Below are 72,089 nucleotides of genomic sequence, written 5' to 3'. Positions count from 1 at the left end.
AGTCCAGTCCTGGACAACGTCTTGAACTCAGGTGGCAAGCAGGTCATTCATATCAGCCTTTCCCTCACCACCTTCACCTCTTCAGATCTGCTTCTCTCCTCAACCCATGAATCATTTAGCTTTTCTTTTTCTCCCATTTACCCACCCTGTACTCACTTACCATAATGGTGGCTTATGAGTCCATGATTGCGTTCTATCTGCCCACGCTGAAAGGCATGGCACACAGCTATTTCTGTTCTCTCTCCTGCACTTGGGCCTAGAAACCTATCATATTATATTTCTATATATTTCTTACATATGTTGAAACTTTCTTGTATTTCAGGAATAAAGCTAACTTGGCCATGTTGTTTCATCTTTCTTATGCATGTGTTTACTATGTCCACTAGTATTTGGTTGAATATTTCTGAGTCTTACTTTTTTTTACATGATATTGGGCTGCAGTTTTCTATTTTTGTTGTGTCTATACCTGGTTTTGGCCTTAGAGGGATTCTGGATTTGTTGAAAGAGTTTGGGAGCACTCTTTCTGTTTCTGTTTTCAAAAGTAGTTGAAGAAGGATTGGCTATAAATCTCTGAAAGCCTAGTTGAATTCTGCTATGAATCCTTTTGGACCTTGTTTTTTAAAATTTTAGCTGGAAGTATTTTCATTACTATTTCAATCTCATTTTTGAGCATCTGTTTTTATTAAGAACATCTTGGTTTAATATGGTATTGGAAATTTAGTTTGGAAATCTCTGCTTTGTCTCTTTTCTAGCTTCATAGGCTATAGTTTTTAGTAGGATACAGGTTTTGAAATATTTGCTTATAATGTTTTAAAATTCTTTGGTATCAAATGTCTTGTTTCGCTGTTGAATCCTGATTCTGTTAACTTGGACACTTTATTTCTTCTGGTTAATTAGTCCAGGGTCTTACATTCTTGTGCATCTTTTGAAATATGTAGTTGTTAGAGTTGTTAACATTTGTATTTCTCTCTTAGTTTTAATTTCATTGATTTTTACTTTGATTTTTATTATTTCATGCTTTTTACCTGGCTTGGATTTGATTTGGTCTCCATTTTTTGAGTTGTGTCATTAATCTATTTGTGTATATTTGAGTATTTTTAGGTTAACCATATATTTATCATTTATTTATTGTGTAAATATGTGTGGGCACCTGGTGCTGCACATGTGACGATCAAAACACAACTTGTGGTAACTGTTTTAACTATACTGGGTTAATTTGTTTTTCCATATGAAGTTGGGTATTCTCCCTTCAAGGTTTGTGAAGAATTGTTCTTGAATTTTGGTGGGGATTTGCATTGAGTCTGTAGATTGCTTTTGGTAGGACAGCCATTTTTACTATATTAATACTAATACTCCATGAATATGGGAGATCTTCAATTTTTTTCTTCAAAAACTTGAAGTTTTTATCATATAACTCTTTCACTTGCTTGGTTATAGTTACCCCCAAGATAATTTATATTATTTGAGGATATTGTGAAGGGTGTTGCTTCCCTGATTTATTTCTCAGTCTATTTGTCATTGTCCTTAGTAGGGATACTGATTTTTATGAGGTAACTTTGAATCCAGCTATTTTTGCTGAAAGTGTTCTTTAGCAATGGGAGTTTTCTGGTAGAATTTAAAGGGTCACTAATGCATGCTATCATATTATCTGCAAATAATGATAATTTGACTTTTTCCTTTCCAATATATTTTGTAGCACAAAATCTTAAGAGTCATTAAATAAATAACTAGTGACAATGTTCCTCAAATTATTCCACAAAAGAAACTCAAGGGTCAGTTCTCATTCTTTTAAAGAAATCATTATTATTCTGATATCAAATCATAAAAGACCCTACAAAAATAAAAAATTATAGACATATATTCCTTCTGAACATAGGTTTAAAAATTCTCAACACAATAAAGTACCTGCAACCCAAATTCAAGAAAGTTTTGAAAGTATCCACCATGTAGGAATGTTTCAACCTAGGCAAATCAATAAACATAATATACCACGTAAATAGACTTAAGTACAAAATCTCCATCATCTTCTCATTAGATATAAATAGTCTTTTGTCAAAAATCCAACACCTCTTTATGATAAAAGTCCTGGAGATACTAGGGATGAAGCAGATATAACTCAACATATTAAAGGGAAGTTACAATAAGGACACAGACAGCATCAAGATAAACAGAGAGAAACTCACAGTATTTTACCTAAAATCAGGAAAAAGACAAGGATTTTCATTGTCTCATTACCTACTCATTATTATATTGGAAGTGTTAACTAGAGCAATAAGAAATGTGAAAGAGACTAAGGGGGTACAAACAAGAAATGAAGAAGTCAAATATATTTAGTTGCAGGCGATATGATTTTATATATAAAATACCCTAAAGACTCTACTGAGCAACACATATAGCAGACAATCGCTTTCAACAAAATATCAGGATAAATTGTAAGACACAGAAATCAGTAGCTTTCTTAGATACAAATCAGAATGGCCAAGATCAATAAAACATGCTGGCAAGAATGCGGAAAAATAGGAACACACATTCTTAGCTAGTGGGAATGCAAACTCGTGCAGTCACTATGGAAATCAGGTAGAGTTTCCTCAGGAAGCTTGGAATTAATCTACCTCAAGATCAAGCTATACCACACTTGGGTTATACCCAAAGTACTCTGAATCCTAATATAGAGATACTTGCTAATCATGTTCATTGCTGCTCTATTCTCAATAACCAGGAATTGGAAGAAGCCTAGGTACCTAACAATGGATGGATAGAAATGAAAACATGGTACATATATGCAATGAAATATCATTCATAAATTAAGAAAAGTGAAATTATGAGAATTATAGGTAAATGGATGAAGCTGGAAAATAATTGTCCTGAGAGAGGTAATCTGATCCTCCAAAACAAACATGCCACATTTTTTTATGTGGATGTTAGCTTTTGAACTTTGATAAGGTATACTGCTTTCAGAATAACCACAAAAGTTAGATACTTAGTAAGATGTTGGGGGTGGGAGAAGATCTTTTAAGAAGGAAAAATAGAATACAGTATTATGGAAATACAAAAGGAAACCAGGATATGATTATGGTGGTTTGACCCAATAGAGGTTTCCTATCTAAAGCATGCAAAGAATTATTAAAAACTGGACATAAGAAAATAATATTTAAAAAGTAGAATGCAGTACTAAGCAGACAATTCTCAAAAAGAGATACACAAGAGGCTGAGAAATTGAAAAAATAATGTTCTATGTCCTTAGTCAGCAGGAAAAAGAAAATCAGAGCTACTTTGAGATTTCATTTTATATGAGTCAGAGTGGTCAAGAAAAACAAAACGTTCAAAATAATTGTATTTACTTTCATGTACATGTATGAATGCTTGCAATATGTGTTTGGTACATGTACAAACACGTGAATCTTAGAGAGCATTTTGCAAGAGCCAGTCCCTTCCTTCCACCATGTGGGCTTCAGGTATTGAAATGATGTCCTAGAATTGGAGTCAAGTGCCTTTGTGCACCGAGCTGTCTACTGGTCTAGATGCTGCTGTATACATGTGAGAAAACTGTTTTGAAAACAATTTTACAGTAATATTTATAAATTTTTATATTTTCAGAGAATACACGAGAGAAAAATGTGCTAATCTGGAGATTTGTTACTTCACATTATTCACTGCAAACCTAAACATTGAAAATTTTATTTAGGAAGTAAAATATTTTGCTAAATATCAGAGATGTAGGGACATAAAAATTCCAGGACTTAGGACCAATAAAAACATGTATTTCAATTTGTTAAAGCATGATTTTAGAAAAACATGGTGATAGAAGTCTCAGATATTGTACTTTACTAGAAATCTAGTCATTTTGATTAATTCTAGGCATGCAAACTCTCAACAAAGGACACATTGTTCAAGTGACACAAGCCTACTTAAAAGATTTCTTATAGCAACTTTCATGTCCTTGTTCCTTAAACTGTAGATAAAAGGGTTCATCATTTGAGGAAGCACAGAGTACATCACTGAAGCCACTGCAGATTTTCTTGGTGAGACACTCATGGCAGAGCTTATATATACCATAAAACAAGCCCCATAAAACAAGGAAACCACTGACAAGTGAGTCCCACAGGTAGAAAAGGCTTTGTACTTTCCCTCCAGTGAAGTTATCCTCAAGACTGAAGCCACAATGTGATAATAAGAATAAATGATTCCACACACAGGAATGCCACCAAATATGCAAGTTGCAGCAAAGACCACAATGTTGTCAATGAGGGTGTCTGAACAGGACAGCTTGATGACCTGATCAAGTTCACAGAAGAAGTGGGGAATTTCCAGATCTGTGCAGAAGGACAGCCGTTGCACCATGAGAGTGTGCATCAGGGCATCCATAATACTAATGAACAGAGAGATTAGTGAGAGCAGAAAACAAAAGTTAGGATTCATAATGATAGTATACTTTAAGGGGTGACATATAGCTACGTAGCGGTCATAGGCCATCACTGTGAGGAGAAAATTTTCAAAGTATGCGAAAACAAGGACAAAGAAGAGCTGTGTGAGGCAGCCTGTGTATGTGATGCTCTGATCATCTTCTTGGATGCTCATCAGCATCTTAATGACTGTGGCTGTGCTGAAACCAATGTCATTAAAGGACAAGTTGGAGAGAAAGAAGTACATGGGAGTATGCAGGTGGGACTGAAAACTTATACTTAGAATTATGAGCAGGTTTCCCAGTATTGTGACCAAGTATATGAACAGGAAGATGCTGAAGATGAGAGACTGGAGTTCTGGGTCATCTGTAAATCCCAGAAGAAGGAATTGTAGTACAACTGTTAGGTGTTTGGGCTCCATGTTGCTTGTCAATCTTTGAGGAAAAATGGGACAAAATTGAAATCTAATTAATCAAATCTTAATAGGAAAAGCAGCAGCACAGTGCACCAGGATAAAAGTAAAAATTATTGTCTTACTGAATGCTAGTTGTGTTGTTGAGAATGAATAGTTAAAATTTTCACAGATGTCTTTGTAGTATTTTATCTTTCTTTTGTTAATTAAATTTCCTTTTTGACAATTTTATTTGTGTGTATAAATGCATTCTAATTACTGTCACCCCATCATATATCCCTTTCACCATCACCCACCCTCCTCCTTCCCCACTGCTCTTCCAGGTCCATGTCCTTTTCTTTCATTTGGTGAATAACTGAGTTTTACCAGGACCATCTGTGTGATCATGGTTTGTAACTTCATAGCTGCACAGGGTGTTCACCAGTTGGCATACAGATGAAAATGTATCTTGGCTATGAATTTTCAATGTCCACTTCATTGACCATTTTCCTTCACCATCTAAAAAGGTTTCACAATCTCCCTATATACTGCCAACAGCTGTAAAGCAAGATTTCAAACTCTCGAGCTTATGGGAGGCATTTCATGTGCGTGGTATGATCCATTTATTAAAAGCAAAACACAGACTCAGGTGTTGATTTTAGCTTCTAATAACTTGAGGTAAAGTCTCTTTCTTGCTAATATCCACTTACGACTGAGTAGAGACCATGCTTGTCTTTCTGGGTCTCTTGGGACAGACCTAGGAATCTGCATGTGCGTGACAGTTGTGTAGCTGAGTTTGTAAGCCTCCTAGAAGTGAGATCAGGACCTGTCTCTGGTGCTTAGCTGGCTTTTGGGACCCTGTTCCCCATGTTGGATTACCTCACCCAGCCTTGACAGAAAGGGAGGAGTTATGCCTTGACTCCATGTGCCATGCTTTCTTCAAGCCCATGGGAAGCTGCCCCTTCCTGAATGGAGACAGAGTAGTTGATGGGGAGTTGGGAGCAGCGACTGGATGACAGGAGGGAGGGGAAACTGTGGTTCATATGTAACATAGATAAAAATATTATTTAAATAAAAAATAAAAGGAAGTAAATACAAAGAAGTTTATTTGTTGTTTTCACAATACAGCACAGCAGGATATTTGGACCAGGTCTTTATGAGGACATTTCCTGTAACCACCTCTCATTTCCTAAAGTCTGTACTAAGATTATACATGTGTGCACTACCTTTTTCAGCTTTTATATGGGTTTAGATATCATCGCACATGTGTTCTAAATGCCCTTACAGATGAAGCCATGTTCTCTGCATAGCACCTATCTTTGATTCTTGTTTAAAATATTTTTCACAGCTACAATTAAAATTGGCATAATGAAAATGACATTGAGGTTTTCAGCCTTTTCAGATCTCTTCCCAGATTCCTTACATGTCTTCACAAAGGCAAAGTCAGACAACACGGAGAATAAGAAGGCTGTGATTGTTTGGGACAGAGTTATGATTGCCCCATGTTTCATTTGTTACATGGTTTATCCTAAGTAATTTAGACCCTGATTGTACAGGGGCAAAGCCAATTATGAAGAGAGTCAATTTAGAATTTGTTCAAAAGTTCATATTCTTATCCTATACAAAATATGGTCTTACGGGGATATAAAATTATCACAGTGACATAAAGAGGACAGACCACATCAAACAAAGACAATACCCATATACACCCAAATGACAGTGTATTCTGGCTGACCTTGTCATTAAACATATGTAACATTCCACAACTACTAGCAAAATGTTGTGAACAATCTATCCTGTATGTGGTAATTTGCTATTGAAGCCTGTGAGAGCTAATATACTATCTAGTGCAATCATTTGCTTACACCACCAAAGGGCATAATATTAAAAGTCTTATTTAAGACAGATATCATATTTGAGAAGAAACATATTTCTATTTTAGAAGAAAATGGCCCTGTATCCTCTGAAGACAAGTAATAGATATCTATCAGAATTAAAGAAAGCTGAATGAAAATGACAGTGTATCAATAAAGACAGGATCCTCACAGAAGACCCATCTCTCAACATCTTTCACATGCAACTTCCTCACTGATTCCCTGAGACTGATCTGTTATAAAAGTCCTGACCCCACATCAGATCATTAAATACAGCATGCTGCATTACTTCAATGTCTTCATGAAGAATGATCTTCAGCATCCCACAATGTGAAAGAAAGCAGGACTCAGTACTCGCTCACACAGGACAGAATCAGGGACTCCTGGAAGAAAGGGCAATCTTTAGATGAAGATGAAGCTATTTTTTCCTGACTTTGTAGAGCTTTAAAGGGAATAATTCACTGGACAAAAACTGTATCCCTGTCCAACTCCAGAACCCTGACAGTTTAATATCCAAAGCTTCTTATTAGACAGTTAATGTTAATTTTACTAAGATCCCAGGAGTGTAGGTCCTTAAAGACTAACTATGTAGATGGGAGAAATTAAAACTGCCTGGTATCTTGACCCATGAGGTTATATTTGCCTTATTTGCTTTTCATTATATTTTCTGATCACCTCCATTCATATCCCTCAGAATGAAGTTAAGTGTTCCACTTTCATCATTCTATATGTTCCTTGTATATATGTTTTCAGGAAGACAATGTAGTATTTGATAATTAATCAGTGTACTGTTCCCTGGGGAAGACTGTTTCTCTTGTTCTAAGCATTCTGTTAGTTGCCTTTAGACTTTTGTTCATGGCAGGGACTGTACATTTTTTGAGAGAGCCAGGAAGTACATGGCAGGAATAAGAAGGAAGAAAGAGAAGGGGAAATTATATGATTATATTATAATATCAAACTATGTAAAAGGAGAAACCACAGAATGCATTATTGGGACTGTGCAGTGTTTCTGGTTTGGTTAGTGAACGAAGATCTAACATCAGATGACCTTGTAGAAGGGACTTGGAATTAAGACATTGATGGGCAAAGGAAACTATTTTAGCATAACTTCTCAGTTATGCTTATTTCTTAGCTCATATGTAGACCTCAACCTCATTTTAGGAATCAGAAGAAGATTTCAGGGGTCAATGAGTCTCACTGTCATTCTTCCCATTGTGGATGTATTAAATAAATATATTTTTCCTCCTTTTCATTACTAATTTGTCCCTTTTAATTGGATTGTTATGGACATGTGGCAGAACTCATCTTATTTGTGCACAGGCTGTTACCCCAAATCTGGTAAAATAAAGTAAATCAAATACGAAACAAAGTGCCTATCATAGAAATGGATACTATCCACCCATAAGCAGTGGATAACTATGTAGAAATCACTTGAGTTCATATATCCCAAAGCTAGACAAGTAAGTACATACTCAATTTGTCTTTCTGGTCTGGCAATACTTCTAACACCTTGCATACCAATTCTGAAATCTTTATATTACTAAAGTCTTATTTTTCTCTGGAATTTGGTATGATTCTTGTATATCCTAGCCCTGCTAATCCTGGTGGGAGATTCTCAACCTGTGGGTTGCAACCCCTTTGTGGGTTAAACAACCCTTTTCTGTGTTTTCATATCAGAAATATTATATATCAGATATTTATATTGCAATTCATAATAGAAGCAAAAGTATTCTTCTGAAGTAGCAATGAAAATAATTTTATGGTTGGGAGTCACCACAACACAAGAGGACCTGTATTGGAGTTCACAGAATTAGACTCCATCTTACAGCAAGCTGTCCCTGTGTGTTCTCTATGCCAGCCTATATTAAAATAACTCTCCTTTCTCATCACTACGGTGTTTCCTAAGAGCAGTGAAACCCCTATTTAGGAGCACAGATGAACACACAAAACCATACAAGCTCCCTCTTATTTAATTTTATAAAGACTGCAGGCTGCTTGAACCAATAGTTGCTTGTAGGTTTGTAATAATGCTATAGCCAGACATATAAGGAACTTGACTAACAATGCTGTTGGAGATGGGGTTTGTAAGTAACTGTAATAAAATAACATTTGAACTTGCTGGAATATTGACTTCATCTATTTTTGACTATATACTCTATCTAGTGTGGATAAATATTATTTTCATGTCCCTTTAGAAATGTCATGCAATAGCAATCTTATTGACCTGTGCATATTATTAAACATTTTTAGATATACACATGGTACTTAATGAATTAGTGTAAATGGCATTAAAACTCATTTAATCTCAAGTCTCTAGCTCAGGCTCAGTTTTTATAAATTGAGACGAAATTTTTTTTCTGTATTTTTAAATTAACTTGTAAAATATCAGGGACCAGAACATAAAACCCAAATAAGTTAACAACGTCATTTTGAAGGAAATTTTTGAGGATGTGGATTGATATAGAAGTAATGATTTGCTTTGACTTACTCTACAAATTAAATTACAATGATATGTCATTGAAGAGTAGCTTATTATGAGTTTTCTCAAGGCATCATGTCCTTATTCCTCAGACAATAGATAAAGATGTTCATGATTTGAGGGGCAACAGTGCATATTAGTGAAGTCACTGTAGTCCTTCTTGTTAAAAAAAAAGTGTAGAGCTAATGCAAATACTTAATGCTCTCCCACTGAGCAGAAACAAAATTAAAAAATGAGACCCACAAGTGGAAAAGACTAAATGCCTGTCTATAACTGAAGGCATTCTTAAAACTGAAGAGATATATTTGAAATAAGAGAAAATCATTTGAAAAAACAAACAATGTTATAATGTATATATAAGATCATTGTTGATGAGGGTGTCAGAACAGGTGAGTTTGATGAGACGAGCAAGTTCATAGAACATGAAGATCTCCAGTTTTGTTGCGGGACAACGGCAACAACATCAGATCCAGATCAAGCTGTAGACTATTCTCAAGGTGTTATGAAACACCAAGACCAAAAGCAAGTTGGGATGGAAAGGGTTTATATGCCTTACACTACCACATTGTGGTTCATCAGTGAAGGAAGTCAGGACAGGAGCATGACTGGAGGCCCCAGTTGTTTCAAAGGTCATTGAGAGGTGCTGTTTACTGCTTTGCTCAGTATGGCTTGCTCTCACCCTGCTTTTTATTTTTGTTTTAATATAACAATTTATTTTACATCCAGGTGACAGGTTTTCCTCCTTCTTCTCATTCCTTTCCTTCCACACACTTCCCTTCTGATGCCCATCATCCTCAATCCATTCCTTCTCTGTTTCTTTTCAGAAAGGGGCAGGCCTCCCATTGGTATCGGCAAAGCATGCCATATGAAGTTGCAGTAGGACTAAGTGCCCCACTCCCATGCATTAAGGCTGGCAAGGCAAACTTGTATGAGGAATAGGTTCCAAAAAGCCAACTAAAGCATTATGGACAGCATCTGCTCTCACTGACAGGAGTCCCACAAGTAAACCAGGCCACACAACTCTTGTTGGAGAGGTCCTAGTCTGGTCCACTGCAGGCTTCCTGGTTGTCAGTTCAGTTTCTGTGAGACCCTAGAGCCCTTGTTAGTTGTTTCTGTGGGTTCCCATGTCATGTCCTAGACCACCAGGCTCATACAATCCTTCCTCTCCCTCTTCAGCAGGATTTCCTGAGCTCAGTACCTGCAGGTTTCTGCATTTGCTTCTATCAGTTACTAGATGAAGGCTGCCTGATGATGATAGGGGTAGTCACCAATCTATGGAGATAGCAAACTATCATTAGGTGTCAATACATTGAAATATTTTCTAAGTCATATTTAGCTCTATCCTAGATATCTGGCTATCCAGCCCCTAGGTTCTAGCACTCCAGGCAATGGCAGGGGTAGGTTCACTCTCATTGTGTGGGTGTGAGGGTAGATCAGTAATTTTGGAAGTACCACCATCCTTGCTTTCAAGTACTATTACAGAGTTATACTAATAAAAGCAACATGTTACTATTTTTCTTTTTTCCCTTTTCTCAATTTTTAAATTAGAAACAATTTTACTTTACGTATCAATGCCAGTTCCCTCTACCTTCCATCCTCCATGCCCCCCTTCCCCACATTACACCCACACAGTCCCACTCCCTATCCACTGCCCAGGGAAAGTGAGATCTTACATGGGGGGTCATCAAAGTCTGTCACATCATTTCGGGGAGGGATCCCTCCATGGTGGAATGGGCATGCAAGGTCCATTTGGGCACTCAGAAAAAATACTGGTTCCACTGCCAGAAGTCCCATAGACTGACCAGGTCTCCTAACTGTCACTCACATTCAGAAGGTCTGACATGGTCCTATGCTGGTTCCCCAGCTGTCCATGAGCTCCTATTATCTCAGATCAGCTATTTCTGTGGGTTTCTGTGAGGAGCCGCCCTCACTATCGCTATCGCCATTAGAAGATGGCGCTGTCATCTGCTGTCAGTTGGTGTTTACCGTTTAAGCTGTGCCTCACCCGTCATCTGGGGTGATGAGCAAACCACCAATCCCAGCTCTACACGTCTCACTCGGAGCTCCTAGGCTTATATAAGGGGCTGGGTTTCTTAGCTTGGGGTCTCCCTCTCAGAAGCTGATCATCTATCTCTCAAGATGTATTAAAGCTTTACTGCAGAAGGATCCGAGTGTCCTGCGTCGTTCTTGCTGGCGAGACGGTAGCGCGGGACATCTGGTGCCGAAACCCGGGAACTCTTCAACATCGCCGGCGCCGCGGGAGACCCCTCGGAAGACGGGGCGGATTCAGAACTGCAGGGACGTAAGTTCAGAGAGGTAGGCTTGATCCTGACCACCCCTTTTCTCGACTTTGGCCTTAGTTTGTCATCACCGTGGGACGGGTCAGTGGAGGCTTTGGTGCTAGTCCTGTTTGTCCTTCTTCATCGTGGCTGGTGCTGACAGAACGGTGCTGTCAGTCTGGTAAAGGAGTTGAGCGCCGTTTTTTAGATAAGCCGCTAGCGCGATGGGGTTGTCACAGTCAGTGGTTACTGCCCTACAGACTGTGCTAAAACAAAGAGATCTCAAAATTGCACCACGAACACTTCAAAATTTTGTGAAGGAGGTAGATAGAGTGGCACCATGGTATGCTTGTTCCGGGTCCCTCACTGTGGCCTCATGGAACAAGCTAGGTAAAGAACTAGACAGGAAGCATGCAGAAGGAGATCTCCACTTAGGTACCAAAGCCATTTGGAAGCTAGTTAACAACTGCTTGGAGGATGAGGCCTGTCACCCTGCTATAGTAGAAAGTCAGGGAACCTTAGAGGAAGTTCAGGATAGCATGTCAGAAACTGAACGGAGTGAGAGAATGGGAGCTCGCAAAAGGAAAGACATGTCTAAGAAAAAAGGCCCTCCCCAAGAAGTTAAGAAAGGGGGAGAGAAAGAAGGGAGTGATCATTCACCCCCTAACAAATCTAAGAAAAAGAAAAAGCCAGAATCTAGCCTGTACCCTACGGTAGAGCTAGAAGCCTTGGAGCTAGATAATTCCGATTCTGACACTCTGGATTCTAGCGAAGAAGGTGGTCTAGAGGAGGAGGTGGCACGGTATGAGGAAGAAAGATATCACCCTGATAGACACCGGCCACTGAAAACAAAAATGAATGTGAGGCCACCACCTATAAATCCGGCGGGCTCACGCCCCTCGGCGCCTCCGCAGTATGAGCTTCGGCTGAATACTGGTACTGACTCCTTTTTATCTTTAGAGGAACGGAGAAAAATACAAATGGCTTTTCCAGTATTCGAGAATGCGGAAGGCGGAAGAGTACATACCCCCGTAGATTACAATCAAATCAAAGAATTCGCCGAATCCGTTCGTAATTATGGGGTCAATGCTAACTTTACCACATTACAGGTGGAAAGGCTTGCTAATTTTGCCATGACTCCCACTGACTGGCAGACGACAGTGAAAGCAGTGCTTCCCAACATGGGACAATACATGGAATGGAAGGCTCTCTGGTATGATGCAGCCCAGGCGCAAGCTAGAGTTAATGCCACAGCTGAAGATGAGAATCAGAGGCAGTGGACATTTGAAATGCTGACAGGTCAGGGTCAACATGCCCTTAATCAAAACAACTACATCTGGGGCGTCTATGGTCAGGTGTCGGCCGCCACTATTAAAGCATGGAAGGCCCTCACAAAAAGGGGAGAATCCAGTGGACACCTTACAAAGATTGTCCAAGGACCCCAAGAGCCATTTTCAGACTTTGTAGCCAGAATGACCAAGGCCGCCGGTCGCATCTTTGGTGATTCAGAACAAGCTATGCCCCTGATTGAGCAACTTGTCTATGAACAAGCAACCCAGGAATGTCGAGCGGCTATCGCCCCTCGCAAAAGCAAAGGTTTACAAGATTGGCTCAGAGTGTGCAGGGACCTTGGCAGCCACATCTAGTGATTGGGCAGTTTTAGTTACTTCCTTTTCAGGACAAATTGATAATCATTTTCCAAAGCATCCAATTTTACAGTTTGCCCTAAACCAGGCTATAGTGTTTCCACAAGTGACAGCTAAAGACCCACTCCCAGATGGGACTGTGGTGTACACTGATGGATCGAAAACTGGTATGGGAGCTTATGTGGTCAAGGATAGGGTTATATATAAACAATATAATGAAACTTCACCTCAAGTTGTAGAATGTCTGATAGTACTGGAGGTTCTTGAGGCTTTTCCAGGACCCCTCAATATTGTATCAGATTCCTCTTATGTGGTTAATGCAGTTAATCTCCTTGAGATAGCTGGAATAATAAGATCCTCCAGCAGAGTTGCTAACATCTTTCAGAAGATACAAGCTGCCTTGTTAAATAGGAGATTTCCTGTTTTCATTACCCATGTCCGAGCACATTCTGGACTCCCAGGTCCCATGTCCTTAGGGAATGACTTAGCGGACAAGGCTACAAAGCTGGTGGCCACTGCCTTGTCTACCCACACACAAGCAGCAAAAGAATTCCATCAGCGCTTTCATGTGACGGCTGAGACCTTGCGCCGTCGTTTTGCTCTATCCAGGAAAGAGGCTAGGGAAATTGTTACTCAATGCCAGAATTGCTGCGAATTCTTACCTGCTCCCCACGTGGGAATAAACCCACGTGGCATTAGACCATTGCAGATGTGGCAGATGGATGTTACTCATATTCCCTCTTTTAGAAGGCTTCAATATGTTCATGTTTCTGTTGACACCTGTTCTGGCGTAATGTTTGCCACGCCCCTAACAGGGGAAAAGGCCTCATATGCGATTCAACATTGCCTTGAGGCCTGGAGTGCTTGGGGAAAACCCAGAATTTTAAAAACAGACAATGGACCAGCATATACCTCTCAAAAATTCCGACAGTTTTGTCGGCAAATGGATGTTACCCATCTAACTGGCCTACCTTATAACCCTCAAGGACAGGGCATTGTGGAACGTGCCCATCGTACACTCAAATCATATCTGATTAAACAAAAGGGGAGTATTGAGGATGTTCTACCCTCGGTACCAAGAGTTGCTGTGTCCATGGCACTTTTTACCCTTAATTTCTTGAACTCTGATGCCCAAGGCCACACTGCGGCCGATCGCCACAGTTTAGAGCCTGATAGGCCAAAAGAAATGGTAAAATGGAAAGATGTCTTGACTGATCTCTGGAAAGGCCCGGATCCTATTCTTATAAGATCCAGGGGAGCTGTGTGTGTTTTTCCACAGGAGGAAGAAAACCCCCTGTGGATCCCTGAAAGACTCACTCGAAGAGCTCCTTCACAACTCCAGAATAAGAAGGATGGAGGCCAAGTGGGTGATGAAGACTCTCCTACTCGGGATGATGGTTCCTAGTATGATGGGAGAGTTACGGTGGGCCATCATGTCTACCTTCCCCTACCGATGCCAGTGATGCATAATGCCCAGGAGTTCCCTAGATTTTTCACAACTAATAGAGAGGTGGGGCTTGCCTTTTTGCCTTTAGATCCTCAGATACAGAGTTTTCAGGATGAGAGAACCTTGTCATTGGTAGGAAGCTTGTGCTTTACTGTGATTTCTTCATTAAAGGATAATTTTATTCATATGGATCCAGAAAGATCTAATGCTAATCCTTTTGAATTAATGGAAGCTGTACTGATCTTTCTCCTATGGCAATGATTGCTGGAGGATATAGTGAGAAGGGACAGATTACTTTTGATTGGAAAGGGGCATTAGGCAACAGTCTGAGTGAGGGACAGAGCTCTGGATCATCTGATTGGTCCTCCTCCAATGTTAAGTATACCCCTTTTAAGAGAACTAATTATTCAGCTGCTCCAATTTGTGTTTGGCTGCCCTTTATTTGGGTTGTGAGTAATGATACCTTAGGTAAGAATCAGAAAGAAATAAATTGCTCTGCTTAGAATTGTTTTTATGCATTATGCTGGGATGCTATTAAGCACCCTTTTGCTTTGGTAATGCGCATGCCTCGATTTGTTCCAGTTCCTGTTGAGGTGCCAAGTAGTTTGAGTTTGTTTAGGGAAAAGCGAGATTTTTGGGATCTCTGCTATTATTGTGGGCCTGATAGCTGCCGCCGCGGTTACTGCTTCGGTTACCGCCTCGGCCCTTGCACTTTCCGCCACTGTGCAGACAACTCAAACCATTAATGAACTATCAGCCACTGTGACCATGGCCCTAGATAAACAGGCCACTGCCAATTCTCAGATACAAGGAGGCCTGATGTTGGTAAACCAACAGATTAATTTGGTTCAGGAACAATTGGATATATTGTGGCAGATGGCCCAATTGGGATGTGAACAAAAGTTGCCTGGCCTTTGTGTCACTTCAGTACAATATGAGAATTTTACAAGAGCAGCTAACCTGTCAAAAGCTCTGTCTCAACATTTATTACAGAATTGGACTTTTGAGTTTGAGCAGACACTCCGTGAGTTGAGAGTGGCGATCCTGCAAGTGAATTCCACGCGTCTGGATCTTTCTCTGATGGAAGGCCTCTCCTCCTGGATTTCATCTGCATTTTCTTATTTTAAGGAATGGGTGGGGGTGGGATCATTTAGCCTAGTTCTCTGCTGTGGAATAGTGTTGATGCTTTGGATGGTGTGTAAGCTCAGAGCCCAAACAAAAGAGACAAAGTGATGGTGGCACAAGCACTTGCTGCCTTAGAACACGGAGCCTCCCCTGACATTTGGTTAACCATGTTAAAGCAATAGGTCGCTGGCCTCCCGGCTCTTGCACCCCACGAGGCTAGTCTCATTGCACGGGATAGAGTGGGTAGGCTTCAGCAGCCCAAGGAGTTGCAAGGCTAAGCACTGCACAGGAGAGGTCTGCGGTATAACGACTTTCTCCTGGGAGATAAGTCATCTTGCATGAAGGTTCTATGTCATGATCTCCTTCCCCCAGAAAAACAACATCGGGACTGGTCAGGGCTCCCTCTGGGGATAAGACCCTGGAGAGGAGCTTTGTACATGTTCCAAATTTGCACATGGGGATTTGACCTCTATCTCCACTCCAAAGTTGTGGGTGTCCTATGGCTTCAAAAATAAATGAATAGGGGGAGATGTGAGGAGCCGCCCTCACTATCGCTATCGCCATTAGAAGATGGCGCTGACATCTGCTGTCAGTTGGAGTTTACCGTTTAAGCTGTGCCTCACCCGTCATCTGGGGTGATGAGCATACCACCAATCCCGGCTCTACACGTCTCACTCGGAGCTCCTAGGCTTATATAAGGGGCTGGGTTTCTTAGCTTGGGGTCTCCCTCTCAGAAGCTAATCATCTATTTCTCAAGATGTATTAAAGCTTTACTGCAGAAGGATCCGAGTGTCCTGCGTCGTTCTTGCTGGTGAGACGGTAGCGCGGGACAGGTTTCCCCAGTATGGTCTTGACTCCTTTGCTCTGCACTCCTCATTCTCTACAACTGGATTCCAGTAGTTCAACTCAGTGCTTAGCTATGGATCTCTACTTCTGCTTCCATCAGCGACTAGATGTAGGCTCTAGGATGACACTTAAGGTAGTCATCAATCTCATAGGGGAAGGGCATTTAAAGTAGCCTCTCCACTATCACTTAGATCCTTAGTTGAGGCCATCCGTGTCGATCCCTGAACATTTCCCTAGTGCCAGATTTTTCTTTAACTCTGTAATGGCTCCCTCTTTTAAGGTATCTTTATCTTGTTCTCCTGTATTCATCCCTAGTCAATCTTCCTGATTCCTCATATTCTTCCCCCCTCCTCATCTTCCCTCTTCTTTCTCTTACCTCCCTCCCTCTTCCCCCATGCTCCCAATATGTTCAGGAACTCTTGTACCTTTACCCTCCTCCTGGGGAAAATGTATGTCTCTCTTATGGTCCTCCTTATTTCTTAGCTTCTCTGGAGGTGTGGATTGTAGGTTGGTAATCCTTTGCTCTATGTCTAATATTAAGATAGGAGTGAGTACCATACCGCATGTGTCTTTCTGTGACTGGTTTACCTCACTCAGGATGGTTTCTTCTAGTTCCATCATTTGCCTGTGAATGTCAAGATTTCATTGATTTTTCCACTGAGTGTTGTGTAAATGTACCCCATTTCCTTTATCCATTTTTCAGCCTACGGGTATCTAGGTGGCTTCCAGGATCTGGCTATTACAAATAGTGCTGCTATGAACACAGTGGAACAGACATCCTTGCTGCGTAAATCGGCATCTTTTGGGTGTATCCCTAGGAGTGGAATTGCTGGGTCTTGTGGGAGACTCAGTCCCATTTTCCTGAGGAATCTTCATACTGATTTCCAAAGTGGCTGTACAAGTTGGCACTCCCAACAGCAGTGGAGCAGTGTTCCCCTTTTTGAACATCCTCTCCAGCATAAACTGTCATTGGTGTTTTTGATTTTAGCCATTCTGACAGGAGTAAGATGACAATCTTTTTGATGTTCTGAACTTTTCTTGTGCCTTTAAGTTAGGAAATTTTTCTTCTATGTTTTGTTAAATATATTTTCTGCATTTTCAAACTGGGATTCTTCTCCTTTTTCTGTTCATATTATTATTAGGTTTTATCTTTTTTGTGGTGTATCAGATTTCCTGAATGTTTTGTGTTAGGAGTTTTTAGATTTAACAGTTTACTTGACTGATGAATTTATTTTGTCTACCATGTCCTCAAAACCTGGGATTCTTGCTTCTAGCTCTTATGTTCTGTTGGTGTCTGTAGTTCCTGTTTACTTACTCAGAACTTTCATTTCCAGAATTCCCTCACTTTGTGCTTTCTTTATAGATTCCATTTCCATTTTCAGGTCTTAGGTAGTTTTCTTCAACTGTTTTTCTTTTTCTTGTCTTTTTGGCATTCTTTAAGGGATGTATTGAATTTCTCTTTTTTTGGTTGTTTTTTTTCCATGATTTCTTTAAGGGAGCCTTTCATTTCTTCTTTAAGGTCCTGTATCATCTTCATAAACTTGTTTTTAAGGTTGAATTTTGTACTTTGACTGAATTGGAATATTTAGGGCTTGCTATCAGCATGGTTGTACCCCATTGCCTAGGTTGTTGATTATATTCTTAAACTGGTGTTTAGACATCTGGGTTCTCAATGATTAGGTCTAGGTGCTGATTTTTGAGTTTGTGTTTGTTGGGTGGCTATTCTATTCTTTGGCTATTCTATTCTTTGGCTTCTGTTTCCTCTTTGGTCTCCTAGTCTTTGTGTCATGGTTTTCTGGAACCCACTGTGACTTTTGACCCAATAGGGAGTCTCTTTCCAAGTTGGGCCTTGGACTTCTGGTGGTCAACTTGGGACAACAGGTAAATTCTGTTCTTCTGATTGGTATGAACTGTACCTGAGCAGCAGGAGTTCTTTGGGAATGTGGAAAGATCTTGGGCTAGGGACTGGCATTGGTATTTGACTTCTAGTGAATCAGAATGCCCATTCTTTTCGTACTTTATGCTTTTAATATTACAACATAAACACTATGTTGTAATTGTGTTGAAACTTCACCGTCATGTCATTTTCTGTGGCTCAGTGACATGATCCAGATTTTTATACACAGTTTATATTCCTGAGTTTCACAGAATCAGAATTTGAACCAGAGTTAGTTGTTTTATGAAATTTTGTTGTAGTGCAGTCTCAACATTTGAGGTATAAGAGATGAACTAGTTAGGAAAATACTTAAGCAATATGAAGGTATAATTTAAAGGTAGAAAATAGTTTCTACCCAAGTATATAACTCATTCCATGCAGATTGTCTGGGTTAGTACCATGTAAAGCAAGAAGATGGACACTCATTCCAAGTTAAACTGTTACTGTGACCTATTAGTCATAGTGCATGTGCATATGAGGCAAACATCACTTAGCAGATACAATAGCATTATATATAGAATTCACATATTTGTAGAATATTTGTTGTTCGGCATGATTTTAAGAGATTCATTATTCACCAGTGATGTTATGTTCAGACTTGACAACACAATCTCCTAATATTAGTGCCATAGAATAATAGAGTTGTTTTTCATAGTATGTATTTTTATGGAGAATATTTTTGAAGAAATTTGGAATTCTGTCAGACTTTCATAAAACTCTTTTTATTCTAGATACTATAAATAGTATCCAAATTTAAGGGCAGTTTCTGGTCAAGGTAGAAGAGACAGAAAACTAGTATCCTCGCTTGGGCCCATTAAATAACATACCAACTATAAGGAATACCTTTGTTATGTTCAATACTAGTCCTGAAAATGTGAGCAGATTTCAGTCCATTGGGCTAGCTCAGTTTGTAAGGGCATTTACTGTTACACCTGATGGCCTACATTTCACATGGTAGAAGGAGAGAACTACCATAATCTGTTCTTTAAGTTCCATATACAAGTCATTACATGTGAGTGCCTACATGTACATCAAACAATCAATGGCCAGATATATAAAAAACAAACAAACAAATAAATAAATAAAATATTACAAATGTTATGTAACCAAATATCATCCTACTGGTAGAGGGATAGAACTGATGCATGCGAGTTGTCCTTTGTCCCCTACATAGGAGCCTTATGTGTATGTGCCTGTAATCTTCATCCTAAACACGATAAAAAATCATGTATTTAATTAGAATCTATGACAGTGTGGATACTCTAGATGACTTATGCTTTTATGGCCAACTGTGAGTCTTCCATAAAGAGGAAAATAACATTCTTTAGGGCCATTTAAGAAATGTAACGCAGCTGTGACTACATCTGTTGAAAAGTAATGTATTGTTCCTATTTTAACATGTGTTCTATGACCTATACCCTACACTTTTTTCTCTTGAAGACATTCCTTTTACCTTCTAATTATATGCTGTGTAAAAGCTTTGGAAAAGTGCTTCCAAAGAATTATATGTATTTTGCAATATGTATTTCACTTTGTCATCCATGTGTTAGAAAGTAGAAACTGATTCTGAATGGATGAAACTACACAATTTTTTTGCATTTTTGGAACTTGGAACAATGTGTAAATAGGTTAGTACTCATTCAAAATTTGGGCTGAAAGGACAAGTTCAAAGAAGATATAGGAAAGCAATCATGGAAGCATAGAAAATCAAATAAAAATAAAACATGTTTTCTAACTTATTCCTGTTTATTATATAGAAAAAATTTCTAATCCAGAAATTGTTAAACTTTGAAATACATGGGAGGACTTTGTGGATCACAGAAATTGCAGCATTGTTGACACTCATTTCTGCAGTTGATTTTCATTAGGGGTAGAGATTGGGGTCCACACTAACATTCGTCATAGATCGCTAGGTAATCATGTTGTTTTTGTGGAGCAAGAGCTGCGTAACTTGTTTATTTTTCCTTATCAGCACTCTTTTTCATTAGGTTCAAGAAATAGTGTGTAATCCAGGAACCAAAACACAAGATCAGATCATCATTTTCACAAGATGTCTCACCTAGATTTTAAAACAATTTTTAATTGTTTGAGAATTTGATACATGCCTATAATATATTTGCACCCATCTTCACCTACAATTTCTTCCCTTTCTCTCCAAACCCACCTTATTTTCATTTCCATGAGTTATTTTTGTTTACTTTAAACACACAGAGTACACTTAGTGGCATCAGTATGATTGTGTAGGGATATCTACTAGAATATTGAAAACCCACTAGGGACCTCAACTCCAAAGATAAGGGACTTTCATCCCCCAAACAATTACCAACTGTTAACAATATCATAGCCAAAGGTTGTATTTAATGAATCTTTTACCCATTCATGATAGGTCTTTCTCTGGCATGATATTCTGTAGATATTGTGGATGCTGTAAGAGGAACTGTGTACTAAGGTGTGTAGTGGTGTTTGGCTGTACACAAGTAGTACATATGGCTCTTAAAAGTTTTTACCTGCCTCTTTCTTGATGTTTCCCTGAGCCTCAAGGGAAAGGGATGGGATTTAGATGTTCCCCTTAGGGCTGAACATTTTTAAGTTTCTCACTTTTTGAATGTTGACCAGTTGTGTCTTTCTGTATTAATCACCATCTACCACAAAGAGAAATGTTTCTGATGAGGGCAGGCAGATGCACTAACCTTTGTGTATAAAGGTGAAAATATAGTATATCCACTAAGTAGAGTTACCAAGATATTTATTATAGTTTCTTTTATTTTTGAGATTATAATTACATAATTCCCTTATATTTTCTTCCTACAGACTCTCTCTCATACCTCCTGTCTTTCAGATTAATTGCCTCTTTTTACAATAATTGCTATTACATCCATGTATGTATATGTATAGACATTTATGTTCTTAAATATAATCTGCTTAGACTGTGCCATGTTATTTTTATGTATGTTTCAGATCTTATAATTCGGTATTAGACAACCAATTGGTGATACACTTGGAGAATACTATCCTGCTCTCAGAATTCTTTAATCACCTGTAGTTCTTTGTGTAGGGCTGAGGTTTTGCAGTCTTTTCCCCCCCTTCAGCATTGGTCTATGACTCTGTTTCCTCATCATCCTGGTCACTCTTTAAGGTTTTGGTATACATAGCTTCATAGCCTCAGCCTTGGGGTGTTCAGCTTCTCTAACTTGAAATATTACAGAATTAATTTCATTTTATAATTTACTGATGATATTAGTTTTATTCTACCTTAAAATTAAATTATGCTATTTTCAGGAAATTCTTGTAACATCATCATCATATAAAGCAAAGCAAGCCAAACTCAGAATAACAAGTATCCTGTGGTTTCTTTCATGTGTAGAATCTAGTTTAAAAGAAAAGAATAAATATGTGGAAGTAGAAGTGAGAGCATTCATTTCTATTATGTCTCTCTAACCAATATGCATGGAAAATACAACCTAGAGGATGAAAGGTTAATTCTGAGTTAGGTTTTAGGAGTTGTGAAGTTACACGTTGTGGTAAGGAAGGCAATGTGACCTCCTCAGTCTATTGTAGTAGGAGTATCTGGTAACAGTGCTCCCTATAGCTGTGAAAACAAAGCAGAGGGGATATAAGCAGAAGTTGGATAATCTTCCCAGGTCTACAAAACCAAGATTTATGAACTATATAGCCTGTGTAATAAAAGCAGCTTCTAGCAGTTGGTAACTGCTGGAAGAGGGGTAGTCACTTTTATGTAAGGCACAGCCCCTGATGGGTTGACTATCCTCCAGTGAAGGCCATTCATGTAAGAGTATATAGACAGCACAAGCTGTTCTTGGACTTTTAAAAAGGTTGGACATAGAGTTGAGTAGGTAAGAGGTAGGTACGGATCTTGCAGTTGAAGGGAGGTCATGAGTGTAATCAAAATATATCATGTGAAATTATCAAAGAAGTAATACAAGATGAGAAAACACAGTGATAATCAACCACATGGGATGTCTAATTTCAAGTGGCCAGCCCTGAAGACATTCTTATGAGCAATACTATATGGACTGAGTATGTTGTACATATGTATATACATGCATGTGATTATATATATGTATAGACATGTAGTAATAAAGAACAGATCATGAATTTGGCAATGATGGAGAATAAAGTGGTGTTGGAGGTAGGAGGGAGAGGCAAGAGTAACATGAAATGCGCATGCTTGAGTTTTGAACTAAAATAAAATAATTGAAATATAAATTGTAAAAATTAATGAACTGTTGATATAACAGAATGAAAGAATCTCAAAACAAGTATTATGAATTCAAGAGAAGAAGGATTTTCCTAAAGAACAACAGATTTTCCATCAAATGTAAAACTGCCTGTTATGATAAAGATTTCTCTGGTATACAGCCACATCTTGGCCTACATATGTACACCTTTATGTACACATATAAACACATAATGTCAAATAAGTGAAGTTGTACAGATTTAAGTATATGATGCTTATTTCATGTAAGATACACTTTAATAAAACCACTAAGAGCTGATACGTAATTTTGTGTTGGATTATGCAGGATATATCAGTAACTGTTCAAATTAACAAATCTAAACCAAAGGTATGTTCCATGTACCATCTATGAGAGTAAACCTGAAATTTTTCATTTCTACCATACTTTTGTTATTTTGTGATTTACATCTTTACAAATGATGAACTTAAGCACTCATACAAGTAAAATGTGTATATAAATATGTGTGTAGTGGGTATTCTCCATACAATTTTTAAGATGAAGTCATCCTTAAACGTGTCAAAAATAATGGCAAATTCGAATGAAGGAGAAGATAGACATTGATATGTACGAGATCCATTATATGGCAGTGAATAAGGAAGAAGGAAGAGGAGGAAACGGCATCTCTGAGAACTTTGCAATTAACAGAAATAGGTAGAAAATTTAAATTTCTCAGTATTGCTACCTAAAACTCTGTGCTGCCCTGTAATCACCTGAGAGCAGAGAACTTCACTAATGATGAGCTTTCAACATTTAAGCTTCAAGGGTCCCAGTATCTGAAGATAGTCTATTGCAGCTCTTCACTCATTGTAGTTTTTAAAGTCATTATGTAGCATTCTAAATACCAGAATGCAAAATTACAATTTATGGCGAGGACTGGGTGATTTCATTGTTTATAAATAAATTTCCCCAAATGCAGGTCTGTCTGCATCAAATTTCTTTTATTTAATTTTATTTCTTGAGAACTTCATTCATGAGTACTACATCTACATCACTCCAGGACATCCCACCCTTGACTACACCCATTACCCATCCCTTCAAATTTTGAAGTTGTTATTTTTTTATTTGGAATTAAAACCTGTTCTGTTTGCATTTGTGAGAAAGTGAAATAACAGAGGATAATGGAGAGTGGAATATGTTCAAAATAGAGTATATGTGATATAATGTAATATGATTATAAAAGACTAAATAACAATTTTAAAGTAATCTCTTTTAATATTACATACCTGTTGTGCTTCATTCCAGTCAGACTGCATTTACAAACACATTGAACTATTTACCTACAATTTATATTTTAACTTAAACGTTGCTCACTTTTTATGTGTATGTGTATATTATTATGTCTAATTCATATACAGCCTTATGAACACATTTTATAATTTAAAGCCTTTCCATTTTGAGAAGAACAAATAACCCACGAATTACTATTCGAATGGGTCAGTTGAACTACTAGAGGAAATGTACAAATACTAAGAAGTAACTATCTACACTAATATTTATATTCTCTTTATAACTCTTTTGTTTATTTTTTAAGATTGTAGCTTGATTACAATGTTTCTCCCTTCCCTTTCTTCCCTCCAAACTATCCCATAGAACCCTTTCAGTTCTCATTCAAATTTATTACCTATTTTTTTCACTAATTGTTACTGAATGCATAAACACATGCACACACATATATTATATATTATGTACATAATGAAACACATATAGATTATGTAGCTATATCTATGTCCATCTGTTTATTTTATATATCTATATCTTATATTAATTATATATCTCTTTGTATCTATATTTATAAAGTTATATATCTTTACATCTATCTATAAGTATATCTATCTATATGTAGAAATACCTATCTGTATCTATAGCTCTCTCTATATAAAACATATAATGTTCCATATAATTTCTGGTGCTGAGAGTTGATCACTTTTCTAGAGCTCTCTAAGAGACTCCCTAAAGGTGCAGCCTGTCACTTTTACCCTTGGTTCCCCACCTGCTGGCTTCCTCAAGGTGGCAGTTAAACTGCTACTACTGAAGATTCCTAGAAGTTGAGATACAGGGCTCAGGGATGCTTGAAGTGAAACTGTCCTGATTGTCCCTCTCTGAGGACTAGCTTTCATGAGCTCAATAGGCCCTATTCAAACTTCCAAAGGAGGAAGGCAATCAAGAGTCCTATCTAACTATGATAACTATTAAACCACATTACTTTTAAACAATGAGAATCTTTGCATAGTGGCACAGGCCTTTAACCACAGAACCCAGGAGCCAGAGCACAGCAGATCTCTATAAGAGTCCAGCTTGCTCTATCATGAGTTCTGGGTCACACAAAGCTACACAGTGAGACCTTTTTCAAAACTAAAATTAAACAACCTAAAAGTAAGACAAATGACATGTAAAGTGCATAAAGATAAGAATTCAGGATAAGATCACTGGTAACACAAAGATTCAGAAAGGTTGTTTGCATAACGGACACAGATTTCAGCATTATGGTTCTTCTGAAAACATAAAAATGCAGCCCTCATATAACTGAGGTGAACAGATGTTTTTCATGGCATAAATTTTGATGACATTTCCCCTCCCTCTACTCCTCTCAGTTTTTTCCACCTCCCCTACCTCCTTTCTCTCTCTTATTAGAAAACAAACATACATCAGAAAGAAAATAATAGAACAGAATAAGATGAAACACAATAAACAAATGAGAAGTAGACAAAACAGAGAAAAGAATTTAAGAAAAGGCACAAAAAACTGGTATAGAGGTAGAGACCCACTTTTTTGCACATATAGGAATTCCCCCAAAACCACAGAACCAGAAGCCACAATATATATGCGAAGGACCAGTATGCTTAAAACTAAATTAAAGAATAGAGAATAATAAATTTAAAATAAAATTCAAAAAAAAGGAAAAGAAAGGTCCTGCTCTAAGGAGATAATTAACCTCCAAAAGACTGCTGAGTTTGTTTTCTCTTGGTCATATACTGTTGGGAATGCAGCCTACCATTAACACTAGTTTATTTACTCTGTGAGACTCCCTCCCATGGAGAAAATTAAAATTTAATTGCAAGAGGTTATCAATTGGATATAACTTCTTGGTTAGGGATAGAGACATGTATCCACTTCCCTTTTCAGCTCTAAGACCCCCTTCTAGTGCAATTCCTTAAGTCGTTTATTGGCACTGCCTCAGTCTATGTGAATTTATGTATGCATTTATCATGTTGATTTAATAGACCATGTTTTATTTGTGTTGTCTAATCCCTCTGTCTCTTACATACTTCCCACCTTAGCTTGTATTTGGCTCCTGGAACCCTGAGGAGGGAGATTTGATTGAAACATCCCATTTAGGGAAGAAGAGTATTCTGAGGCAACTCACTTTCTTCATTTAGTCTGGTTTGGCTGTTCATATTTTTTCTCATTTGCTGCAAGAGGAAGCTTCTTTGATCATGACCAAGGAAGACACAGATATGAACTCAGCAGAATGTCATTCGGAGTCATATTGTTGCTTTGATTCTGTGACAGCTATTCTTCATTGTCAAATTGACTACATCTGGAATTAACAAAAGCTCAAATTTCTGGGTACACTTGTAAGGGACCTTTTCTAGATTAAGTAATCTGAAATGGGAAGGACTACTACTAATCTAGATCTGTAAGTTGGGATGTAGTCAAGTTGATAGCCAAGAATCGCATTATGTATATGATATATTGTTGGAAAGATGGCTTTCTAATTGTATATGACATATTGTTGGAAAGATGGCTTTCCAATTTCAGTGTGGATTAATATCTATTATTTCTTTTTTTGTTTTTTCTTTGAGACAGGGTTTCTCTGAATTGTTTTGGAGGCTGTCGGTCTAGCCTGGCCTCAAACTCACAGAGATCCGACTGCCTCTGCCTCCTGAGTGCTGGGATTAAAGGCGTGCGCTATCACCACCTGGCTTACTATTTCTTTTTTAAAATTTATTTATTTTTGTTTTATGTGCATTGGTGTTTTTCCATGGATATCTTGACCTCTGGAACTGGAGCTACAGACAGTTGTGGGCTGTCATGTGGTTGCTGGGAATTAAACCCAGGTCCTTGGGAAGAGTACCAATGCTCTTAACAGCTGAGCCATCTCTCCAGTCCCAATATCTACCATTTCTTATGACTCAAGAAGATATGCAGTGATTGGATGCTGGCAGTCTTGCTCCTAATAAGTCCAATGACATGGAATGGATGTGGGAAGTTGGCACAATGAAGAAAACTCTGACCACCTGGTTCAAGCAAGTAACCTTGAATAGCCTAAATCATTTTATTTATGCAGTTTCAATAGTTTGCATGGACAGTTTTAGATTAAATTTGTTTCCTCAAGTTTCTAATAATGGTCACAAAAATGTCAGTTTTTTCCCTTACTACATTCTCCTTCCATACTCCAATATCCCCACTGGTAACCATTGCCTACTTATTTCATAGCTCTAATCTTAAAGGCATGAGCAGTATAGCAAGCAACAAAGGAAGTTTTCTAACTTGGCATACATACAGACAGACAGTATTCCCAGTTGGCAACATTTGCAGTTGCAGAGTTATGCAAAGTGAAAGAGAATTTTAGCTCCAGTGGTTAATGTTTATTCATAGTCAAACCTGAACTCTCACAGCCAACTCATCAGCCAAGGACAAATCAATACATTCTTCATTCTATAATATTCTATCTCCTATAGGGGTATACCAGGTTTTTTCCTATTAAAAGTAACCGAAAACATTACTTTTAATAGTTGGAAATGCTTATTTTGTGTTCTCATATCCTCTTCCTCTCACTTTCATACATTTTTGGCTCCTACAGTATTAACACAGTTCTTGAAAAGAAGGCATTGTGGGTTTCTATGATTCAGCTTCCTAGACCTTTACAATTAAATCTTGCTTTCATCTATTCATTTTCACTACACTTAGACACTTGTGATTAGAATCATTCTCTCCAGGACAATTATGCAAATTTGTAGTATCTTGAACTACGATGACTCTTAACGACCAGGCACAATCCTTTTCTTCAGAATTCTGAATTTAAGGTTACACTTGAAACATCAAAGGCTTTAGAAGCTGAATTAGATCCACTGTATATTTTTTAAACAATATTCCCTCTGGCTTACTCAGAGGAGAGTCATCAGGGGAAAGGTTTCCTAATGCATTAGTCATTTCATCTATGTCCCTAAGAAAGTGAAATCAAAGGTAGTTGGCAATATGATTTGTGTAAAGAAAGCAAGGAGAGAAGGTAGCACATATGCTCCTGGGTTTATTCCTAGAATTATACAGCAAACTAGACATTGGCCTTGCTAAAAATGGGTTAAATTCTCCCAGGCTCTGCCAAAGGAGAGCTTGTCATGCTGTCCTCAGGCCATGTTACCTGGAAATTGGACATATAATACCAATGTGACTTTGGAGATTACCATGTAAATATGGCAATAATTTATATTAACACAGTCATCATGTGTATGTTTGCCATGTCTCCAAACAAGGAATGTGTAAATTAAATATTTTGTTCCCATAAATTTAATTTCATTGTAACAAAAGATACACTAATTACTTTAATGTTTTAAAATTGTAAACCCAGCTTAAGAAGACTTCTGGTGAAACTGTAGTGTGGGATATATCACAGTATGAGATCATGCAGGGGAGAGCTAAAATAATGAATAAAAAGAAATGAAAGAACATGAAAACCCATGAAAGAAGTGGCTGAATATATATATTCAGAAAACTCTACACCAGTACTCCATACTAGTGTGGGTCTGTGACAGAATAGGATTCATGCTGCCAGTTTAGCCTTGGTGGCAGTTGTAGCCAAGCAATGAAACCAAGGACTGGCCAAATAAAAAGAATGTACTTTATTCTCAGAGCCATACAGAAACTTCTCAAAAAATTGACCACATAATTGGCAACATATAAAACCTCAACAGGTATAGAAAACTTGAAATAACTCCATGCACCTTATCAGACCATCATGCATTAAAATTCAAATTCAACAACAACACAAATTGCAGAAACCCTACAAACTTATAGAAATTGAATAATGTACAAATACACCATTGGTGGGTCAAAGAAGAAATAAAAAGGAAATTAAAGACTTCCTAGAATTCAAAGAGAATGAAGATACAACATACCCAAAACTTATGGAATACTTTGAAAGTAGTGCTATGAGGGACGTTCATAGCACTAAGTGCCCATATGAAGAAACTGGGGAATGATTACACTAGAGAATTAACAGTGCAACTGAAAGCTCTAGAAAATAAAGAAGCAAACACATCTAGGAGGAGTAGACATCAAGCAATAGTCTAATTAAGGGCTTAAATCAGTAAAGTAGAAACTAGGAAAACAATACAAAGAATCAACGTAATGAAGAATTGGTTATTTGAGAAAATCCACAAGATAGACAAACCTTTAGCCAAACTTATAAAACGGCAGAGTGTGTACATGCAAATCAACGAAATCAGAAATGAAAATGGGGACATAACAACAGACACTGAGGAAATCCAGAGAATCATCAGGTCATACGTTAAAAACCTATGCCATACAAAATTTGAAAACCTAAAGAAAATGGACAATTCTATGGATAGATACCACTTGCCAAAATTAAATGAAGATGAGATAAGCAATTTAAATAGACTTATAACCCCTAAGGAAATAGAAGCAGTCATCAAAAGTCTCCCAACCAAGAATAAAGCCCAGGTCCAGATGACCTCAGTGCATAATTCTACCAGAAATTCAAAGAACAGCTTATGCTAATTCTTCTCAAAGTATTCCATGTAATAGAAGCAGAAGGGTCTTTGCCAAACTCTTTCAAAACCCTTGATCCCCAAGCTACACAAAGACACAACTAAGAAAGAGAACTTCAGACCAATATCCCTCATGAACATTGATGCAAAATTATTCAATAAAATACTGGCAAATCGGATCCAAGTACACATCAGAAAACTCATCAACCATGATAAGTAGGTTTCATCCCAGGGATGCTGGGATGGTTCCACATATGAAAATCCATCAATGTAATCCATCATATAAGCAAACAGAGGAACAAAAATCACATGATCATCTCACTAGATGCTGAAAAAGCCTTTGACAAAATCCAACACCCCTTCATGATAAAGGTCTTGGAGAGATCTGGGATAACAGGGACATACCTAAACATGACAAAAGCTATATACAGCAAACCAACAGCCAACATCAAACTAAATGGACAGAAACTCAATGTGATTCCTCTAAAATCAGGAAGAAGACAAGGCTGTCTACTCTCTCCATACCTCTTCAATATTGTTCTTGAAGTTCTAGCTAAAGCAATAAGACAACAAAAGGAGGTCAAGGGGATACAAATTGGAGTGGAAGAGGTCAAAATTGCACTATTTTCAGATGATATGATAGTTTATATAAGTGACCCAAAAAACACTACCAGAGAACTCTTACAACTGATAAATACCTTCATCAATGTGGCAGAATAAAAGATCAACTCAAGAAAATCAGTAGCCCTACTATATACTGATGATAAAAGGACTGAGAAAGAAGTCAGAGAAACAACCCTTTACAATAGCCACAAACAACAGAAAATATCTTGGGGTAATGTTGGGAGCACCTCAGGTACCTCGATCTTTTGGAGCCAAACCTGTACTTTCTAAAGTCTAAATATTTACATTATTGGCCTTTAGCCTTAACAAGGGAGCCTTCTGAGGGTACTCAGAAGAGAAACAGCATAGGTAGAACATAGGAATGCCATGACCCAGAGAGCTTGTCCAAACCCAGCTATCCCTAACCATCACCTAGACAACAGCTGTTAGCCCCATTCCTCTCCCTCTTGAACTTTTTACCTTGTCAATATCCTGCTCCATGTGCTTAAACAACACCCTGCTACATGCACACCTGGAACACAAAGCAACCCTCTCAAACCCTCACCCCTCCCGTTCTCCTGCTCAACCAAGTATATTAACTGCCCTGAGAAAAATAAAATTTGCCACATGATCAGCAACTTGTTGTTTTGGTATTCTTTCGTGTCTTCTTGTCCCCATCCCTTGTCCTTAGGTCTCTTGCTCCTGGTTGAGGTCCTACAGGTCGGGACAGGGTAATGCTAACCAAACAAGTGAAACAAGTGCATCACAAGAACTTTGAGTCTTTAAAGAAAGTAATTAAAGAAGACACCAGAAAAATGGAAATATCTCCCAAGCTCTTAGATAGGTAGGATCAACATTAAAAATGGCATTCTTACCAAATGCAATATACAGATTTAATCCAATCCCCATCAAAATCCCAGCACAATTCTTCACAGAGCTTGAAAGAACAATTCTCAACTTTATATGGAAAAACAAGAGAATCAGGATTGCCAAAACAACCCTGTTCAACAAACCAACATCCACAGGCATCACCATCCCTGACTAAGTCCTGAAAACAACATGGTATTGGAATGACTGCATGCAATACTACTGCCTGAGAATCTGGGAAACAGAACTTTCATCAAGAGACTGATGGAAGAGGGAGACACCACAGCTAAACACTGAAGTGAACTCTTGAAATCCAGAGAAATAAAGGGAGAAATGATGAGCAAAGGAGTTAAGGCTGAGCTGGTTTAACCCACAGAAACCATTGACCTAAACAATAGGGATCTCTTGGACCCCAGATTGATGGCTGTGTGGAAAGCATGGAACTGACTCAGATCCCCTGAATGTGGTTGTCAGTTAGGAGGCCTAGGGAATCTATTTGGCCTAGGGTAGCATTTGTCCCTGGCATAGAAATAGACTTTGAGTGCTCATCCCATAATGAGGGATGCTCTCTCAGCCTGAACTCTTGGGGGAGGGTCTAGGCCCTGCCCTGGATGAAATGACCAACTCTGGAGAGCCACCTTGGAGGGCTTTACCCTCCCTGGAGATCAGAGTGGAGATTGGTTTGGGGCCTGGGGGGCCTGGTGGGCCTGGTGGGGAGGGCAGATGAGGAGGGGAGGGAAAGGGAGCTGGGATTGACATGTGAAACAATTTTGTTTCTAACTTAAATAAAAAATGGGTTTGTATTAAAAGAATCTGTTAATGTAATTCATCCTATAAAGAAGCTGTAAGAAAAAAGTACATGATCATTTCACTAGATGTTGAAAAAGTCTTTGACAAAATCCATCATCCCTTAAAAATCAGTAGCCCTTCTATATACAAATGATAACTGTGCTAAGAAAGAAACCAGAAAAACACCACCCTTTACAATAGCCACAAACAATATAAAATTGTTTGTAAGCCCTATATGACAATAATTTTATTTCCCTGAATATAGAATTTGCATATGAGATTAGAAAATGGAAATATGTCACAAGGTCATGGATTGGTTGGATTAACATAGTAGAAATGGTAATCTTACCAAAACCAATGACTAGATTCAATGTAATCCCCATCAAAATTCCAACATAATTATTCCCAGACCTTAATAGAACAATATTCAACTTCATATAGAAAAATAAAAAACCCAGCTAAACAATCTTGTTAAAAAAGAATTTCTGGAGGTATTACCATCCCTGACTTCAAGGTCTACAATAGACTTGTAATAATAAAAATACAGTTTGGTATTGATATATAAAACAGACATATATGTCAATGGAAGCACATCAAAGACCCTGACATAGATACACACACCTATGAACACCTGATTTTTTGAAAAAGAAGTAAAAATATATGCAAAGGAAAAAAGAAGTGATCTTCAACAAATGGTATTGGTATAACTGGATTGTGACATGTAGAAGAATGCAAATATATACATATTTATATTCTGCACAAAACTCAAGTCCAAGTGTCCCAGGGACCTCAACATATCTCCAGGTTCTTTGAAGCTGATAGAAGGGAAAATGGGAAGTGGCTTTGTGTGCTATATTATTTATGATTTATTAAACCTTGCCTGAAAATTCAGAAAGCAAAGTCAGTCTCAAGCTATAGAGATCTGGCAGTGGTGGTGTATACCCTTAATCTCAGAACTCAGGAGTCAATGGCACATGGATCCTTTTGAACTCAAGGCCACCCAGGGCTATACAATATTGAATCAGTCTAAAAGAGTACCAGAGCAGTCACCTTTAATCCCAGTAATAAAGAGATATAAAAGATAGGAGCAGAATCTTTAGTTGTAAGTCTCAGGATGCTCCAGCCATATTGAGGAGAGCAAAGAAGTCTGCGATTGCAGTCTGAACTTTGGTGAAGTATTGCCATCAGCCTGCAGTAGAAGTAAGAGCTAGTGGCTGGTTGCTTTGCTTTTCTGATCTTCAGTTTGAAGCTTGAAACCAAATGCCAGTTTCTGAGTTTATTACAATTATCATTGTACAATAGGCTTTAAAGTACTAAATCATAAAAAAGCTACTTTGAGGCCACCAGCCCAGACCCAATCCTGAGCTGTAGGTAGGACTCCTATCTGAGCCCCTCCTGCATGATTCCATATATGACCAGTTAGGTTTTTTTTTGTTTGCTCTTGAAATCTTTGAGCAAGTAAAGGATTTTCCAGTGGTAGATTTTCTCAACAAGTTTTTAGTTACCACTTAAACTTGGGAGATTTTCAGGCTTTTCCTAGAGGCCATCTCCTTGGCCTGACACTCTGAGATCATAGCCACAAGATAGTTCTCCAATTCAGTGTTATCATGCCTCACATTTCACAGACAGTGTCAGCAGATTTGGTAAGTCACTTAGAAATAATTAAAGGAAGGTATTAATTAAAAAAGAGAGTTTTTCCCACACGAAAAATGGAAAACACTATTAAAATGGAGAGAATTATGTCTCTGTATGATTGTATGACATATGATTTAAAAATGAAACATAAAGGGAACTTAACTGGAATTGAAATAATGTGTAACACAATAAATAAAGTCACAGAGATGGATATTGTGGTTTAAGCTTCAAGCTCAAGATCAGCAAATCAAAGAATCCATCCACTAGCTCTTAACTCTACCTCAGACTGCAAGATGATGCTGTCTCTAACAAAATTCAGACTGTTGCCTCTTCTCAGCATGGCTTGAGAATCCTGAGACTTAAATATCTCCTATACTCAATGTAGCTGGAGAATTATTGCTTCCTTTGAGGACCTGTTCCTGTCTTAAATACCTCTCATGTGTCCTGGGATGAATAGCATGTGATCCCAACTGCTGAGATCATTTTTGTATGAGCTGTTTCTCTTTAGGACTGGATATATATTGTGTGGCTCAGTATGGCCTTGAGCTAACAGAGATTCACCATCTACCCTTTATTCCTGAATCCTGGATTAAAAGCATGTGCCTGGCTTCTATAGCTTGTTGCTGACTTTGCTTTCTGGATATTCAGGCAAGCTTCAATAAATCATAAATAATATATTACCATAATACAGTTGTCATTTTGATAATCTTTATTGTTGGTTGGATAATTCTTGATTTATTTAAAAATGTTGGTTGATGTGAGTGCTACGATGCAGATTTTATTAAAACAGATTATAGAGATATTTAAACCCACTCTGAGAAATTAAATGAGGAAACAAATTCAGGATTGCATTTTAAGGTCCAAAAGAAACACTGTAAAGTTTTAAGAGAACCATGTTTAGTATATCCAGTAACCTTACAAGAAGAAACAAATGAAAGAGATTCTATAAAAGATTCTTGCAAGACTGTGACAATGTTAGATTTAGGGAATTTTAAGGAAGCTGTAGACTCATATGCCATCCTTTAACCATTTGTGAAGCAGATGATAAACATATGATCAGTTTGTAATAGGGTTATCACTCTAGAGTGGATAAATTTTATTAAAGCTGTCCTAGATCCTGGACCACAATTACAATGGAATTTAAGGTACAGAGAGGAGGCAAAGAATATTGAACAATGGGCTAAAGCTAGTGGCATAGATATTTCTCAAGATCAAATTTTTGGAAAAGGAGATTATCTTACTTTAGAAAGGGAATGCCAATATTATGATCACTTCTTGAGTTTATGCCATGCAGCAAATTTTAATGCTTGGGACAGAAATGGAGAATTAGGAAAGAAAATGGAATTATTCACAAAAGTTACACAGGACCCAAAGATGGCATTCACAGATTTTGTAAAAGGCTGTCATCAGCAGTAAATAGAATTATATCAGACACAGAAGCTAGAAGACTAATATTTGATACTATGATTTTTGAAAATTCTACTACCCAATGCAAAAGGATAATTAGGCATATAAAATAAAGATCAGCAGCTTTAGAGGATTAGATACTAGATAAAAATAACATTAAACTCATAACCATGATGATGACACATGGATAGGAGAGGTGATTTCAAGAAAAATTGAAATGCCAATGTTTTAATTGTGGCACATAAGGTCACCTGAAAAGGAATTGTAAGCAGGGCATTTCTAGAAACAATGCTTTTAAAAATTTTTATTTTACCTTTTTCTTTTTTATTCAAATTAGAAACAAGCTTGCTTCACATGTCAGTCCAAGATCCCTTACCCTCTCCTCCTCCTCTGTGCCACCAACACCCCCAAACCCATACCCTCTTTCTCCTCCACTCCCCAGGGAGAGTGAGGCCATCTATGGGGAATCTTCAAAGTCTGTCATATCATCCCAGACATGGCTTAGGCCCTCCCTCAGGTGTCCAGGCTGAGAGAGCATCCCTCCATGTGGAGTGGGCTCCCAAAGTCCATTTGTATGCCAGGGCTAAATACTGATCTACTCTCCAAGGCCCCATAGATTTCTGAGGCCACATCCCAGGCACCCATGTTCAGGGGGTTATGGATCAATCCCGTGCTGGCCTCTCAGTCACCAGTCTGGGGTCCATGAGCTCCCTCTTGTTCAGTTCAACTGCCTCTGTGGGTTTCACCAGCCAGGTCTTGGCACCTTTGCTCATCACTCCTTCTTCTTTGCAACTGGGCTCCAAGAGTTCAGTTCAGTGTTTAGCTTTGGGTGTCTCCCTCTGCTTCCATCAGCCACTGGATGAAGGCTCTAGGATGGCATATAAATGTAGTCATCAATCTCATTATCAGGGGAGAGCATTTAAGGTAGCCTCTCCACTAGTGCTTAGATTGTCAGTTGTGGTCATCTTTGTGGATCTCTGAAAAATCTCCCTAGAGCCAGATCTGCTCTCAAACCTACAGTGTCTCCCTCTGCTATGGTATCTCTCATCCTGCTATCCTATATTCTTTCCCTGACTCAACATTCCTGTTCCCCCATGTCCTCCTCTCCCCTCCTCTTCTCCCCTTCTCTTTCTCTCATCTTTCTCTCCTCTCCTCTCCCCTCAGGTTCCCAATCCCCTCAGGAAATCCAATCCCTTCTCTGGGGTACCATGGATATCACTCTTAGGGTCCTCCATGTTTCTCAGACACACTGGTGGTGAGATTGTAGGCTGCTAATCCATGCTTCATGTTTAAAATCCATATATGATTGAGTATATACCATGTTTGACTTTTTGTGCTCACTCAGGATGTTTGCTTCTAGTGCCATCCATTTGCCTATGAATTTCAAGATTCCGTTGTTTTCTCTGCTGAGTAGTACTCCATTGTGCAAATGTACCACATTTTCTCCATCCACTCTTCAGTTGAGGGGCATCTAGGTTCCTTTCAGGTTCTGGCTATTACAAATAATGCTGCTATGAACATAGCTGAACAGATGTCCTTACTGTATGAATGTGCATCTTTTGGGTATATGCATAAGAGTGGAATTGCTGGATCTTGTGGTAACTGATTTCCATTTTCCTGAGGAATATCCATACTGATATCCAAAGTGACTGCAGAAGTTGGCACTCCCACAAACAGTGAAGGAGTATCCCCCTTTGTCCCTGCCCTCTTCAGCATAAACTGTCATTGGTGTTTTTTTATTTTAGCTATGCTGACAGGAGTGAGATTGGCATTTCACTGATGGCTAAGGATGTTCAGCACTTTCTTAAGTTTCTCTCAGCCATTTTAGACTCCTTCATAGAGAATTCCCTATTTATTTCTCTACCCCACTTTTTAATTGGACTATTTTGTGTTTTGGAAACTAGATTCTTGTGTTCTTTGAAATTTTGGAGATCAGCCCTCCGTCAAATGTGGAGTTAGTGAATATCTTTTCCCATTCTGTGGGCAGCTGTTTTGTCTTGTTGACTATGTTCTTTGACGTACAGAAGCTTCTCAGTTTTATGAGGTCCCATTTATTAATTGTTGATCTCAGTGTCTGTGCTACTGGTGGTGTTATGTTCAGGAAGCAGTCTCCTATATCAATTCGTTCTAGGGCACTTCCCACTTTCTTTTCTAAGAGGTTTAGTGTGGCTGGATTTATGTTGAGGTCTTTGATCCAATTGGACGTAAGTTTTGTTCATGGTGATATAACTGCAGTCTTCTACATGGCAGCATCCATTTATACCAGCACTATTTGTTGAAGAAACTTTCTTTTTTCGATTGTATAGTTTTAGATATTTTTTTTAAAAATCAGTGTTTACAGATGTGTGGTTTAATATCAGGGTCTTCAATTCAATTTCATAGGTCTACCCTTCTGTTTTGGTACCAATATGAAGCTGTTTTCATTACTATAGGACTGTAGTATAGCATGAAGTCAGCGATGGTGATGGCTCCTGAAGTTCCTTTATTGTACAGGTCTGTTTTGGGTATCTTGGGTATTTTGCTTTTCTATACAAAGTTGAGAATTCTCCTTTCAATGTCTGTGAAGAATTGTTCTGGAATATTGATAGGGGTTGCACTGAATATGTAGACAGCTTTTGGTAAAATTGACATTTTTACTATGTTGATCCTGCCTATGCAATAGCATGGGTGATCTTTCCATTTTCTAATATCTTCTTTAATTTCTTTCTTTTTCTGGTGTCTTTTTTTTACAATTTAGAGACAAGCTTGCTTCACATGTCACTCTCGGCTCCCTCTCACACCCCTTCTCCCCTGCCCAGCCCCACCAGCTGCCTAGCCCCCCCAACCAATCCCTACTCCATTCCCCAGGGCAGGTGAGGACATCCATGTGGGATCTCTAGAGTTTGCCATTTCATGCAGGTCAGGGTCTAGGTCCTCTCCAAAGAGTCCAGGCTGAGAGAGCATCCCTCATTGTAGAATGGCCACCCAAAATCCATTTGTATGCCATGGATAAATACTGATCTACTATCCTAGGCGCCATAGATTGTCTAGGCCTCCTTACTGACACCCACATTCAGGGGTCAGGATCAGTCCCAGGCTGACCTCCCAGCCAGAATTCTGTGGTTCAAGGTCTCCCCCTTGTTCAGATCAGCTGTTTCTCTGTGTTATGCCAGTCCAGTCTTTTTTTTTTGGTTTTATGAGACAGGGTTTCTCTGTATTGTTTTGGAGGCTGTTGGTCCAGCCTGGCCTCGAACTCACAGAGATCCGCCAGTCCATTCTTGACGCCTTTGCTCATCAGTTCTCCTTCTCCATCACTGGATTCCAGAAGATCAGGTCAGTGTTTAGTTGTGGGAGTCTGCCTCTGCTTTCATCAGTCACTGATGAAGGTTCTAAGTCGGCATATAAGAAAGTCATCAAACTCATAATCATGGTGAGGCATTTAAGGTAGTCTCTCCACTATTGCTTAGTTTTCCAGTTGGTGTTGTCCCTGTAGATTTTTGGAAATCTCACTAGTGCCAGAACTCTCCTTAAACATATAATGACCCCCTCTATTATGGTATCTCTCACCCTGATCTCCTCTCATTTCCCAATTCAACTTTCTTGCTTCCCAATGTCCTCCTCTCCCCTCTTCTTCTCCCCATCTCTTTTCCCCAGCTCCCTCTTCTCTCCCCCCATGCTCCCAATCTGTGCTGGAGATCTTCCTTCGTTCCTTTTCTCTGGGGTACTGCGCATATCTCTCTTAGAGTCCTACCTGTTTCCAGTTTCTCCAAGCAGTGGGTTTGTAGGCTGGCATAACCTTGATCCATGTGTAAAATTAATATATTAGTGAGTACATACCATGTTTGTCTTTTTGTGACTGGGTTACCTCACTCAGGATAGATTCTTCAAGTGCTGTCCCTTTACCTGCAAATTTCAAGATTCCATTGTTTTTTTCCACTGACTCGTACTCCATTGTGCAAATGTAGCACATTTTCTCTATCTGCTCTTCAGTTTAGGGGCATTTAGGTTGCTCTACGAATATAGTGGAACAGATATCCTCGTTGTATGGATGTTAATGCAACTTGCTCTGTATTTTCCTTTTTAATTATCAAAGTTTAATTTGATCCATGTGGACTTGAATTTTGTGCAGGGTGATCTATATGGATCTATTTGCATCCATCTACAGTCAGACATCCAGCTGGACTACCAAAATTGTTTGAAGATGTTTTCTTTTTTCCCCATTTTATATTTCTGGCTTGTCTATAAAAAATCAGGGTGTATGGATTTATTTTAGGGTCTTGATTTCATTGTACTGATCAACATGTAGGCTTGTGGCAAATACCATGAGGTTTTTATTACTATACCATATTGCAGAGCTTGAAATTATGGATGGTGATATTTCCAGTAACTTTAGTTTCCAGGATCATTTTAGCTATCCTAGTTTTTTTCCATATGAAGTTACTTATTATTTTGTCAAGATATGTAAAAAATGTGTTGAAATTTTGATGTGGATTACATTGAATTTCTATATTGCTTTTGGTAAGATTTTGGCCACTTTTACTACTGATGAGTGTGCATTGAAGAGCTTCCCATCTTCTTTTTTCAAATACTTGAAGTTATATCATACAGTTCTTTTACTTGCTTGAGTTACCCCAAGATATTTTGTATTATTTGTGATTATTCTGAGTATTATTAAGGGTATTTTTGCCCTTAATTCTCTCTCTGCCAGTTTGTCATTGTATAGAGGCAGGATACTTATTGTTTTTGAGGTAATTTATATGCAGCAACTAGCCTGAAAGTGTTTATCAACTGTAGGTGGTCCCAGGTAGAATTTTTTTGTGATTACACATGCAAACTATTTAATCATCTGCAAATAAAGATACATTGGCGTCTTTCTTTCCTATTTGTATCCCTTTGATCTCCTTCATTTATCTTATCATTCTAACTAGAACATCAAATACTATATTCAGCAGATACAGAGTGAGTGTTCAATACTGTCATGTCCCCAATTTTAATGGAATTGCTTTTACTTTCTTTCCATTTATTTTGATATTGGCCCTTGAGATGCTGTAATTTACCTTTATTATGTTTAGGTATGGACTTCATATCCCAACTCTCTTATAATAGTTTTATTAAGAAAGGCTGTTAAAGTTTATCAAGGGGTCTTTTTAGCATCTAATGAAATGATCTTTTGTTTAGTTTGCTTGTTTTGTTTTTCTTTTAGGCTATTTATGTTGTCAATTACATTGGCAGATTTTTTTATTTAGAAATGTATTTTTTATTTTACATACCAACCCCAGTTCTCCATTCCTCCCATTCTCCCACCTGATACCTCCAATGCTTCTCATACCCCATCCACTCTTGAGAGGGGATAAGCATTCCTTGTGGAATCAACAAATTCTGTCACACCAAGGTTATGCATGACCAAGTCCTTGACTCTGTGTATCAAAGCTGAGCAAGGTATCCCAACACAGGGATTAGGCTTCAAAAAGTTAGTTCATGACCCTGAAATAGATCCTGGAGCCATTGCTCTCCCCCACCAGCGGGTCAAGTCATATACCTGACATTGTCATATTTTTATATGTTGAAACATCTCTGCATCTCTGGGATGAAGCCCAACTCATCATGATGAATGATCTTTTTGATGTGTTTTTGTGATTATTTTATTGAGTATAGTTGGAGCAATGTTCATGAGGTAAATTGTCACCTCATTTCAATCTTCTTAAAGTAATTTTATATACATTTTGTTAAAACACTTAGTTTTAATTTTTAGCTCATTGGATTGTGATGAACCAAGGAATTAATGTAACATTTCCTTAAGTATTTATTGAATTTTATGATGAGAAATATGGGACATTTCTCTTTTACTCATTTTTCAGTACAGCCCATTTCTGTCCATTACACACACATTGGTGTAGTTTCAGGCATCTTCACTAACGACTGATCTCAAAAATGATACTGTAGCTATATTCTGACTATTCCCTTTTCTTCTATTGTGTTTCCTCAGGTCTCTAGTAATTCTAATCTGTTCCTTATTTCTATGTGGTCAGTTTTGTTAGATTCTCCAAGCACACAGACCATTCTATCATTGGCATTCTATTTTTTCATGTAGTCACTTAATCAGTAATGTTTTGGAGGTTTACTCATATCACCAATAGATCACAACAATGACAAGACTATATGGATTTCTCTTTTAGAAACAATCTTATTTTACTTTTCAGTCCCAGTTACCTCTCCCTCTCATTCTCCCATGCCTCACACTGACCCTCCAACCTATCCCCCATCCTCTCCCCAGGAAGGGTGGGGCATTCCATTGCGGATTATTAAAGACTGTAACATCATCTGTGTAACTACGCTGAGAGAGTAGCTCTCCACAGGGAATGGGTTACCAAAATCCATCTATGATTTCAAGACAGAGTAGTGTAATGGGTCTTTCTTTGTTCTGCCAGTCAGCTCCCAAATAATGACATGGGGACTTATTATTAATTTTGAAAGATTGGCCTTTAGATTAGACTCATTTCTAACTAGTTCTTATAACTTAAATTAATCTACATTTTTATCGATCTACATTGTACCTTGTGGCTTTTACCTCTGTCCCATTCTGTGTGTCCAACTCATTCTGCATTTGGCTTGAGTATCTTCAGTAACTAGATTAATCTTGAGTCTTTTCTCTCTTCCCAGAAGTCCTGCCTATCTCGTCTGCTTTGTTTTTAGCTCTCTGTTAAACCAATCATAAGGTATCTGAGGCAGAGTCACATTTTTACGATGTAAACAATTATATTTCAACAGAGTAATTTAGATGCTCTATGACTGTATAAATTTTCCTTTCTTGTCTTCATGGACATTTAGGTTTAGTCATTAGATTTGTCATGAACTGTGTTTCCTATTGTGGTAAACAGTAACTCACTTGCTTTTCCACTTTTTTTTCTTGAAATGTAGGTAATATTTAGATTGATATGTTTTATTGTAGTTTTATTTTTTGATGAGAAAAACTACATTCTTGAAAACACTGAAACACTATACATCTCTGTCTGAAGCAACACATACCTTTTTTCTTTGTTACCATTTGCAATTTACTGTGGTGGAACAATTTTATTTCATCATGTGTCTAAGAGCTTTTGTAGCTTTCAATTTCAAGTAATAAACTTACCTAGTTTTCTGGGTATCTTGGGCTATAGAAATATTCAAATGTGCCATCCTCTTCACTGTTATGCAGAGTTACATAGTTACTTATATTGAACATTTTTTCACATTTTCTGGCATTCGTTATTTGTTTCTGGGTTGTGTTCCTTGGAGAAATTTTTATAGTAAAGCTTAGTCATTTTTTCTCTTTGTATATGTATGTCGACATAGTAGTTCATGTGCCTGCACTTATCTCTGCATGGGTATGTAAAACACAGAAATTGACATTGTTTTTTCCTTTTTAAATTTATTTTATAGAAAACTACATATCCATCTCCCCATGCCCTCACCCTCCCAACCTCCCATGCCCCCCACCAATCCCCCAATCAACCCACCCACCACCCCCTAAGCTCATCAAGACCCTTCATGGGGGACCATCAAAGTCCATCACATCATTTGGGGGAGGGTCCAGACCCCTCTCTCTGCATCTGAGCTGCAACAGCATCCCTCTATTGGTGATGGCTCCCTAAGTCCATCTGTGGCCCAGGAAAATACCTTGGCTCTACTGCTAGAGGTTGCAGAGACTGTCCTGGCCACCCAGGTGGCATTGGTTTTTTGCCTCAATCATTATTCACATTGATTTTGAGACATTGTTTCCCACTGAATCTAGTTAATACAACTAAACTGTCTGGCAGTGGGCCCTAAGGATTCTCTTTCCTCTGCTTCCCCATAATCAGCCTTGTATGCACACATAATGCTTGTCTGACTTTGAACAGGGTGCCTGAGATCAAGTTCCGGTCCTTATGCTTCTACCACAAATTCTTCACATACTCTGATATTCACTCAGGTATTTAGCATCTTTTAAATATTTTATTTCAGATTTTAATATTCAGTTATTTGTCTTATTTATACATTATAGATAAAAGCATATGGTTATGTGTGTACTTTACAAGTTGGTTTATACATTCACTATGTTTTTATTGGTTTGCCAGACAATTCATTTGTTGTGTAGAGGCATTTAACTTCATGTGGTCTACATGATCAATTTTGTGTTTTTCATGTCCAAATGTCATTGGGCAGGCCCATGTTCTGAAGCATTTCTCACCTCTTTATTTTGTAAATTTTGTAACTTGTTTCTTATATGCAAATCACCAATCAAACAAATAACTATAATTAGAGATGTATCATTTTTTTCTTATGGGAGATACTTTATTTGACAATTTTCTGTCACATCTTAAATCAACGAATTTGTGCCTGGTTCACTGAAAAGTATCAGAAAACCTCTCAAGGAAGACCATAGAGAAGACAACTGTTAGTATGGTGGATGCACTGTGATAAGTAATTGGTGATGGGTGATTCCCACAACAAAGCTGCAAAACAACTAATCAGGTTATAGTCTTGCTTAATAATCACAAAATTACACAAGTGAAGGCTTGTCTGGAGATAACATTGAAGTAGATATGGGACATTACTCTTGAGATAATATGATCTAATATCTAATTACTGCAGACAATGAATAGGTTACAGACACAAGTAGCTATAATATTGATGTTCAACCTAGAAAACCTATAGATTTACTGAAATTAGTTACAGGATTATGGGCAAGAGGTTACATACAGGAGCAAGACTGTCTCAAATATGGAAGCATCATGAAAAGCCCATACCAGCAGAGGTGATGGCTCATAAAATCTGGAACCCTCAGACTTACTGAACATCTTGTAGGGAGTTCCATGGGCAGCTTGAATTGTCTGAAACTCTTCCAGGAAGCTAGTCTTCTCAGGAGCCTTCAGTGCTAACATATTCTTGAGAAAGGAGGGGCCTGCACATCTGATTAGTTGTGAGGACTCCTGGACTGTTCTGGGGCATTTATCTTTTGAGTATTAAAGAATGCTCCTTTAGAATTTCTAAATATTTGCATGATGGAATTTTCCCCTTCCCTTTGAAACATCAAAAATCATCATGAGTGTCCTTCCAAGAAAATTGTTGCACAGTAGAGATGCATAACAGAAAATTTGGCATGAATGGGAATGGGATGAGCTTGCACATATAGTACATTAAGAAATCCCTCGAGTTTTTTTTTAATCAGAGAAAAATATGTCCAAATGACTTCAGAGTAGAATTTAATCATACTAACAACTGTATTAATCTATAATCAGCATTAGATTAAGTGTACTGAACTTTCAGCATGATGTCAATAAATATATTCAAAAATTTCATCTCAACAAAGCTGCATTGCCATTTTTGACTATTAAATGCTTTAGAATCTTTTTACAGTGGGAGAATGCATGAGGAGGTACTATCTCAATATCACTCAGAGAAATGTTATTTTTAAGACTTTTACTTAATAGCTATTATTTTTGTAAGGAATTAAAAAAATTAAAGGTTAACCATATTTACTATTACATTATTTTCAAAATATACGGAAGGTAAATTAAATGAGAAAAGGTTTTAGGGAAACTGAAGAAAAGATCAAGGAATTCATGTTATTTCTTGACAAAAATTGAGAAATACAGTACATGCCAATTCTAGGGCTCAGGTTTCTGTACACGTGTGAGTAGGACCACAAGAAAGAACTAATAAAATAAATTGAAGAAAAGCATGCTTGAACATTTTGTAAATGTCAGAAATATTAGTAAATATCAATATCTTAGAAGAAAGTATAATTTCTAAGTGAAAAGTCCTTGTATTGTGGAACAATTAGGATATATACGTGTAGATAGGGCACCAAAATATCAATTGAGATCGATTAAGCTCTAGTTAACAGTAATTTTATGCCAAATATGCAGCTACCTATTACCTAAAATGTGAAAAGACTTCCTACAAAATTTATTTTCAATGGGACAAAATTATTACCTACATTTCAAATGTGATGTCTTTTTGGTTTACTCTGACATCAGTGAATCAAAAATCAAAAAATAAATTATTAGTTGCTAACCTACAAAGGAGGTGATTTGGTGTAGTATTAGAAGTATATCAAATAACCTAATTTGAGAATTTTTCACTATGTGTTGTCAGAATTAAAAGAATAAAACATTGGAAAGAACTGTACATGCATATAAGATGGCTCTATATTAATTATAGAAATGTTTAGAATATTATTACTAAAGAGACATGGACAAAATGAAGAAAAACTGATCACAGGAATTTTATGTGTGTGTCTGATTTCACAGAAAGTTTTACTATAATGGGATCAGAGGAAAATGTTGTGTTGCTTTATTGGAAAAAAATGGTGAAAAAAATCTTTTCGCTATTCAGATAAGTTACTAATGAAATACATAAAAAATACTTCACATAAGTGTAGATCACTGCACCAATAAATTAATTTATAAGAACATGAGTAAATTAAATATAGCTTAAAAACCACACAGGCTACCACAGTGTAGATCATGCCTCACAAATTCTCATCTTAGACTGTCTCTGCTCAAGTTCTCTACAATTCAATAAACAGTAGCCTCCTCAGCCACTATGATGCAACTATAACAGTTGGGAGGTGGCTTTAGAATGTTGTCACCAGTGATTTCTCAGATTTTAAGTGTTGTTGACTTCTTCAGTTTTAGGGATTCTATATTCCCTATGTAATAGTTACATAACGGGAGGCTGTTGCTTCTGACAGTCTGTAAATATGGAATATCTTCAACTCCTAAAACCAGCTAGAGATTGAAACATAGTGTGATTGGCTATCTTGTAAATGAATTGATGATTATTTATATCTGAGTTTATAAACTCACAATTTCAGAAGTATTTGTATTAGACATTTTTCTCATTATATTAGAATGAGGACTTTTTCTTGTTTGAGAATCAATAGCATCCTTATAATAGAATACCAGGATTTCATAATGTTTTAAGATACTAATATAATGTAACTGTGAGGAACTTAAATTTTTAAATTTAAATTAGAAACAAGTTTGCTTCACATGTTATTCCCGGGTCCCTCTCTCTCCCTCCCTTCCTCTGCCTCCCCCCTTCAACCTTCCCCCAACCTCTGCTCAAATCCCCACTCCAAGGAAGGTAAGGCACTTCATGGGGGATCTCAAAAGCTTGTCATATGATCCATATGATCCGGGCCAGGGCCTAGGCCCTCCCCAATGTGTTCAGGTGGAGACAGCATCTCTCCATGTGCCCTGTCATTCAGATGGACTTTGCAAGGATGTTAGGTGTGGGAGGAGGGTGGGGGGAAAGGGAGAGGGACCTGGAATTGACATGTGAAGCAACCTTGTTTCTAATTTAAATTTAAATTTAAAAATAAAAATTAAAAAAAGTAATGAAAATACATAGGGGGAAGCTAGCATAGCTCACAAATACATACATGGTAAGGACTTGGTGATTACTTAATGGATTATAACCATCAGTTAATCTGAACAAAAGTGGGTCTACTTGTGAGTGACAATTTATGTGGCCTAAGCCATGAAATCTGACTGACTCTATATTTTATATCAGCCACTACACATGCTTAACCTTTACTTTCACATCCCTATGCTACACATTTTCCATTTTAGACATGTTTATAAATTCTCGTTGAATTGGGACGACTACAATACATTTTCCTCTGTGAATTAGCACACAAAATTACAGAGAACAAATGATCCTAATGATGAACTGCCTCAGGGCTCCCTTGATTTCTTTGCTCCTCAAACTGTAGATGAATGGATTCAACATTTGAGGAACCACACTGTACATCACAGATGCTATTACATTGCTACTGGAAGAGTTAGACACTGAAGAGCTCATGTACACACCTAAGCCAGTCCCATAGAATAAAGATACCACAGAAAGATGAGATCCACAGGTGGAAAAAGCTTTATGCCTTCCACCAACTGATGGGATCTTTAAAACAGAGGACACAATTTGAACGTAAGAGAAAATAATCCCAGTGAGAGGAATAATTGAAAATATAATGGTTGAAGTATAAATAAAGGTAATATTGATAAATGTATCAGAACAGGCAAGCTTGGTGACCAGACCAAGTTCACAGAAGAAGTTGGGGACATCCTTTTCTGTGCAAAAGGACAGTGGTAACAACAGAAGAGTATGGAGTAGTGCATTTATAGTGCTGATGAGCATGGAAAGTAATACTAGCAAGATGCATAGGAAAGGGTTCATAATGATTGTGTATCTTAGAGGTTGACAAATGGCCACATAGCGATCATAAGCCATGACAGTGAGGAGACAACTTTCTAAAACACAAAATGTCAGGATCAAACAAACCTGGGAAAGACAGCCTATGTAAGTGATGCTCTTGTCATGTGCTTGGATGTTCAATAGCAACTTTGGGACTGTCGTTGTACTTGTACAGATATCAGTGAAAGATAGATTGCACAGGAAGAAGTACATGGGAGTGTGGAGGTGGGAGTTTATGCTTACAGCCAGGATAATTAGTAGGTTTCCCATGATGGTGATGAGGTACAGGAACAGGAACAATTTGAAGATGAGGGACTGTAGATCAGGGACATATTCTAGTCCCATGAGGAAGAATTCTGAAGTATATGTTTGGTTTGATGGTTCCATGCATATGCTGAATATTAACAAAAAATGGGCAATGAAAATTTGGTATCAATTTTATGTAGCAAATATCAACACAACATTAGTGTGGGACAGATACAAACATAATTTTAATAATTTTATGTATTTTCTTGATAGAGATGTACATATAAAACAGGCTGAGATATTAGATATAAGAAGAGGAGAATTGATGGAAGGAAATGTTTTCATTCTCACAATGAATGGGAAAGTAGCAATGGTAGCAATTATCATGTGGTATACTAATCATTTCACAATTCTGAATTTTTAAGACATGAATGATACATATCATGTTAATAAGGCAGATCATATATTTATTTCAGGTTCTTATATTAGTGTTTTAAATCTTCATAAACTACAACTGAATGAGAAATGAGTGTATTCCTCTTGAGGTAATATTCAGTTCACAACTAAACCTTCTTCAGCCATCATATTGAATGTCTTAAATTTGTGGGACTTTTATTTTTACATGCATACTGGAATTTTGCAAATGATTTTATGGAAAAATTTCAATGATGAAAAGCAAAATGAACAAAAGTTGCAGACATAATGCTGGGTATGTAAGATCATTGATTTGATATTGCCTATCGTGTGTGTGTGTGTGTGTGTGTGTGTTTATTTTTGTATCTTCATTGAGCAAGAGTATATGTCAGGTTTCTTTATCCCCAAAGAAATGATACATTGAGGCAGGTAATACTATAAGAAAAAGAACATTTTTAACCTGAAGAATGTCAATCTTGAGTAAGAGTTTACATCATTACACCACCACCAATCTTGGTCATGTAGAAAAGGAATGCAAGAAGCATGAACCATAGTTACAATATTCATTTAGCCTAGACACATGATATATTATATAGTGATAATCCAATTAAATAACACTTAATTAGTTAATACTATAAATATATTTTGATTGTAAGCCTAAGAAGCATATCATTTGAAGAAGTGTACATCACAGCAATATTTTAGGTATTTTTGAATCTGCAAACATTGAAGTATTTACTGTGGATTATGCTATATAATAGACAGCAAATAAATAATGCAAGGTTGGTTAAATGACAATAAACAATAAAATACATACCTTTCCCACTTATTGCTTTACTTGCTTTTCATATATAACAAACAATAATTGAAGCTCAATCCCTCACATAACACTCAAATTCCTCCTTTTCTAGGGAAAATAACCACACTTTCACAATGTATACCATCCTATCACAATATTCTCTTTAGGATCATTATTCTAAGTAATATAACTGCATTGTCTTGTAGTTAAAACCTATATTCTTATAAAAGCAGAACATATATTTTATTTAAACTGGTATGCTTAATTGATATTTTTAAAATTATTGCTAATATGTGCATTCACCCTTTATAAATTTTAATTAATACTATATTCCAACATTTGGCCATAACACACAGATTGCTTCCTTTCTTTTATTCACAAATGCATATGCAATACAGATAAATGTAGAAAAGATCTGATTGAATTCACAATAAAATATTTTTGCCATAAGATGAATGAAGGGAAATAATCAAGGAGTAAATTTTATATGTATATTATTTAATTATTTTAGTAAAATATGAAACGCAACACAATTTTAGCACTGGTTAATTTGTGTGAAGAAGCAAGGTATTTTCATGTGTATCTGCTACCATGTTTAATCACTTACCTCATTTTGTCCCCCTTGTCCTTCTGATCTCCTTCTAATAAATTTTAGTGAGACACACAGAACATAGTGCAGAACACAGGCAGACTATTGGGGAACAAAATGAAACCTTCTCAATGGGATAGTGGAAAATGCCTACAGAAATCATGTCAACCTAAGTTTTAGGTAGTCTTTATACTATTTCTTAGTGTTTATGAAACAGATTTGTGAATGGTATTGCTATATATAGAAGACTGACAGACCGTTTTGGATTAATTCTCAAAGGAGGTAGCAATGCTTATATTTGTTACTGAACAGAAAGCCTCCTCATAGATAGAAACATCATGTTATTTCTATTTGAAATATTATGTCTCTCCCCAGGGTGGCAAATTTGGCCCAGACCCCATTTTTTACATCAGTAATCAAAATGCATTTTTCAGTGTTTGAATGTTCTCACTAAAACATGGAAGTTCAGTTTTCATGACTTCCAGCCTGTTATGATCAGAATATGTAACTAACCTAGTGCTGCTATTCACAATCTTTGGGATGTTTCTACTTACAGTATTTCATATTGACTAGGAAGATTCAAGATGCTGCTTTGTATAGTCTGCCTTTCTCCCTACATCTCAAAGCCTCTTAATTGATTGCACTATGTCTTATGATTCATGTAAGAATCAGTAAAGAAAATTAAAGATGGACTGTCTATCAAGGGTTGAACATACCCCAAATTCATATTTATGCATAATACCTAAGATGCTTGATTTTGGATATGATTTCTTGAAAAAATAAATTAAGTCAGAATGTGACAAATTATGGTATCCTGGTCCAATATGACTTCTGTACCTGCTAAAAGAAAAGACTGGGAATATACATAAACACATTTCTGCACACACAGAAACACACACACACAGAAACACACACACACAGACACACAGAAACACACACAGAGGAAGAGAGAGAGAGAGAGCGCGCGAGAGAGAATAACAGAATAAGAGTTAAATTAAAGCACAATGAAATGTAAGCTTCCCCAAGTTTCAAAAAAGTAATCTGAAGACATTTGAATTTTGGGTTATATAAGCAGACTGAGAGATGAGAGAAGTGTCAATGTTATTATAAACAAATATGATAATGTTAAAGAAGAGTATCAACAAGTGACACATGAAGTAAAAACTCTTATTTCTCATATTTTTTAATGCTTCATATCTTCTTAGAATAGAATTGCAAACACTTGCCCTCATTTTCAAAGTACTTAATATGGTATCACAAATACCTGCTCTCTTACAGGCAATGGTACTCAGAATCTTACCTGGCTGTTGCACAAAATGAGTGCCTCAGTACTTAATTGGTTCCTGGAAGAGCATGATTACCTTTGGGTGAAAGATCTGATATTTCATCCGACCATACAAAGAACACAAAGGATTTGGTCACAGGCTATATCTGACAGTGTAGTGTAGGTTTTTCCGGTACTCAATATCCAAAGCTCCCTATTAGGACACCTATTTTACTATAATTCTAATCCCAGTAGAGCCGGCCTTAATGACTGAATGTATAGAAACGCGGAATTCAACATGCATGATTTTCTGACCCCTGGGGGTAAGAAAACTGTACCCAGTCTTTTGCATTGTTTCTGCTCATTTTGTTATTAATATTTTCAATGTTTTTACTGTTAGTGTTGCAAAAACTATTCTTTTTGTTTTGTAAATTTTATGTAGAAATTTCCAATCTATGTTTTGATTTATAGTATCCTTTGTTTACTAAGTTAAATATTTGATAATTTTATATATACATAAAATGCATTTTGGCCAGGCAGTGTTGGCACATGCATGCTTTTAAAGCCAGAACTCAGGAGGCAGAGGAAGCCAGATATATGTGAGTTTGAGACCAGCCTGGTCTACAAGAGCTAGTTCCAGGACATCCTCCAAAATGACAGAGAGACCCTGTCTCGAAAAACCAAAAAAAAAAAAAAAAAGCATTTTGTCTACTGTCCTCCTATCATTTCTCTTTCTTATGTTATTAACAACTCCCTGCCCGACCCCTTGTTAATTTGCTAGACTCAAGATTTTTGGTATTTTACCCGACACATTTAATTCAATCACAGGCATCTAAGTGATAATCAGTTGGGATTTACTCGTTAAAGACTGCTGAGGCAAGAAGTGGGCATACAACTCCAGACATTAATTCCATTTTCCTTAAATCTACCCACAGGAAAAAGTCCAGCAGTCATGGGTGAGTCTTCCCAAGTCACTCCTCCATTCACCCCTCGCTGTCGATGGCTCCATTCTTCTTCAAAACCAATGGAATCAACTATAGCTAGTGAGAACTCATGACTACAGTGGGATTATGGTCCAGAAGATGATATTTTGCATTCCTTATGTTCCCTATCTTATGTTTCCTACAGTCTTTTTCCCCATCTTCCTCAGTGTTCCCTGAGCCTTAGAGAGTAAAGTATTAATATCTTATATAGGACAGAAAACTTAGCTATAACTTATTTTTTGTTGTTGCAGCACAAGTCTCTGAATTCATTGAAGCTTACTGGAAATAAAACCTTTCCTGATTATGGCTGAAAGTTATTTCTAAGGTAGACATACACACATATACACACATACACACACATATGGAGACAGTTTTGCAACTTCAATTATGTACTAGGATTAATTCCTCAAAGGGACCATGACCTCACATACATTGGGCTTCTGTACAGGCATACTGTAACTAGTATGCATTAATTCCTATGGAGTGTCCCCTTAAATTCAATCATGAGGCAATAACTTACCATTTTAACATTTGTGTCATTATCACATGAGTGAGTGTATATTGCCTGGTATGTGAATAATGCTGGTGGCCATGGTATAGGAGTAGCAGTTAGCAATTGAAGTTCAGGAAGCAGTCCACCAGGAAGTAACTCCTTGATGGATGAATCTCTGGTAGGCAATACCCCAAGACTACAGATCCCAGAATGTCGTTTACTTCAATATGCCTTTATGTGTTTGCTGCTGCCATCTTTCTCTGGTATCTGGTATGCTGTGAATGGGTTTATGGAGATCACCACTGCTTGTAACACAGTGTGTTTATCTCATGGAAACATTCAATTATAATGGGCTTTCAGTAGATTAGCATAGGAACCCACCACTGGACTGGGAGAGTTTTGCAAAATAACTACTAACTGGGATGTCTTTATCAAATTCTTTTTTCTCTCAAGGCCCAATCTCTGTATGGATGAAGAAACTGACAGAATGTGTCAGAAATATTTTACATACGCAATAAATATGTTCACAGCACAATATGTTCCTATGTTCCAAGCTCTGAGAGGGAGAAGTGGTGATTCCATTCCTAACCAAGAAGCTTTTTGGAATTGATAATGGATGACAAAGAGAAAATCAATTTTTCTGTCATGGCATGCCATGTTCTCGCATGGAAAATGTCTAGGAGGAGAAGGCTAACAAAAATGAACTCCAGGTCCTTTTGTATATATATGCATATGCATGTGGGGCTTTTTTTCATTATTTTTGTTTTGATATTTTTACACATGTTGGTTTCTACTTGTTTTTATTTTTGTTTTTGTTGTCCCTTTTGGAAAGAGAGAGAAATTTGAGTGGAATGGATGTGGAAAGATCTGAGAGGTGCTAGTAAGGGGGAACTATATCCTCAAAATACATGAAAATTTTAATAAAAATTATTATGATATTATTATGAATTTCAAATTATACTTTATTTCAAATATAGCCTCAATACTACAATTTCCCATAAGAAGTATTAGTGCATTGTAAATAGAGGGGAAAATGATAAAAATTTGGAAGTCTTAAACATATGAGGTTTTTTGTTTTGTTTTGTTTTTTGAGACAGTGCTTTTCTGTGTAACTACCTTGCTTTTCCTGGAAGTAGCTTTGTAGGGCAGGCTGGCCTTGGACTCACATAAATCTGCCTGCTTCTGCCTCCTTAGGGCTGGTATGGTGTGAGGAGCCGCCCTCGCTATCGCTATTGCCATTAGAAGATGGCGCTGACATCTGCTGTCAGTAGGAGTTAACCGTTAGAAGATGGCGCTGACATCTGCTGTCAGTTGGAGTTAACCGTTTAAGCTGTGCCTCTCCCGTGGCGTCATCTGGGGTGATGTGCAAACCACCAATCCCGGCTCTACACGTCTCACTCGGAGCTCCTAGGCTTATATAAGGGGCTGGGTTTCTTAGCTTGGGGTCTCCCTCTAAGAAGCTGATCATCTATCTCTCAAGATGCATTAAAGCTTTACTGCAGAAGGATCCGAGTGTTCTGCGTCGTTCTTGCTGGCGAGACGGTAGCGCGGGACATCTGGTGCCGAAACCCGGGAACTCTTCAACATTGCCGGCGCCGCGGGAGACCCCTCGGAAGACGGGGCGGTTTCAGAACTGCAGGGACGTAAGTTCAGAGAGGTATGCTTTATCCTGAACACCCCTTTTCTCGACTTTGGCCTTAGTTTGTCATCACCGTGGGACGGGTCAGTGGAGGCTTTGGTGCTAGTCCTGTTTGTCCTTCTCCTTCATCGTGGCTGGTGCTGACAGAACGGTGCTGTCAGTCTGGTGCTGTCAGTCTGGTAACGGAGTTGAGCGCCGTTTTTTAGATAAGCCGCTAGCGCGATGGGGTTGTCACAGTCAGTGGTTACTGCCCTACAGACTGTGCTAAAACAAAGAGATCTTAAAATTGCACCACGAACACTTCAAAATTTTGTGAAGGAGGTAGATAGAGTGGCACCATGGTATGCTTGTTCCGGGTCCCTCACTGTGGCCTCATGGAACAAGCTAGGTAAAGAACTAGACAGGAAGCATGCAGAAGGAGATCTCCACTTAGGTACCAAAGCCATTTGGAAGCTAGTTAAAAACTGCTTGGAGGATGAGGCCTGTCACCCTGCTATAATAGAAAGTCAGGGAACCTTAGAGGAAGTTCAGGATAGCATGTCAGAAACTGAACGGAGTGAGAGAATGGGAGCTCGCAAAAGGAAAGACATGTCTAAGAAAAAAGGCCCTCCCCAAGAAGTTAAGAAAGGGGAGAGAAAGTAGGGAGTGATCATTCACCCCCTAACAAATCTAAGAAAAAGAAAAAGCCAGAATCTAGTCTATACCCTACAGTAGAGCTAGAAGCCTTGGAGCTAGATAATTCTGATTCTGACACTCTGTATTCTAGCGAAGAAGGTGGTCTAGAGGAGGAGGTGGCACGGTATGAGGAAGAAAGATATCACCCTGATAGACACCGGCCACTGAAAACAAAAATGAATGTGAGGCCACCACCTATAAATCCGGCGGGCTCACGCCCCTCAGCGCCTCCGCAGTATGAGCTTCGGCTGAATACTGGTACTGACTCCTTTTTACCTTTAGAGGAATGGAGAAAAATACAAGTAGCTTTTCCAGTATTCGAGAATGCGGAAGGCGGAAGAGTACATACCCCTGTAGATTACAATCAAATCAAAGAATTGGCCGAATCCGTTCGTAATTATGGGGTCAATGCTAACTTTACCACATAACAGGTGGAAAGGCTTGCTAATTTTGCCATGACTCCCACTGACTGGCAGACGACAGTGAAAGCAGTGCTTCCCAACATGGGACAATACATGGAATGGAAGGCTCTCTGGTATGATGCAGCCCAGGCACAAGGTAGAGTTAATGCCACGGCTGAAGATGAGAATCAGAGGCAGTGGACATTTGAAATGCTGACAGGTCAGGGTCAACATGCCCTTAATCAAACCAACTACATCTGGGGTGTCTATGGTCAGGTGTCGGCCGCCGCTATTAAAGCATGGAAGGCCCTCACAAAAGGGGAGAGTCCAGTGGACACCTTACAAAGATTGTCCAAGGACCCCAAGAGCCATTTTCAGACTTTGTGGCCAGAATGACAGAGGCCGCCAGTCGCATCTTTGGTGATTCAGAACAAGCTATGCCCCTGATTGAGCAACTTGTCTATGAACAAGCAACCCAGGAATGTCGAGCGGCTATCGCCCTCGCAAAAGCAAAGGTTTACAAGATTGGCTCAGAGTGCAGGGAGCTGGGGGACCCCTAACCAATGCAGGACTAGCTGCCGCCATTTTACAAACGCACAGGTATAGAGATTTATCTAGTCGAAAAGCTTGTTTTAATTGTGGGAGAATGGGGCACCTTAAGAAAGATTGTCAAGCCCCTGAAAGAACAAGAGAATCGAAGCTTTGCCATCGTTGTGGTAAAGGTTATCATAGGGCTAGCGAATGCAGGTCAGTCCGGGATGTAAAAGGGAGGCTTCTGCCCCCTATTGAAGAACCCAAGGTACCCCAATCAAAAAACGGGTCACGGGGCCCATGGTCCCAGGGCCCTCAGAAATATGGGAACCAATTTCAGAAAAGCAATCAAGAGGAAGTAGAGGTTTCCGAGGAACCCCCGGAATGGACTTGCGTGCCGCCTCCGACTTCTTACTCATGCCCCAAATGAATGTTCAACCGGTCCCAGTCCATTCCCCTGGACCTTTGCCCCCTGCCACCATTGGGCTTATTCTGGGCCGTGGCTCCTTAACTTTACAGGGACTCATTATATATCCTGGAATTGTTGACCCGTATCATAAAGAGGAGATTCAAGTTCTCTGTTCTAGCCCTCGGGGTGTATTTTCTATAAAGCAGGGAGATAGAATTGCACAACTGGTGTTGCTGCCCTCCCTCGGGGATGGAGAAACCTACACTTTACAAAAAAGGGCTATGGGATCTTCTGGAAGTGATTCAGCCTATCTGGCTATACCCCTAAATGAGAGACCTACAATAAAATTGTTAATTAATGGAAAAGAATTTGAAGGGATAATGGATACGGGAGCAGACAAAAGCATTATTTCACTCCATTGGTGGCCGAAGTCTTGGCCCACTGTTGTTTCATCTCATTCTCTACAAGGTCTTGGATACCAGTCCTCTCCTGCCATCAGTGCCTCAGCCTTAACCTGGCGGAATGCTGAGGGCAAACAGGGATGTTTTACCCCCTATGTGTTGCCACTCCCTGTAAATTTATGGGGACGGGATGTGTTACAAGCCATGGGCATGACCCTAACTAATGAATACTCCCCCAGGCATCAGCCATTATGGCAAAGATGGGGTATACAAACGGTAGAGGCTTGGGTAGGCAAGAACAAGGCAGAATAAAACCCATTACGCAACACGGAAATCGGGGTAGAAAAGGACTGGGTTTTATTTAGGGGCCGTTGAGGCTTCACGACCCATACCATGGAAAACAGAGGAGCCGTTATGGGTCTCTCAATGGCCTCTATCCTCTGAAAAATTAGAGGCTGTCACAAGATTAGTGCAAGAACAGGAACGGCTGGGGCATCTAGAGCCTTCTACCTCCCCATGGAATACACCAATTTTTGTTATTAAGAAGAAATCTGGGAAGTGGAGATTACTCCACGACCTGCGGGCCATTAACAATCAGATGCATCTTTTTGGCCCTGTTCAAAGAGGCCTTCCTTTGCTTTCTGCACTTCCTCAAGATTGGAAGCTTATTATTATAGATATTAAGGATTGTTTCTTCTCTATTCCACTTTACCCACGGGATAGACCAAGGTTTGCCTTCACTATCCCTTCTCTTAATCATATGGAACCAGACAAGAGATTTCAGTGGAAGGTACTGCCGCAAGGCATGGCCAATAGCCCAACAATATGTCAGCTGTATGTGCAGGAGGCTTTGGAGCCAATTAGGAAGCAATTTACATCTTTAATCGTTATCCATTATATGGACGATATTCTTATTTGTCACAAAGAGTTAGATGTTTTACAAAAGGCTTTCCCCATGCTGGTGGCTGAATTAAAACAGTGGGGATTAGAGATTGCCTCAGAAAAGGTTCAAATTGCAGATACAGGGCTCTTTTTGGGCTCAATGATTACTCCCAAAAATATAGTTCCTCAGAAAATAGAAATTCGCAAAGACCACTTACAAACATTAAATGATTTTCAGAAACTTCTGGGAGATATAAATTGGTTGAGGCCCTTTTAAAAATTCCATCTGCTGATCTAAAACCCCTCTTCGATCTCCTGGAGGGTGAGCCTCATATCTCCTCACCCAGAAAATTTACCCCTGCCGCCCACCGAGCCTTACAGATGGTGGAAGAGGCCTTACAGGAAGCACAATTACAACGTATTGAGGAGTCACTACCTTTTAATCTGTGTGTTTTTAAGACAGCTCAATTGCCAACTGCAGTCCTGTGGCAACATGGACCATTACTTTGGATTCATCCAAATGCTTCCCCTGCTAAGATTATTGACTGGTACCCTGATGCTGTTGCACAGCTCGCGCTTCGCGGAATAAAAGCAGCTGTTACACATTTTGGCAGGGATCCTGATTCCTTGATTGTGCCTTATACTGCTGCACAAGTTCAGACCTTGGCAGCCACATCTAGTGATTGGGCAGTTTTAGTTACTTCCTTTTCAGGACAAATTGATAATCATTTTCCAAAGCATCCAATTTTACAGTTTGCCCTAAACCAGGCTATAGTGTTTCCACAAGTGACAGCTAAAGACCCACTCCCAGATGGGACTGTGGTGTACACTGATGGATCAAAAACTGGTATGGGAGCTTATGTGGTCAAGGATAGGGTTATATCTAAACAATATAATGAAACTTCACCTCAAGTTGTAGAATGTCTGATAGTACTGGAGGTTCTTGAGGCTTTTCCAGGACCCCTCAATATTGTATCAGATTCCTCTTATGTGGTTAATGCAGTTAATCTCCTTGAGATAGCTGGAATAATAAGATCCTCCAGCAGAGTTGCTAACATCTTTCAAAAGATACAAGCTGCCTTGTTAAATAGGAGATTTCCTGTTTTCATTACCCATGTCCGAGCACATTCTGGACTCCCAGGTCCCATGTCCTTAGGGAATGACTTAGCGGACAAGGCTACAAAGCTGGTGGCCGCTGCCTTGTCTACCCATGCACAAGCAGCAAAAGAATTCCATAAGCGCTTTCATGTGACGGCTGAGACCTTGCGCCGTCGTTTTGCTCTATCCAGGAAAGAGGCTAGGGAAATTGTTACTCAATGCCAGAATTGCTGCGAATTCTTACCTACTCCCCACATGGGAATAAACCCACGTGGCATTAGACCATTGCAGATGTGGCAGATGGATGTTACTCATATTCCCTCTTTTGGAAGGCTTCAATATGTTCATGTTTCTGTTGACACCTGTTCTGGCGTAATGTTTGCCACACCCCTAACAGGGGAAAAGGCCTCATATGTGATTCAACATTGCCTTGAGGCCTGGAGTGCTTGGGGAAAACCCAGAATTTTAAAAACAGACAATGGACCAGCATATACCTCTCAAAAATTCCGACAGTTTTGTCGGCAAATGGATGTTACCCATCTAACTGGCCTACCTTATAACCCTCAAGGACAGGGCATTGTGGAACGTGCCCATCGTACACTCAAATCATATCTGATTAAACAAAAGGGGAGTATTGAGGATGTTCTACCCTCGGTACCAAGAGTTGCTGTATCCATGGCACTTTTTACCCTTAATTTCTTGAACTCTGATGCCCAAGGCCACACTGCGGCCGATCGCCACAGTTTAGAGCCTGATAGGCCAAAAGAAATGGTAAAATGGAAAGATGTCTTGACTGATCTCTGGAAAGGCCCGGATCCTATTCTTATAAGATCCAGGGGAGCTGTGTGTGTTTTTCCACAGGAGGAAGAAAACCCCCTGTGGATCCCTGAAAGACTCACTCGAAGAGCTCCTTCACAACTCCAGAATAAGAAGGATGGAGGCCAAGTGGGTGATGAAGACTCTCCTACTCGGGATGATGGTTCCTAGTATGATGGGAGAGTTACGGTGGGCCATCATGTCTACCTTCCCCTACCGATGCCAGTGATGCAGAATGCCCAGGTGTTCCCTAGATTTTTCACAACTAATAGAGAGTTGGGGCTTGCCTTTTTGCCTTTAGATCCTCAGATACAGAGTTTTCAGGATGAGAGAACCTTGTCATTAGTAGGAAGCTTGTGCTTTACTGTGATTTCTTCATTAAAGGATAATTTTATTCATATGGATCCAGAAAGATCTAATGCTAATCCTTTTGAATTAATGGAAGCTGTACTGATCTTTCTCCTATGATAGTGAGAAGGGACAGATTACTTTTGATTGGAAAGGGGCATTAGGCAACAGTCTGAGTGAGGGACAGAGCTATGGATCATCTGATTGGTCCTCCTCCAATGTTAAGTATACCCCTTTTAAGAGAACTAATTATTCAGCTGCCCTTTATTTGGGTTGTGAGTAATGATACCTTAGGTAAGAATCAGAAAGAAATAAATTGCTCTGCTTAGAATTGTTTTTATGCATTATGCTGGGATGCTATTAAGCACCCTTTTGCTTTGGTAATGCGCATGCCTCGATTTGTTCCAGTTCCTGTTGAGACGCCAAGTAATTTGAGTTTGTTTAGGGAAAAGCGAGATTTTTGGGATCTCTGCTATTATTGTGGGCCTGATAGCCACCGCCGCGGTTACTGCTTCGGTTACCGCCTCGGCCCTTGCACTTTCTGCCACTGTGCAGACAACTCAAACCATTAATGAACTATAGGCCACTGTGACCATGGTCCTAGATAAACAGGCCACTGCCAATTCTCAGATACAAGGAGGCCTGATGTTGGTAAACCAACAGATTAATTTGGTTCAGGAACAATTGGATATATTGTGGCAGATGGCCCAATTGGGATGTGAACAAAAGTTGCCTGGCCTTTGTGTCACTTCAGTACAATATGAGAATTTTACAAGAGCAGCTAACCTGTCACAAGCTCTGTCTCAACATTTATTACAGAATTGGACTTTTGAGTTTGAGCAGACACTCCGTGAGTTGAGAATGGCGATCCTGCAAGTGAATTCGACGCATCTGGATCTTTCTCTGATGGAAGGCCTCTCCTCCTGGATTTCATCTGCATTTTCTTATTTTAAGGAATGGGTGGGGGTAGGATCATTTAGCCTAGTTCTCTGCTGTGGAATAGTGTTGATGCTTTGGATGGTGTGTAAGCTCAGAGCCCAAACAAAAGAGACAAAGTGGTGGTGGCACAAGCACTTGCTGCCTTAGAACACGGAGCCTCCCCTGACATTTGGTTAACCATGTTAAAGCAATAGGTCGCTGGCCTCCCAGCTCTTGCACCCCACGAGGCTAGTCTCATTGCATGGGATAGAGTGGGTAGGCTTCAGCAGCCCAAGGAGTTGCAAGGCTAAGCACTGCACAGGAGAGGTCTGCGGTATAACGACTTTCTCCTGGGAGATAAGTCATCTTGCATGAAGGTTCTATGTCATGATCTCCTTCCCCCAGAAAAACGACATCGGACTGGTCAGGGCTCTCTCTGGGGATAAGACCCTGGAGAGGAGCTTTGTACATGTTCCAAATTTGCACATGGGGATTTGACCTCTGTCTCCACTCCAAAGTTGTGGGTGTCCTACTGCTTCAAAAATAAATGAATAGGGGGAGATGTGAGGAGCCGCCCTCGCTATCGCTATTGCCGTTAGAAGATGGCGCTGACATCTGCTGTCAGTTGGAGTTAACCGTTTAAGCTGTGCCTCTCCCGTGGCGTCATCTGGGGTGATGTGCAAACCACCAATCCCGGCTCTACACGTCTCACTCGGAGCTCCTAGGCTTATATAAGGGGCTGGGTTTCTTAGCTTGGGGTCTCCCTCTAAGAAGCTGATCATCTATCTCTCAAGATGCATTAAAGCTTTACTGCAGAAGGATCCGAGTGTTCTGCGTCGTTCTTGCTGGCGAGACGGTAGCGCGGGACAGTATGGCACCATGAAAATTCCTACCTACAAAGCAGGAATAATTGGTGCACTTCATAGATCTTACAGCTGCATTAGACAACTGAGTGTTTGTCTACCTTTGCAACTTGCATAACATCTTTGGATATTATGAGAGATCGCTGTCAAGAAGGAGGCAGTCATGGCAATTGCAATTTCATTGCCATTTGCCCTATGTGCAGAATCTTACCTTGAAGATATGGAAGTAAACCAATGGCAATGAATATAGAACAAATTGTTTGGGTAGTTTCTTTGATTCCCCTGAACAGCAACTTGGAAGGAGTTTCTATTCCTGGCACTAGGGCTTTTCTTTGATTGACTATGGCTCTTGTGTGGAGCATTACTACACCATATGTATGACATAGCTCCACTAAAACAAACACCCTCATGAACATACAAATGTATACACAGAGGTGTTTGGAATTTTTCATGTTTTTTTAGGACAAGGTTTCTTTTTGTAACAGTCCTGGCTCTCCTAGCATCTGATTTGTAGACAAGGATATTCTCAGACTCACAGAGATCTGCCTGCCTCTGCCTCCCAACGGCTGTGATTAAAGTCAGGCTCCATCACTGCCTAGCATGTGTGTATCTTTAATTGCATCTATAACACACTTGTTTCTCTTTGATTTTTCAAACATTCTTTGTGTTAGCTATTTCTCTCATATATTTCCTTTGTATTACCCCTCTCTTACATCCTACTCAGTTAACATGGCACATTTATGTCATGTTCCCCTTTACAGTATCTGTGTCCTCTTATGTGCCTTTCTAGAGCTGCTTCTCTCACTAACTGAAGGGTCCCCTTTTCTACTTTTCAGGCTTTGTATTTACCCTAGGACTTACAATGAAATATTAATATTCATTACAAGGTTCACAAATAAGATAGACTATATGGCATTTATTGTCATAGTTGTGTGCTGGCTCTCTTGGTATGCTTTCTCATTTCATTCATTTTCTTGCAAATATATTTATTTAGTTTTGGTACAGCTGAACAGACATTCATTGTTGATATGTAACATATTTTAATTATATACTCATTACTTAAGGAATATTCAAGCTATTTACATTTACTATCTGTTATAAGTATTGCATCAGTAAGCATAGTTGAGCAAGAATCTGTGTTAGAACACAAAGTCCTTTAATAATGTGATGAAGTGGGTTATAGTTTTTGAGTATTTACCATATTTCTTTCAATAGTAGCTGTACCAGTTTGCTTTCCTAACACTAAGTTAGGGTTCCCTTTTCCCTTTACTCTTTCCAGATTTACTATAATTTTTTCTTCATATTAGCCTTTTTGACTGAAATAACATGAAATTTTTATATTGTTTTATTTTACATTTCCTCAATTGCTAAGGATATTGGATACTTTCAATGAAATTTATCTTTATATTTAGAGATAAGTATAATTCTCACTAATTTATCAAATAAATGTTTATTTTCAAAAGGTGTAGACAATTAAAGAAAACCAAAGCCAAATTAAATGAAGAGATATGATCTCGGTCTCAATGGATACATCTGCAAAATAACTCTCTGCACCTAAAGCTCAGCAGATATTTCAGAAGAGGACACAGAAAGACTATAGAATACAGAGGGTCAGGTAGTTTGTTCTGAGGCTATTGTCTCTCAGGAAGGTCAGATCTTCACCTATAAATTCTCACCAACATTACTGCCTAAAAATGAGGTGAACAAGGATAGCAATAATAGATATGCATGAGTGCATGGGGACAACCCCAAAAGCCTCTACCCTACACGAAGAACAACAGACAACTAAGGACTACTGAGAATGCAAGAAATAGTCTTCCCCATAGATGAGCACAATTGATTATCCAATACCATGTAGCCCTGCAAACTTATATAGAATTTTATACTATAAATTTGTATACTACAAAATCTATATAGAATTAGAACTACATGTGTATATACATAAACATATATTCATGTCTCAACAATAAATGAAAGAAGAGGCCATGAATTTAAAGGAGAGCAAGTATGTATAAGAGAGTGTTTGAAACAAGAAAATGAAAGGGATAAATGATAATATTACAATCTCAAAAAGAAAAGAAAATAGAAAATTTTTATTCATTTTTTTCCTTCAGACACCTCTCTAATCAAATTCAAGTTTTCACTCCTGTTGTTAGTTTTCTTGATTTCTATGTGTGTGTGTATTTGACTTTTTATTTAATATTGATACTGATTGTTTATCAGATGTATAGATGGCAATGATTAATTCCTATTTGGTATATTTCTTCTTCATTCCATTGATTTGTTTCTGTTCTATAAAGAATATTTTATTTTTCTGAGGTTCTATTTGTCAATTGTCTGTAGTTCCTGAGTGAATGATACTAAGCCCATGCATTCTGTAACTCATATTTATTAATTTTATACATATATAAAAGTTCAGTTTTGTCACCTATTAAGCAAGCTTATTTTACAGTTTATGGAGACTGCTCTAGAGATATAAAATAATAAAATAAGAAACATAACAAATAAGTTATGGTGATGGGATGAGATTCAGATGACACATTTACAGTGCAGCTCCTAATCCTCGGTTTGTAAAAATTTGCAAAAGAGCGCTAGAAGCATTGCAAATACCAGAGAACCAGGATGACTGCTAAGACAGCATTTTCTAGACATGGCTGGGATGTTGCATCAATGAAACCTTAGCTTTATATTTGCTTAAAGCATACAACATAGGGACACCAGTCAACACTGATGGGTTGTACCTCTGAATCTGTAAGCAAGCCACCCAATTAAATCCTTTGTTTATAAGAGTTTCTGTGGCCATGGTGTCTTTTCATCACAATTAAAACCCTAACTATGACAATCCACTTCTGTATAGCTTCTTGAACTCTGAAGGGATGGGTTTGATGAAGACATAGTTATTTAAGGACAAACCATTTAAAAATGTCTCACTGTGTACACTATCCAGTTCTGAGTCTCTGCAGGAATTCTCATATACTGGAAGAGGAAGCTTCTCTGAAGATGGTTTGTCTGGACACTGACTTAAAGATACAGCAGAATGCCATTAGAGGTTATCTTATTTCTGTGTTCCTTTAGTAGATCAATAATATTTTATTTTCCATAGCCACATAGCTTATCTAGCCTCAGGTTTTTGACTATCTAGTAAGCATAAGACACACTAACTGATGAAGTGTGTCTTAATCCAAGAAGAGTGGTTGATTACTTTCACATAGCTTGTACCACCATTACATCAATGTTTCCTTCTATTTAGCTCACTAAAATACATAGCAGGATTTGAAGATGGGTCCTTTGTTATCATTCTCTTCTTGCAGTATTCAGATTCCTTTTAGAACTATCACCATGAATTAGTGGTGAAGGTTTGCTTTTGATAACCAGAAAATGGAAAATTATATTCTTTCCTATACAATATATTTAAATGATAGTAGTTAGAAACATACAGTGTCATTTTAGGCAAAAATATTTGTAATTTCACAATATAAAACATGAGTATTATAATTATATTATTTACAGTTTCCTATGTAAGACATATATTCAAAGCTATAATAAAAACAGCCTTCCTGGAGTCATTATGTAGAAGGTGAAACATTCTATTTCTGAATACAAAGTATCACTTTAATTTACTGTAGACTAGTACATGCTGGGCATGCAAAGTACAAGGAAGTAATATGAATAAGCCAATTAGACAGATTTTATGATGCATCATGGCTCAGAGTTCAAAAACTCATTTGTATTGTACTCAATTCTTTACATTTGGTCTTTAAATAATGTACTTCCAATAATATCATGATAACACAGCCAATGTAAATGGACAAGTGAATATTGTTTCTCCAGGGATACAGATATTCTAGGAGACAATTTGTACTTATGAACACTCTGTTAGTCAGCATGGAACATCAGTGTCTTCATCTAGAGATGTGTTTCCTGTCTAAGAATCAGGCAGTCACTTATTTTCTTGTCAAGAACACATCTTTGTTTTTCAATAAATAGCCTGCTAAGTTGTACAATAAATGCCCCTTGTCTTGAAATGTATTGGGCTATTTGAAGTTCTTGTTTTGAAAGTCCTATTAGGCATGCATATCTCTCTCTCTCTCTCTCTCTCTCTCTATATATATATATATATATATATATATATAAACTATTTCACAGCTTGCTTCATATTAATTTCTATTATTATTATTTAAGAATGGTTAAAGAAAATATGGCAGATTTCCATAATGAAGTACTACTCAGTGGGGAAACACAATGAAATCTTGAAATTTGAAGGCAGATGGATGGAAGATACCATCCTGAGTGAGGCAACTCAGACACAGAAAGAAAAACATGTGATGTACTCAGTCATAAGTGGATATTAGACATAGAGAAAAGGATAACCAGCCTATAGTCCACAACCCCAGATAAGCTAGGAAACAAGGAGGACCATAAGAGAGACCTATATGGACCCCCAAGAAGGGGAATTGGCAAGATCTCCTGAGTAAACTGGCAGCACAAAGGGAAAAGGAGGGAGGTAGGAGAAAGAGGAGAGGGGAAATAAAAAGCTATCATTTTAGAAATTAACATTGGCTTCAATGGTGCTTCCTTTCATATATTCCAACTGATTGTAATTCCCAAAGCATTTCTTGACCCTTGAATGTTTTCCTGATATTTGCCTTTATTAGAAAAAAGATGTTCTTTTCCTCTCTTCTTTTTTCCAGCATATTGTTGTTTCTTTCTTAGTAATGAGTAATAACATATGTGAAGTTCAAGCAAATAGAAAATGACAATATTATCAAGGTATTATGGTCAATCACTGTTTATGATGCTTTTATTTTAATAAGTTTTACTATAACATAAGAACGTTTTTAAAATTATAGCTTTCTATTAAAAATTGTGAAGGCTTTGACTTATATGTTATTGTAGGTGAGTATCTATGTATTTAAAATAATTGCACAAATTGATTAGAACAATGCATTCACCACATTTATTATTCAATAAATTGGGATACATATTTCTGATAAGTTTATGAATTTCATCCTTCACAAGATATGAGCTGAAGTCTATATCACAATCATTGTAGAAGTCTGATATTCCAAAATGCTAAAACTTGATTTCATGTAATTTTATTTACCATTTGGAGAGTACTGGGGATGCATCCCACAGTGCTTCCAAGGAAGCCTGATGTCATTTTCACGGTTCTTTCTTTCTTTCCATCTCAGGTTCTGGCGATTAATCTTAAGCTTTCTATAAGGGGTCAAGCTTACATGACAAGTAGGTGTTCTGGCTGAGACAACACTCTGACCCAGCAAATTTTCTATTTCATCCACTTCTATCTCTTGCTAAAGGTGAACACTACTGTTCTTCATGGATACTTGTAATAGAGAACTGATTCTAAATATTATATCATAATGTAATTTGAAATTTTTATGTTTTCCAAATAACAATATAGTTTTACTTTTATCTGTCTTTTTCAAAGCCTATAAATTTAAGTATTTTCCTATTAAATTTGTTTTCAATAAAAATAATAGGCCCAATCTATCTTTATTATAATAACATTCCTAAGAAGAGAAAGAACATGCCCCCACCTAACCAGGAAGAAGAGGTGGGTGACCTCATGACTGGACAGCCCTGCTCGCTAGGCCCTAGCTTGTAGAGGCATATCATGTGCCTGAACACATCTATCCAAGCTCCAGTAACAGGAAGCAGCATCTTTCCCATGCAACACCCAACCATCTCCACTTTCAATTCATCATCGTGACCAAGGGAGCCACATGCTCCATCTACAACCGGAGGAAATGGTGCACTTCTGACCTCCTTGCTGGATAGTCATGCCTCAACAACATCTATGTCAGCTACAGTGACCAGGCAGAAATATTCTCCTCATTTCCAGTTATCACCCATCACATCAGTAACCACCTGCACCAGTACAAGAGAACCTACCTATACTCTGCACCAATTAGAGGAAGAGACACCAACAGAGGCACAGGCTCCACATGCACTCAATCAGAGAATGAGATTGGTAGATGGCAGTGTAAGGATACATTCAACAACATATAGTACTAGCAGAAACTAGTTGATCTACAACAACAAGACCTGAACATCCTAATGTAGATGAAAAAGAAGAAAACAATCTTAAAATAACTTCATGAAGATTATAGAGGTCTTTAAAGAGGAAATGAATAATTTCTTTAAAGAAATCAAGGAAAAGACAAACAAAAAATTTGAAGAAATCAATCAATCCCTTAAAGAAAGCCAAGGAAACCAGGAGGAAAAACACAATCAAACAAGTGAAAGAAACAGTCAAACAATTGAAAATTGAAATAAAATCAATAAAGAAAACACAAGGCAAAGGAATTCAGAAATGGAAATATGGATAAATAGACAGTAACTACAGATGCAAGCACAAAAAACAGAATGCAAGACACAGAACAGTGAATCTCAGGCACTGAAGATACAGTAGAAGTAATACATTCATAGGTCAAAGAAAATGTTATATCCAACAAATTCTTAATGCAAAAAATTCAGGAAAGCTGGGACATCATGAAAAGACAAAACCTAAGAATGATAGGGATAGAAGGAGAAAACTTCCAGCTCAAAGACACAGAAAATGTATTCAACAAAATCATAGAAGAGAGGTTTCCCAAACTAATGAAGCATAGTCATGTAAAGGCACAAGAAGCTTTCAGAACACCAAATAGATTGGATCAAAAAAGTCCTTTCACCATAAAATAATGAAAACACTAAACATACAGAATACAAAAGTATACTAAGAGCTGCAAAGGAAAAGGCCAAGTAACATAATAAGACATACATATAATAATTACACCAGACATCTCAAATGAAACTCTGAAAGCCAGAAGGTACTGGGCAGACATTTTGCAGACACAAATCGACCACAGATGCCAGCCCAGAGTAGTATTTCCAGCAAAGCTTTTAATACCAATAGACTGAGAAAACATTATGCTCCATCTCTTTGACAGCATACTGCTTTCTTTCAAGACAGAAATTTGTGTTGTTTCCTGAGCCTTATAAGAGACACTATCTTGTAATCATCACAAGCAAATGGGTGAACATTGACACATTGTTACAGAGTAAGAGTGCAGGTCATGGGAATAAAAGCTTATAATTAGAGCAGCACAAACACTCATCAACAGTACTGACCCCTATTATCAAGCAGAGTGTCTATCCCATGAGGAAATAATCATACAAATTAAATAATTTATCTTATGAATGCTCATTTGATTCATTAGAGGTATCAATATTGTTTATCATATTATCTGGTGGGTAGAATCACAGTTCTTTGGCTCAAGTAAGGGCTTTGATGTACCCATGGGAAATAGTATTTATTTCTTTTAGAATTTAGATTTCATTCGTCATGTGTCATGATATCACAAGATCATGTATGCATATGTACAATCTATTGAGTTTTCTGTAAATCATGTCAAAACTTTGAGTCTAATAAAAGCATGCATCACACTTGTCTGGAACACTAGCAAAGATAGGACTACACATAAACATGCAGATTTCCTGGGGAAGAGAGGTGTTTAGTATTGGCAGGTCTTCAGACTGCATGCCATAGATAAGGTCAAGTCATGAAATTAACCTACTATGAAGGCATACATTGGTTCATATATATGTATGTATGTGTGAATATATATGTGTATGTATGAATATGAATATACATATGTAAACCATATAGATGCATATAGGTGACATATATATGAATATTATATATGTATATATGTGTGTGTGTGTGTGTGTGTGAACCTCACACATACATGAAATGCAGATATTCAGACTTACTTGAAAAAGATTTGAAATGTTTGTTTCGCCACGGTAAATGGCTCAACTCCTTATCATGTACTTTTGACTTATGACAGGTAACTCTTGTAATTTTTAAAATTGTTTCAAGCCTCCTGCAAGAAGAAAGTTTTTAGGCTAGAGGAAATGAAGTTAAAAGAAATTAAAATGATGACAGGAAAATTAAAATAGAATCAAAAGAATAAAGAGACTTATTTGTAATATCACTGTATGAGAGAGTCTATTCACCCTCAGATATCCTAATTTCCTTTTGCTTCTTGTAGTGTCTAATCTAAACTCTGAAGAGGACATTGAGGCTTGACCCCAAAGGGCGTCAATATTTTGCTGCCTGAACAGGGTCTTGAAATTCATTCTCTCGGCCAAAAGTTTAGTATATTTTTTCCTCTTACTTGTTTTTCTTGATGGATTAGGTTGAGAGGAATGTGTCAGCTTTTGTTTTGCAGGGTAGATGGTGAAACAAGATGCTGACTTTTGGTTGCTTTGGTCCGGGGAGAGTCACCTTCTTTTTTAAATGACTTTCTGACAAAATCTTTGCAAACATCATGTTCTTTGGAAAGATTAAAATGTTTTCAATGTCTGCTAGCTCTTTTGGACACTATATCTAAGGGACAGTATTATCTTTTATCTTTTAAAAAAGCTTTCCAATTTAAATAGATCATTTTTCCAGCATTCAGTCTTATAAAGTTCTTCTTAATAGGAAAGCATAATAATGATAATAACAATAATAAATAAACTTAAGCCCTTTTAAGATTTTCTGTTTTACTTTACCTATTATCCATTTATAGTAAAACTCTTTATGGAAGCCATCTCTGCCTTCTTTCCATAATCATTTTCGTCCCATATTTTTCCTGCATTAACCAAAGTGACCATTAGGCGGGCATCTCATCTTGGAGGTATATGGGTGCTTAACAAGTGCAGTGTTATTTCTAATCTTGAATTATTGTTGCAGACTTCAAAGTATCAATGGTATGATATAAATACACTGATCATATTGTCAGAAGCTGAACAAGTTCTTCCTCAATGGATTTTCTGAAACTTAGATTATGTAAATACAGACCAAATTAACCAGTGTTTCTCCAGTAAAAGCTTTTTACACTTACCATTGCCAACTAATATTTTAAAGTATTAATATATTGCTATATAGACAGTGAAGATATCTTCCTGTCCTTGCACAAATTATTGTAACTTTTGTTCTATTTTGTTCAGTTATAGTTTTATAATATAGAGATTTTGTTTCCTGGAATTACTTTCTATTCATGTAGTTCTTCTCATTATTCTTGAATATTATTATATTATTTAAATGATATATTTGATGTTTTGAATGCTTTACTATTGTTTTATTTTTAATTTTAATATTAATATTCTGTGACAATCATTATAATCTATCTAGAAAATTTTTAGGCTGAAGATTAATATTTACTTTGGAAGAGGAAATAAAAGGATTGCAAAGGTCCAAGGAACAGAAAGTTGTCTGAGAGGTTGTATCTCTTAGAAATGCTAGAAAGACTACACCCATGACCATAGACAAAGAACTCCAGGCACCTGGAGCATGCTGAGAACAGGAGAATCATCTTAATCCCAGAAGGACATGCCAGTTGGTTACTTAATATAAAATGGAAAAGGCTAATATCATGTACATTCAGATAACATTATGTAAACTGAGCAGATTGTCTTCATATATTTAGGAATATCAGCACATACATATGCACATAAATGTGTGTGTCTTCTTGTATGTAACAATAATTAAAGCAAAAGGAGGCCAAGGGGCCAACAGTTTGGAAGAAGGCAAGGGGGTGCATTGGCTATTTGGAATAAAATAATTAAGTGGATAAATGATAAAATTATATCATAATTTCAAAAACTAAAATGTATTACCAATTAAAAACATTAACTTTATGTAGAGCTATTGATATATATTTGGAGTGAGCAGATATAAATGAAGTCTGAAACAAGAAAATTTAAAAATCTTTGTATATAAGAGATTTTACCTCTTTTTGACCTTTTTTCCTTTTTTTTTGGTTTTTATGAGACAGGGTTTCTCTGTATTGTTTTGGAGGCTATTGGTCCAGCCCGGCCTCGAACTCACAGAGATCCGCCTGCCTCTGCCTCCCTAGTGCTGGGATTAAAGGCGTACGCCACCACCGCCCGGCCTATTTTTCCTTTTATTAAAACATGTTTTTCCATACATAACATACTGATTATGATTTCCCCTCACATTACTTCTCCCAGTGCCTGTACACTTCATCCAGATCCATTTATTTTCTGTCTCCCATTGTAAAACAAACAGGCTTTTAAGGAATAGTGAAATGATACAACACAATGGGTATTATATAATATAATTAAAATAATACTTTGGAATTAGACAAAGCAAACAGGAGGAAAAGAGCCTAGGGCACAAGGAATAGAAACTCACTTGGTTGCACACTCAGAAATAATGTAAATACTGAGAGGGGGGGAGGGGAAGCCCACAGACCCTGTGCATGCAGCCTCAGTCTCTTTTAGTTCATATGTACTTTGACCATGTTGACTTTAAGGTCTTCATCCTTAGGCATCCCTGAGCTTGAGGGGAGGGATTAGAAGGAGACATCTTGTTTTGGGCTTTGTGTTTCAAACTCTCTTATTTTCTGCACAATGTCTATCCATTGTCCTCAGTATTTGTTCCCAGCTGCTGAAGCAGGAAATTTCTCTGACGTTGGCTTTTCAAGGTACTGATCTATGAGTATGACAGCCATGAAGAGTCATTTCTTTCTCTAATCCAGCATTTTATTAATGAGTAGATCAGTCGGAGCTCAACTAAGAAAAGAGAAAAAAAAACTATGAGGATTACACAAAAAGGAAAGTTATTACAGGGAGTTGATCATAAAGACTTTTTAAAAATTATTATTTTTATGTTTTACACTTTTTAATTATATATTTGAATTAGAAAGAAGCTTAATTCCCATGTCAGTCCCAGCTCCCTCTCCTTCCCCTCCAAAGCCACTCTAGCCCCCGCACCCTCCAGCCCCCCCAAACCCCACTCCATTCCCCAGGGAGAATAAGCCCTTCCATGGGGGATCTCTATAGTCTGACATTTAATTCTGTGGAGGGCCCAGGCCATCTCCAGAGTGTTTACAGTGAGAAAGCATCCCTCATTGTGGAATGGGTCGCCAAAGTCCATTTGTGTGCCAGGGGTAAATGTTGGTCTACTACCCAAAAATCCCATTAATTGCCTGAGTCTCCTCACATTCAGGGGGTCTGGATCAGTCCCATTCTGCCCTCTCAGCATCAGGCTGGGGTCCAAAATCTCCCCCTTGTTCAGGTCAGCTGTTTCTCTGGGATTCACCAGTCCAGTCTTGACTCCGTTGCTCATCACTCCTCTGTCTCTGTCACTGGGTTCAAGGAGTTCAATTCAGTGTTTAGCTGTGGGTGTCTGCCTCTGCTTCCATCTGTCACTGAATGGAGGTTCTAGGATGGTATGTAAGATAGTCATCAAAATCATTATTAGGGAAGGGCATTTAAAGTAGTCTCTCCACTACTGCTTAGTTTGCCAGTTGGTGTCATCCTTGTACATCTTTGGAGTTCTCATTAGTGCCAGATCTCCCCACACACATAGAATGGCTCACTCTATATGGTAT

The 72,089-nt window shown here is 38.1% G+C and overlaps 2 protein-coding genes across 2 annotated transcripts; both read right to left on the bottom strand.

Moving 5' to 3' along the window:
- Positions 1 to 3,870: 3,870 nt before the first annotated feature.
- Positions 3,871 to 4,845, bottom strand: LOC101836421 (olfactory receptor 7G2-like). Its single transcript, XM_005087405.4, has one exon. It carries the CDS (start codon positions 4,822 to 4,824, stop codon positions 3,871 to 3,873), a length of 954 nt encoding a protein of 317 aa, XP_005087462.2. The 5' UTR covers positions 4,825 to 4,845.
- Positions 4,846 to 46,360: 41,515 nt separating this feature from the next.
- LOC101838294 (olfactory receptor 7G2-like) lies at positions 46,361 to 47,299 on the bottom strand. Its single transcript, XM_005087408.1, has one exon. It carries the CDS (start codon positions 47,297 to 47,299, stop codon positions 46,361 to 46,363), a length of 939 nt encoding a protein of 312 aa, XP_005087465.1.
- Between the last annotated feature and the right edge of the window lie 24,790 nt (positions 47,300 to 72,089).

This window comes from Mesocricetus auratus, unplaced genomic scaffold (assembly GCF_017639785.1).
Source record: "Mesocricetus auratus isolate SY011 unplaced genomic scaffold, BCM_Maur_2.0 Super-Scaffold_100044, whole genome shotgun sequence".
In the NCBI taxonomy this organism is placed as follows: Eukaryota; Metazoa; Chordata; class Mammalia; order Rodentia; family Cricetidae; genus Mesocricetus; species Mesocricetus auratus.
This window is presented reverse-complemented; position numbering and strand designations above follow the sequence as displayed.

Bases quoted from the DNA above. Each gene is read 5' to 3' on its own strand.
- LOC101836421 (XM_005087405.4), bottom strand. From the start codon at position 4,824: ATGGAGCCCAAACACCTAACAGTTGTACTACAATTCCTTCTTCTGGGA.
- LOC101838294 (XM_005087408.1), bottom strand. From the start codon at position 47,299: ATGGAACCATCAAACCAAACATATACTTCAGAATTCTTCCTCATGGGA.